The sequence below is a fragment of the Trichomycterus rosablanca genome, chromosome 16 (genome assembly GCF_030014385.1).
Source record: "Trichomycterus rosablanca isolate fTriRos1 chromosome 16, fTriRos1.hap1, whole genome shotgun sequence".
NCBI classification, from domain to species: Eukaryota; Metazoa; Chordata; class Actinopteri; order Siluriformes; family Trichomycteridae; genus Trichomycterus; species Trichomycterus rosablanca.
In genome coordinates this window covers 15501375-15573463 of record NC_086003.1, presented here as the reverse complement: position 1 = coordinate 15573463, position 72089 = coordinate 15501375, and the positions used below count along the sequence as shown (strand labels likewise).

At 38.3% G+C, this 72089-nt stretch overlaps 3 protein-coding genes across 4 annotated transcripts; 1 reads left to right on the top strand and 2 right to left on the bottom strand.

Annotated features, from left to right (window-relative positions):
• Positions 1–19325: 19325 nt before the first annotated feature.
• Positions 19326–41764, bottom strand: brcc3 (BRCA1/BRCA2-containing complex, subunit 3). Its single transcript, XM_063011905.1, has 8 exons — positions 41612–41764; positions 39685–39804; positions 39161–39248; positions 37829–37917; positions 36047–36102; positions 35327–35458; positions 21527–21570; positions 19326–19574 (listed from the first exon to the last, which is right to left on the bottom strand). The coding sequence occupies exons 1-8, from the start codon at positions 41714–41716 to the stop codon at positions 19426–19428; spliced, it is 783 nt and encodes a 260-aa protein (XP_062867975.1). The 5' UTR covers positions 41717–41764; the 3' UTR covers positions 19326–19425.
• Positions 41765–42115: 351 nt separating this feature from the next.
• On the top strand, positions 42116–45539 carry cmc4 (C-x(9)-C motif containing 4 homolog (S. cerevisiae)). The gene is made up of 2 exons (XM_063011903.1): positions 42116–42269; positions 45280–45539. Exons 1-2 carry the CDS (start codon positions 42212–42214, stop codon positions 45432–45434), a joined length of 213 nt encoding a protein of 70 aa, XP_062867973.1. The 5' UTR covers positions 42116–42211; the 3' UTR covers positions 45435–45539.
• A 2138-nt stretch (positions 45540–47677) lies between these two features.
• Positions 47678–56732, bottom strand: fundc2 (fun14 domain containing 2). Of its 2 annotated transcripts, none has more exons than XM_063011643.1 (5): positions 56652–56732; positions 51272–51416; positions 50064–50139; positions 49496–49624; positions 47678–48198 (listed from the first exon to the last, which is right to left on the bottom strand). In XM_063011643.1, the coding sequence occupies exons 1-5, from the start codon at positions 56668–56670 to the stop codon at positions 48121–48123; spliced, it is 447 nt and encodes a 148-aa protein (XP_062867713.1). In that variant the 5' UTR covers positions 56671–56732; the 3' UTR covers positions 47678–48120. The 2 variants fall into 2 exon arrangements, with proteins under 2 accessions (XP_062867713.1, XP_062867714.1); XM_063011644.1 differs by having other exon boundaries at positions 49505–49624.
• Between the last annotated feature and the right edge of the window lie 15357 nt (positions 56733–72089).

Sequence of the window (72089 nt, the reverse complement as noted above, 5' to 3'; positions counted from 1 at the left end):
CTGGGAGATGTAAGGAATATCAAAAGGAAACCTGCATAGCCACTATAAAAAAAATGCCACACTTCAAACTAGGGATGCATCAATACCATTTTTTCCCAACCGAGTACAAGTACAAGTACATGTATTTTTGTACTTGCCGATACCGATACCGATACCAATACCTATTTAGAATGATGGAGTTAATGAGTTAATGGAGTTAATGAGTTGGAGGTTAATAAATATTTTTGCAATGTTGGTGTTTTGTTGTTATGTTTTGTAGAGAACGATCAGGTCAGAAATACTGTAAAACGTGTGTGTGTGCCAGTGTATTCTGATATAAACTATATTATCCCCCTGTCCCACCTGTTTACACTCCTTTCCTGCGTTTCCCCTCACACCGTATCCTGTGTTCTCATTGGCTGTTCGACATGTCACTCATTCCCAGTCGCACATCTCAGATCAGATATCTGACATGCTAAAAAAACTCGATCCGGTCGCAAAGTGCTCGGCGAGCCAGTCGGATCGAGTTGTTGAGTAGTTCACACTTAGCGATCGAGAGCCGAGTTTTGATCTCCCGAGCCAGCAAATCTAGCGCCGACCAGCCGCCGAGCGAAAATCAGGGCAAAAATCGAGTAGTGTGAACCAGGCATAACGCAGCAACGTGCACTAGGCACACGGTATCGGATGTTTAGTATCGGAGCCTCGTTTGCGAGTACGAGTACAAGTTAATGTGCGCGGTATCGGGCAAATACCCGATACCAGTATCGGTACTCGTGCATCTCTACTTCAAACAGACAGTAACTTGTGGCAAAATTCAAACTCAGGAACCTGGAGCTGTAAGACTACCTGCTGTTCTGTCAAAGTGTTGTAAAGAAGGTTCTATACACCAAGCAGAACTGCTTTAAATCAGACACAGTGCACAATTTTATTGCAATTAAACTACACATCTTAGTTAATGTACCACACCTGAGCTGAGCACTATAAAGTCATGCTTTTAGCTCAGTGTGGTGCTGAGTCTCTGCATCTCACTTGACTACACATCTTAGCTAATGTACCACACCTGAGCTGAGCACTATAAAGTCATGCTTTTAGCTCAGTGTGGTGCTGAGTCTCTGCATCTCACTTGACAAAGCCTGTAAGGTAGACAGCAGGTGTTGGGTTCACCTTAAACTTTCTTAATGCAAGATTGCAAATAATCAAGGTCATTTTACATCTACTGTACATATTACGGAAAGATTCAGGAAATAAATCTCAGTACATGTAGAGCAAGGTCAGAATCCACCGTTGAGCTTTTTTGACTCGGGAGTACTTTGGAAGCCTTTGTTACTTTTCATGTGTGCTGTATTCAGATTACAAGAGTCCAAGTTTTTTCCTTACTGTTTGGAAAAAACAGACATCAAGTTCTTTATGCCAGAGATGAAATGGACCATCCAGACTTTTATCAGAACAAAGGTGTTTGTTTGTTTGTTTATTAGGATTTTAACGTCATGTTTTACACTTTTGGCTACATTCATGACAGGAACGGTAGTTACTCATTACACAAGGTTCATCACTTCTCAAGGTTATATCGAACACAGTCTTGGACAATTTATTGTCTCCAATTCACTTCACTTGCATGTCTTTGGACTGTGGGAGGAAACTGCCGCACCCGGAGGAAACCCACGCAGACACGGGGAGAACATGCAAACTCCACACAGCAAGGACCCAACCTGCCCCACCTGGGGATCGAACCCAGGACCTTCTTGCTGTGAGGCGACAGTGGAAAAAAGGTGTAAGTGCAACAGGTCATTGTATAGGGCTGCATCAGCGCCAACTGCATGGATATCCTGCATAAGTTCAGTTCAAATTTTCAGTTCAGATAAAGCTAGAAGCATCAAGCCCTGGATATCGGCGAGACACATTACAGCAGCACATCTTCTTTTCAACTTCTGCATCCACCTTAAACTCTGTGTTCTGTTTGAAGCATTCATCTTCACCTCTATTTCTCATAATATAATGAATTTTGTAAAGTGCTTGGCCTACTAGCGATAATTTTCACTTATTTAATTAAAATCCAGACTGTTATTAGAAAAAGTGTAAGTGCAACAGGTCATTGTATAGGGCTGCATCAGCGCCAGCGGCATGGGTATCCTGCATAAGTTTCAACATAACATTGATGTGCAAGTGTATATTGGGAACTTATAGAGATATATGCAGCCATCAGTGTGACATATTTTCCATCAGGGTGACATGTTTTCCTGGAAAGAACAACACCCACTCTGAGCTACAGCAGCATGACTTTGTAGACAGAATGAGTGTGCTTAACTGGCCTGCCTGCAGTCCTGATCTGTCTCCTTTAAAAATTAATATGGAGAATCACACAACAGTCACCACAGACTCTTTTTTATCCATATATATATTTTTGTTTATGCATTTTCTCCCCTTTTTCATATGGCAGCATGCCATATGCCTCTTCTCACCTACACTTTGACGAGTGCAGTGCAGCTCAGCATTGTGTACAGAGAGACACACCCTGAGAGCACTCTTTTTTCATCTCTGTGCAGGTGCCAACAATCATAATTGCACCAGTCATGAGAGAGCGACCCCATCCGGCTTAGTCCCGCCCATATCTGAACAACAGGCCAACCGTTGTTCATGCGGCCGCTCAGCCTAGCCGGCAGGCAGAGCTGAGATTCAATACAATGTATTCGAGATCCCAGCTCTGGTTTCAGCGTGTGTTTTTACCGCTGCGCCACCTGAGCGGCACGACCACAGACTCTTGACAAAAATCAACAAATAATTTTCCTGACCACAGCTACACTGAACAACTTTGGAATGAACTGGAACTGATGTTTTCCTGACCAACGTCAGTGCCCAACCATACAAATGCTTTTTTGATTGGATAGGCACAATTTCCCACAGACATACTTCAAAATCTTGCAGGAAGCCTTCTCAAAAGAGTGGCTGAAAATACCACATAGAGGTCATTCTATTTTAATACAATTTGATTTTGAAGTTAGATCTTTAACAAGCTCATGGTCAGGTGTCCACATAATTTTGGCTATATAGTGGCTACACACAGGCATTTGAAACTCACTTCACATTAATACCAGTTGCAGGAGAAGGTCCATATTGTTGTCATATTAGTGATCATCCCCCACCCGACCCCAACCCTCCCCCAAAACTCCAATCAATTAGTAAGTGAGGTGCTGTTGCTGCTGGAAAGTTCCACTGCACAATAAAATCACTAAAAATGGGTTAGTGACCAGCATGATCTATTGGAATTCAAATGTTTGTCTATGGACATAGCATAGCTGTATGTTTGATTAATGCAGTTTGTATTGAACGTGGTCGACATCGCCAAAACCACAGATTAGAATTCGGTACAACAGCAAGCAGGCTGTCCTTGATGCTGCATCTGAACAGGTAAGCATGTCAGCCAGCGAAAAAGCAATTCAGATAAAGCTAGAAGCATCAAGCCCTGGATATCCGCCAGACACATTACAGCAGCACATTGCTTCTTTTCAACCTCTGCATCCACCACCTTGAGAAAGGACCTTAAACTCTGCGTTCTGTTCGCAGCATTCATCTTCACCTCTATTTCTCATAACATAATGAATTTTGTAAAGTGCTTGGCCAGTCCTGGACCTCAGATGTTTTCAAGCAGCGAATGAGCCAGCAAAGACATGCAAAAAAAAGAAAAAGAGGAGGAGTTAAGTCATTTTAAGTCAGTAAGTCATTTTAAAGCATGCATAAATATCTGCACAGCCCTACTAGTGATAACTTTCACTTATTTAACCGAAAAGCTGATTTAGGGGAAAGCAGAAGATGGAAAATCAATGTTTATGCAATAGGGAGTGGGTGACCTTCTTAAGAATGCTACGCCAGAGGAGATCTGGAGTTGCTGGTTATGCTGCCATTACTCATCCCGGAGTCCATTGCAATGGATTTTCACATTCACCCCCTCCACTCCTTCCATCTCACCTACGCGACTGCTGCTCCGACGCTCTGCCTGCGCCTGGATCTGCCACATTAATCTTTTCCCATATTCACCGACTCTGTGATTTGCAACAGCAGCAGATGTTATTAAATGGATTTGAGTGCATAAAAAAGGGAGCTACTGACACCGGCGGCGATTGCCTGGAGTTAGTGGTGGAGCAGTTCAATTCTGCATGCAGAAAGAGAAGTCCATATTGTAAAGGAGCAAATCAATCACTGAAAGAAATCAGAGGCGTGAGTAATCCTGGGTGGGGCCGGCAGGACGTCGTCGTCCTTGATGGACCGTTATAGGGAAAGTTATAGGGATGCATTTAAATAAAAACGTCTATGAGGTGCAATGATGTAAAAGTAGCAGTTATAAGAAGTTGTGAAGAAAATGAAAACAGTATACTGCCATAAATCAAACTCTTGCTCGCAGCAGACTTGCACTTGTATGCAGTCACATATCCAAGAAGAAAACTGTATATTTGGAACATAGAACAATTCAGAGAATTGCCTTTTAAAGTGCCTCACTGTCCACGCAATAAACTTTAAAGACTTTAAGCTCAACCCCTGGGTTATTTTGTGCATTATGTATCTTCATACTAAAGTTTGTGTACTGATGCATGCTTTAACCTTGTGTTTAAACCTTCTTAAGTGCTTTCAACATTAACTTTGCGTTTTTGCTCTAGGAAACTAAGAAAATCTTGGCAGGGTACAAACTGTTCTTTTTATAGAAGTATTGCTGCATTGTCCATGAATTTATTCCTCTTTTAAATTCCAGAAATGATATTTAGAGAACAGACAGACAGTACATGTGTGCATAGAAATCAAAAGTATTCTACATTGCCAGAAGCATCTAGACACCCATCTTAATTATTCAGTTGAGGTTTTTTAGCCAAAGCCAATGCTAACAAGTGTAAAAACACTTGACAGTCCCCCTGTCCAAAAAGCAATGTCCATAAATACAGTCAGGCCTTCTTGTCCAATATCAAATCTCAAAAACACTCCAAACTTATTAGATCAGCATTCACAGAACAATCAACACTGTTAAAGAAGCATATGAATGGCCAACATAACAAACAAACAGGTGCATGAAAAGGGTATGTGTCTCTTAATATTATTTAATACATATCTTTAATATAATCCAAAAACTAATACAGTGGTACCTTGAAACTCGACGTCAATTGGTTCTGAGAGTTTTAAAGGCGTTGAGTTTCAAGGTATTTTTTCCCATAAGGATGTATGGGAAACCTGTTAATGCTTTCCATGGTTCCTTGGAACTGCTTATATTTTAGGCAAATGTAAAATAATGGGGTTGTTTTTGACACTTATACACTGAAAATAACACAAATATAATATTAAAAACACTGAAATACAATTGAGAACAGACAAAATCAATAAAAAAAATAAAAAAAACCTGCACTTTACCTTTACTTTTTTATTGTTTCCTTATGCTTCTTAATCTTGGAACACTGTATTCCGTTCAGTAAAGGCGCACTCACATGAGAAGCAGCAAAATAACTTTTGCACTGGCTGTGCTGTTATTATGGAGTGCGCCGGTGCAGAAAGCTTAACATGACTTATTGTACTAAAACAACGAGCGAGGAATTTCATTGGTGGAGAGAACTAATGAGCAGTAATAATTAAGAGAGGTTAAGTGTTCCTATGTCATTCTTTTAATACATGAAGTCACATTAAGCTTTTTAAGCATTTTAAACTCTCTCGGAAAAGCTGATTCTTATAATTTCTCAGAACCCTGAGCTATAATACAAGTTTAAAAGTGAAACAGTGAGGAAAATCTAGCTAAACACAGATACATGTAGAATCTGACAGTTATTCCATACAAATGCAGATTCATCTCATAGTCTCACTTTGATGACGTTTTACAAGGTACCAATGTACTGTACATTAAAACAAATAGCAATTTAATACACAGATCATTCTTGATTAAGTACAATTTGGTTGTAACAGCTTGCCTGCACTCCTCTCTAGCATTACAACTTTACAACTTCTGTTTTTTTTGTCTGTTTTCCATCTCTCAATCTCACCTGTCTGTGAGTCACTCCAGTTTATTGTCTTTACCTGTTTTGTATCGTATTGTGTTTTGTGAGTATATATACAGTATATATATATATATATATATGTCTCAGTTTGTCAGTTGAGCCTGACTGAGTATTGTCGTTGCTTACATTACAAATAATTTTTCTAGTATTCTTGATTTGTGTAAATTGCTTCAATTCCTGTGGCCACTGAAGACGTCACATTTACATTTGTGGCATTTAATGGATGCTTTTATCCAAAGCGATTTACAATTGTGGTGGGGCATGAACCAGCAACCTACTGATTACTAGTCCAATATCTTAACCACCGAGCTACCCCTGTCCCCACTGTACTATGCTACTTGTGCCCACTGAGAACTTGGCTCAGCTTCCTGTGCCCATTCGGAACTCTGCTCCACTACCTGCGCCTGCTGAGAACATTGCTTCACTTCCTGTGACCACTGAGGACGTTGTGCCGCTTCTTGTGCCCGCTGAGACCATCGCTCCTCTTCCTGTGTCTGCTGAAGATGTCGCCCTGCTTCCTCTGTACGTTGAACCACTCACCAACATGCATCCGGTAGATTCCACTGACTCCATGACTGTGTTGGTGTTTCTGGTGCAAAACCAGCCTCACATTGCAACCCCCAGCAAGCACATTCTGCCCAAGGACCCCCACATCAGTCTAGTCATTCGTATCAGTTGTAGCCTATTCGAGGCAGTTGTAGCCTAGGGTTTAAGATACTGGACTAGTAATCAAAAGGTCGCTGGTTCAAGCCCTACCACTGCAAGGCCTTTAACCCTCAATTGCTTAGACAATATACTGTCACAGTACTGTAAGTCGCTTTGGATAAATGCGTCTGCTAAATGCCAAAAATGTAAATGTATCAGGAGCCACACATTAAGGGGGAAGGGGTGGGGGTTCTGTAACATCTTCCCCAGTCTCTCTATGATCAAGCTCCATAAGCAACTATGTTTCTATGTCTGTTTCACACATCCGTTCGTTGTCTGCACCAGTGTTGTATTGTATTGTGATTACGAGCGTCATGGGGGCTTAGTGGGCAGCAGGAAGGTCCTGGGTTTGATTCCCAGGTGGAGTGGTCTAGGTTCATTCTGTGTGGAGTTTGCACTTTCTCCCCGTGTTTGTGTGGGTTTCCTCCGGGAGCCCTGGTTTCCTCCCACAGTCCAAAAACATGCAAGAGAGGTAAACTGGAGATACTAAATTGTCCAGAACTGTGTTTGACATTAAAGACATGAACTGAAGAATCTTGTGTAACCAGTAATTACCTGTCCTGCCATGAATGTAACCAAAGTGTATAAAACATGACGTTAAAATACTAATAAATAAATGAATATTGTGATTAGCCATTCTTGTTCTTTGCTCCTGGCCGACCATTGCCATTGCTTGCAGTGCTTAGATTTGTGTACTTGTTTAATGTCCCTATTTGTTTCTGGTTTCTGTTAGTGATTTATGTTTCTAGTTCTGTGCTCTGTCGTAGTTCCTTTATATATTGCTCTCCCCATCTCAACCATTGCCTGTGTTCAGATTAAGTTTGATCACTGATATTGCCTTATGTTAAGACTGGCAGTGACTTTACCTCTTGTCACTGATATTGCTGATCACTCATCACCCTGTGTTTACACCGACTGTGGGCGTTTGGTTGCCATGGTTTAAATGATGCCAAGCAAAGAAAAGCAAATGCCATGACATTACAGTGTACTTTACTGACTAATACATACAAAGTGTATAGTATAGAACAATTTGGGCACAAATCAGATGTGTTCCCGCTAAAAATAAAATCCTAGACGGAAATTGCTTGTCTATGAATTTTATCCTTGTGCAATTTATCATTGTCTGTGCAGTCAACATGACAAGAAAACTGTGTTTGTTCTTTGTGATCGCTGCTGTCTGTTTGCAGAAGATTGACACTGCAACTATGGCTGCATCCAAAATCACATACTTCCATACTAAACAGTACGCAAAAGCAGTACGCAAGAGCGGGTAATGTGTCCAAATACGTAGTATTCATTAAACAGTATGCGAAAAGTACCCGGATGACCAACTGCATGGACGGCCATTTTTGAGTATGCAATGACACTATATAAAGCACACTGCAGTTCGATAATCTATCCCATAATTCAACTGGAGCTGCAAAGCCGTTCGAAGCAGAAGAAGAAAGATGGTGGAAAGTGGAGAGTAACACAAAAAGTAAAAATGTTATGATTAAGTATAACCCAGAATAACGTTATGAGAAGCTTTGTTGAGAACGACAGAATTAATTTTGTGTGATTTTAAAATTGTTATATCTGAGGCGATGTGATGTCATGCATCATGTGACGTTGGTAAGATGGCGAACGTAGTACATAGGAGGTTGCATGCATACTGCACACTTGCATACTGAAAGAGCTTACTGCTTTACTGGCCAAGCAGTGCGCACAGCCTCGAATTTAGTATGCGATTTTGGACGCAGCCTATGTATTTCTTCTCCATCTCTAGTAGGAACTACTATATAGGAACCAAACAAGTGTCACTTTGCTCATAATTTGCATAAAGTTAAATTTTGCTTAACTTTTTCACCTTGCTGACTTTGCCCACTTTGCATCGCTAACGTTCACACTGCCCTTTATCGCCGGAAATCTCCAGCTCTAATTGAAAACTAATGACAGACGGGCCGCTCAGGTGGCGCAGCAGTAAAAACACACACTGGAACCAGAGCTGGGATCTCGAATACACCTTGCCGGCTGAGGCTGAGCGGCTACATGAACAACGATTGGCCTGTTGTTCATATGGGCGGGACTAAGCCGGGTGGGGTCTCTCTCTCTCATGACTAATGCAATTACGACCTCTGCTGGCTGATTGATGGCGCCTGCACAGAGATGAGAAAAGAGTGCTCTCAGGGTGTGTCCCTCCGTACACGCAGCTAAGCTGCACTGCTCTCGTCAAAGTGTAGGTGATAAGATGCATACGGCTGCTACCCACGAGTCGGAGGGGGCGTGGGTTAGCTTCATTCTCCTCAATCAGAGCAGAGATCGGCATTGGTGGAGAGGAAGCATGATGCAATGGGGCAATTGGACGCACTAAAAGGGAGAAAAAGCATTAAAAAAATAAAAATAAAAACTAATGACAGACGGTCACTTTGTCACGTCACATCGCTGCCGGTCTGAACCAAAGTTTATGCACTTGTGTTCTGCCTCTTCTGTCCGCTTAGCATCACATAGCTTACGCTATTATACAATTTGAATAAATATAACATAGTTTCACATTTCAGAAGTTTTGTACAAATGAGATTTTAAAGACATATCACATACATATACAGACATATACAGACATAAACAGGCTTGAAGTCATTCTATTTCTAACACTAATATCCTACAGACTTTCATCAACTCCCTTGATGAAAAATATCACAACCACTATAACTTACAGCAGAATCGCTAAAGAAATGAAATCACTGTTGGTCAAAAACAACAAATAACTGCAGTATTTTGCCTTTTTTACAGAACCCAGGTCTGTAATTCACCTAAGTTAATTAAGCCGTAGCATAGTGGTTAAGGTACAGGACTAGTAATCAGAAGTACGCTGGTTCAAGCCCCACCATGGCCAGGTTGCTGCTGCTGGGCCCTCGAGCAAAGCCCTTAACCCTTAATGGCTCAGACTGTATACTGTAACTGTAATGTAAGTCGCTTTGGATGAAGGCGTCAGCTAAATGCCGTAAATGTAAATCTAAGCACACAGTGATAACTAGAGCTGGGCGGTTCCTAAATCACCCGGGTTAATGATTTGAATCTTTGTACTGAATCAGGAATCATGAGTCCGAAATCTCAATTAACCTGGACACTATGAGTCCTCTAACTGGTTGCTGTTAAGTACACAAGGTGAGTGAGCATGCTCACTGGAAACACCGTGGACTCATAATTTGGCTGAACCGGCTTCACTCCAGTCCATGAAGTAATAAGTGAAATATTGATTTTATGCACATGCTATTATTATTATTATCAGTAGTAGTGGTATAGATTAGTAATGCAGCATATTTTCTTCTAAGCAAAACAACAACAAAATATAGTTATATTAATGCAAATGCTTACAGGCTACTTTAGGACTGGACCACTTAAGGAGTATCATAGCCCCCACGGTAATTTATTGACTGTTTGCTTTGGTGCCACTGGTGCCACTGTGGCTGCCTGACTGGGTGAAGTTACCATGGCAATTTGTTGTTGACCATCCCCCTTGAACCCTTGACCCATTAATATACCCATCTGATTGGTAGGTGAGTTCATCCCCCTCTCCCCCATGATCAAGATTCCATTTAGAAAAAAGTGTCAACTTGTCACTGACAAGAGAAGTGTGAGGTGCCAAGAGAATTAAGAGAGAAGGATTTATTTACAGAAGATGAGTGTGTGGAAGACAAGTGATATTTGGATGCATTTTCATGCAGTAAATCAATCGCAATCAAGATGTCAGTACAAGTGACTCAAGTGAACCAAATCTAAGCTGGGCGGTTGGTGAATCATCCAGGTTATGATTCGAATCTTTGTACTGAATCAGGAATCACGAGTCCATAAAATGAACTGAATTTACCACCACTAGTGATAACACAATATCAGTGACTGTGCTTAAAAACTCTACTGGAGGTCATATTCGACTGAATAAGTACTTTAAAACTTCATTTGAATTTAATTTACTTAAAACACATAGCATTCAACACAACTGAGAAAGGTTTGAAGGGTAAAGAAAGGTGAAATAAAAGGTTACATAAGAAAATGTGTTGTTATGCATTGTCCATGATGTATTCCTGACATGTGCCCACCCTGATCATGATTAGTAGATTTAGTGAAGATGAATAAATAAATTAACAGCCAAACACAACACTTTGTCAGATTTATGAAGGAATGTACATTCACAGTTCACCCTAGCACTAAATAAATGGTGCTGCATGCCAGGGCCAATAAAGAGTAAGTGGATGTGTAGAAGGGACAGGTTCATAGGTCTGTCCTCTCCTTGTCTTCTTCTATAATTCATGGAACATGAAATATTAACCTTTCTGCTCAATCTGTGTGTGCATGTAAATCGGTAAACAAGGTTTCTCATTTTTATTTCCTGTCATTTTCAGTATGGAGAGGAAATTGCATCTCTGCTTTTATAGGGCATGTACACTCCAAACCAGGTCTGTGTTAAGTGTACAGAACCACACAGGCTATTTTAGGTGATCTGAGAGCTCACTGTGCTGTACCATGCTTTTTCACTTTGTCATTTAAAGCAAAACTGTAAATCCATTTGTTTCCAGTGACTGAACCACATAATCTCTTAATCAATTGTAATCCCTTCATCGTCACAGACTTACGATTACAACAATTAAAACAGATCTTCTTATAAAAAGGGTGTCAATGTTATTTACCTTCAGGTTGATTTTTAATAACACTCTGAGATGAGCAACAGCGATTAACGAGTTTACAGGGCATTTTTAAGGGTCTTCACTGCCACCTTGTGGAGAAAAATTACATTTTTGAACCATTTTCCTCTACTGCAGAACGTTATAACGTAGGCCATTCCTAAAAGTACATAAAAAAAACAAGCTATAACACACATAAACATAAACTCTGTGGCTCAATGTAAGTTAGTCCATATTGGCCCCACACAACCATTCAACCATAGGCACATGTAAAGCCTTGCAGTGTAGAATAAGGGTAGAGCATTATGTTTGAATGTGGGCTCAGTTAGGGCCCTATACACTGATCAGCCATAACATTAAAACCACCTCCTTGTTTCTACACTCACTGTCCATTTTATCAGCTCCACTTACCATATAGAAGCACTTTGTAGTCCTACAATTACTGACTGTAGTCCATCTGTTTCTCTACATACTTTTTTAGCCTGCTTTCACCCTGTTCTTCAATGGTAAGGACCCCCACAGGACCACTACAGAGCAGGTATTATTTGGTTGGTGGATCATTCTCAGCACTGCAGTTACACTGACATGGTGGTGGTGTGTTAGTGTGTGTTGTGCTGGTATTAGTGGATCAGACACAGCAATGCTGATGGAGTTTTTAAACACCTCACTGTCACTGCTGAACTGAGAACAGTCCACCAACCAAAAATATCCAGCCAACAGCGCCCCGTGGGCAGCGTCCTGTGACCACTGATGAAGGTCTAGAAGATGACAAACTCAAACAGCAGCAATAGATGAGCGATCGTCTCTGACTTTACATCTACAAGGTGGACCAGCTAGGTAGGAGTGTCTAATAGAGTGGACACAGTGATTAAAAACTCCAGCATACCAGCACAACAAACACTAACACACCACCACCATGTCAGTGTAACTGCAGGGCTGAGAATCATCCACCATCTAAATAATACCTGGTCTGTGGTGGTTCTGTGGGGGTCCTGACCATTAAAGAACAGGGTGAAAGCAGGCTAAAAAGGTATGCAGAGTAAGATGGGCTACAGTCAGTAATTGTAGAACTACAAAGTGCTTCTATATGGTAAGTGCAGCTGATAAAATGGACAGTGAGTGTAGAAACAAGGTTATGGCTGATCAGTGTACAGTATATGTAACTGTGGTTCTAAAATGCTAAACTTTTAGGCTAGTTGGCTCAATTCCCTTCATCAATATATTTCTACTTGCAGCTAAAAACTCTGCTAAAATGACAGCACAGATCAGCCGGTCTTAGAAATGATCTTCTTTGTATGTATGCTTCCAAGATGTTAATGGTCACATGACTAAGTTTAACTAGCAATATATTAGGCAGCTTTCACATGATAAGTGTTGTGCGCTTTGTTTACCACCTTTTACATGATATGCAGCCAAACCATGTACTTTAGTGTAGTATGAAACGTATTTTAGTTTAAAATAAAAAAATCCTCTGGCAATGGTTGTCATTTTGAGACATAAAAAGAGTTTAAAATAGGTTAATGAAACTTTACTGCTTCTGTCAAAGTGCACATTAAATCCTATTAAAAGCTACAAGGCCACAACAAGCGGTTCCAGCATTAGTAAACATGGGATTGCTATCTAAAATGCAAACCCAGTCTCCCTATTTCACAGCTCACTAGTCACCATGTCGTATTTTCCTCACAATGCCATGGCTCCAATTTCAAGTGGAATTAAACAGTTCAGGGTTTTCTGAAAGTGCGAATAAGTTTCTCTCTCCCGTGTCTGTGCTTCACTTTTGACTAAATCAAATAAACAGTTTGATTCACTGGTGGTGCTTTGAAAAGGTCAGAGGAAAATTGGGTCATTCTGTGAACTTTAACCCCAACAGCAAGTACAAAACTGAGCGACATGGTGTGAGCAAGGTGTGTGAAGCTCAAGGTAGGGAATCAGCAAGGTAAGCAGCATCGCCGCAGTCCGTAGGAAACAAAGGCACAGCCAGTGAAACAGCGACTTTGCCATGGAAGCATGTAGATGCAGTCAAAACAGTATAAAGCAAAAAATAAAGCATAAAAATGATTCCACAATAGCAGGCCAATGAGCTAAGTGGTAATAAATTAAGCTCACATTTCTCACAGCTTTATAACTAAAATAAGTCTTGTACTCTGCTGTGGAGGAATTTTGTCCCACACTTTCTAATGAAATTTCTGGTAGAGAGTGATAGCAAGTGATATTATATTTCAAACTACACATACAACCCCAAATCAGAAGAAGTTGGGACAGTATGGAAAATGCAAATACAATAAAAATGCAGTGTTCTTTACATTTATTTGACTTTTATTTGATTGCAGACAAGATGAACCTGAGATATTTAATGTTTTGTCTGCTCAACTTCATTTATTAATAAACCTCTATTCCGGCATTTCAGGCCTGCAACACATTCCAAAACAAGTTGGGATGGGGGCAGTTTAGGGCTAGTAATGAGGTGAAAAAACTAAATAATGATGTGATTTCAAACAGGTGATGTCAACAGGTGATTGTAATCATGGTTTGGTACAAAAGCAGCATCCAGGAAAGGCTGAGTCTCTGATGAGCAAAGATGATCAGAGGATCTCTAGTTTGTCAACAAATGTGTGAGAAAATTATTTATGTTTAACAACAATGCACCTCAAGAAAGAAAGATTGGAAGGGATTTGCATATTTTTCCCTCTACAGTGCATAATATCATAAAACAATTCAAGCAATCAGGAGGAATTTCAGTGCGTGAAGCCCAAGGGTGCAAGCTTAAGCTGAACGCCTGTGATCTTTGATCCCTCAGACGGCACTGCATCAAGAACCGCCACTCAACAATAGCTGATATAACCACATGGGTGAGGGATTACTTTGGCAAACCTTTGTCAAGCACTACAATATGGAGTTACATGCACAAATGCCACTTAAAACTTTACTGTGCAAAAAAGAAGCCTTATGTTAACCATGTCCGGAAGCGGCGTCAACTTCTCTGGGCTCTGAGGCATCTAGGATGGACCATCACACAGTGGAAATATGTATTTTGGAAAAAATGGATGTCGTGTGCTCTGGACCAAAGACAAAAAAGACCATCCAGACTGTTATCAGCAACAAGTCCAAAAGTCAGGGTCTGTCATGGTATATGGCTGTGTCAGTGCCCTTGGCAAAGATCATTAACACTTCTGTGATGGCAGCATTAATGCAGAAAAGTACATTGAGATCTTAGAGCAACATATGCTGCCTTCAAGACGTCATCTTTTCAAGGGACGTCCATGCATTTTTCAACAAGACAATGCAAAACCACATGCTGCACACATTACAAAGACATGGCTGCGGAAGAAGAGGGTACGGGTACTGGACTAGCCTGCCTGCAGTCCTGACCTGTCCCCAGAGGTGGAAAGTAACGAGTTACATTTACTCGCGTTACTGTAATTGAGTAGTTTTTTTGTGTACTTGTACTTTTTAAAGCAGATTTTACAGCCTGTAATTTTACTTTTACTTAAGTATGTTTTGTATTAAGAATTGTAATTCGCTACATTTTAAATAAGATCCGTTACTGAGTAAAAAAACGGCAAAAAAAAATTGCGTCTGGGAAAGTGCTGCAGTGAATTCTGCAATGGGGAGTCGGATCTTTTGGCTCGGTTCCTTTTAAAGAGCCGTATATACGTATATATATATATATATATATATATATATAAAAATTCATTAAAGTAATAGTACTTTTACCTGAGTACAATATTTTAGTACTCTTTCCACCTCTGCCTGTCCCCAATAGAGAATGTGTGGAGAATTTTGAAACGAAAAATGCGACGACAACCCCGTACTGTTGTTCTTACCTCTTTTGCGGGGTGCAAGTATTGATTAGAAGGGTCAGACATCCACCCCCCCACCCACACCCCCCAGTCCCGGAAGAGAACTTTTAGCCTTTTTCACATTGCTGGAAAGGTTTTACGTGATATTTACTCACTGACTCACTTTCTTAACCGCTTATCCAATCAGAGTCGCAGGGGGGTGCTGGAGCCTATCCCAGCTTTTCAATGGGCGCAAGGCACACAGTAACACCCTGGACGGGGCGCCAGTCCATCGCAGGGCACACACACACACACACATTCACGTGATATTTAGACAAAACTAATTAAATTCAGTTGATTGTTATATCACACTGAACACATTAATTTTGGATGTTTTGTTTTTCTTTAATAAATAAAACTAACTTTTAAAACCTGTTGTTTTTTATTTCCTTAGGTTGTCCTTGTATTATATAAAATTAAGTTTAGGGACCTAAAACATTTAGGAGAGCAAATGTTTAAAAATGGGGGGAGCACAGCTACACAGCCATTTGTATATGTGTTTTGAAAAATTATTTTTTTAGTTTTAGGATTAAGAACTCCTATAATGCTGAACTAACATTTATAAGCTAATTCCTGTTTAGATGGACTATATAAAATCATGTACTGTAAAACTGCAATATAGAATTTTGCATGCATGTTGATATCACTGTGCAGATCTTTTAGGTCCCCACACAGTGGCTTGTGTGGAAACAACCTTATGTAACTGTAATGGAAATAGACAGCATGAGTTATTCCATGTAGCCACAGCAATGTGGGCCGTGCTCAGCACTTCACCATGATCAAACTGTCACCAGCATCTCCCTTTCCAAGAAAAATGCCTCCCTGCCTACCGAGTGTACTACTTCAGTGCACATATATACATTATGCAGTCGAAGCTATGCCGAGCAACAAGTGTGTAAGGTTACAGGCTGAACTGCAAATACCTTATCTATTACTACACTTATTTCGTTACAGCACTTTCCTTTAGCTAAATTTGTAATTAATTTATTAATCATGTTTTTATATTTGTATACTCTCTTAATCATGTCTTTATATTCTCTTTTCATCTTTTTAAATTATTATGTTTGTATTTTCTAAGTTGCTATGCCTTACTAAAAACATAGAGATTCAACCACAGTGAAGGTGCCACTAACACCCCTCCCCCTACCAACCATGCCAACACATCTTAATTACAATATACCAAGATGGCCAAGCTCTACATCCTTGGAGGAGGTTGCTGCTGCTCTAATGCAATGGTTTCATTGGCTGAGCTAATAGTTACACAAACAAAGAGTAAAGACCCCAGCTAGAAACTGCTAAAGTTATGACATTAAATATTATGTAGTTTTATATATTTTAAAGTTCTTCAGTATACACAAACATTTAAGAGGAGCAGCAAGCTGCTCAACGTAATGGACAATACCACACACCCGTTACACGACCTGCTGATTAAACAGCAAAGTGCCTTCAGTGGAAGGTTCCGCCAACTTCGCTGCAACAAAGAGCGCTATAGGAAGTCATTTCTGCCCACAGCGGTGGCAACCTATAATAACTCTCACTGGTGCAAGAGAAGGACTCAGAACCTATAACACCCACAAAAGACAATTGAACTACAATTTGCACAGGGTACTGTTTTTAGTTTTTAGTTTTTATTTAAAAATTTCAAATTGCACAACGTCTGTAACTGCACCTTCAGCCCCCCCCCCCCCTTTTAGTTTCTTTTGTTCTTGTCCTGTTAGATGTTTTTATATTATATTATTATTTTTTATGTTATTATATTTTATTTTATTTTATTTTATTTTCTTCATATATGTATATTTTTAGATTTTATATCTATATTTTTAGATTTTATATCTTACTTGTATTTACATTTGTACTAATTTTTTGATTCTTTATTTACCTCATTGTAATGTCACTGTGTGATGTTTTTTTGTCATAATTGTTATTGCTGCTGCGACACCATAATTTCCCTTCGGGGATTAATAAAGTACTCAATCAAATCAATCAATCAAGTCTGACAAATGCCACTCAGGGAAAAAACTGTTTGCTGAGTCAAGTGATGACTAATTAAGCCCTAATTAAACTTGTTGTAGATAATAAAAACTATAATTTTTTTAATAAGTTTTAGTGTTGTCAAATGTCTGTTGAAAATGAACCATAACATTCTATAAAATTGGTAAGAGCAACTGGCCCAAATTTTGTGAAAATAAAGTGATAGAATCGTGGAAAGGCACAAGTTAGGAGAGGCATACAAAATTATTTTATCTACCCTTCTGAGTACTGCTCAGATCATTATTAAGAAGATTGCCAAGATTGTACCATACGTCCAAATGGGCTGACCAAACTAGGAAGGTACTGATCAAGAAAGCAACCAAGAGAACAATGGCAACTTCCTAGGACTTACGAGTCTGTATGGCTGAGACTCACAAGCTTTGAAAGAAGCTGCTTCTAAAAAAAGTGCCATGCTGAAAAACTTAGTAGATTCTAATGCCATGTGGCAAACAGTTTTATAGTCAAATGAAACCATGATTAAATTTTTTGGACTGAGCTCTAAGCAGTATATTAGAAGAAAACCAAACACAGAACCAAGGTCACTACGAAATTTGACTGAACTCAAACAATTCTGCAGGAAAGAATGGGCAAATATCCCCCAATCTACAGTAGGTGTGCAAAGCTGATATGGACATATCCAAACAGACTGATGACTGTAATTACAGCAAAAGGTGGATATACGAAGTACTAAGTCAGGGGTCCGATCACTTTTCCAATCCTGGTATTCTATTTTTTATTTAACTTGTTTATTTTTAGAACAGTTCCTTTTTCCTTAATTACTTGAATGTTGTAAGGCAAAGTTTTAATTTTAGGTTGCAAAAAAATACATTTTAATCATTCAGTCACAGAAAAAATTCATAATAATATTGTTGTTGATAATAATAATAAATATTGTAATAATAATACTAATAATATTATATAATTAATAATATTAATAAAAATGCATTAATAAAAATCATTAATATCCAAAGACCAATTTATAAAGTGAAGGAGTTTTATTTAATATCATGATGCAATGTCTTTGTACATTTAAACTTAAGGACAATAGATTCACAACAATGGTGTTGGTCTGATATTTTGTTCATGAAAAAACATTTATAATAATAAAAAAAAAGAAAGAAATATACTCTAGCATAAATGTATGCAAGCTTAGTAAATATTTACATTTTTTCCTCATCAGACAAGTTCTGCCAGATTGAAACAATTTACCCATGAGTGCATTCAGTGTTGTGGTTTTTTTTTTATATACAGTTCTAGTCAAAAACTGCCTCGACCACTATATGGCCGAAAGTATTTAAAACTAAAAACAAGCCAACTGCAAGCCAGGTCATTCTGGTCCAACTCTGTATTAATACCCATAAACTTAAACCCAAATCAGAAAAAGTTGGGACAGTATGGAAAATGCAAATACAATAAAAATGCAGTGTTCCTTACATTTACTTTGACAAGATATTTCATGTTTTATCTGCTCAACTTCATTTCATTTGTTAATACCTCCATTCCTGCATTTCAGGCCTGCAACACATTCCAAAAAAAAGGTTGGGACAGATGGCAGTTTGGGGCTAGTAATGAGGTGAAAAAACTAAATAATTATGCGATTTTAAACAGGTGATGTCAACAGGTGATTGTAATCATGGTTTGGTACAAAAGCAGCATCCAGGAAAGGCTGAGTCTTTTTGAACAAGACAATGCAAAACCACATGCTGCACACATTACAAAGGCATGGCTGCGGAAGAAGAGGGTACGGGTACTGGACTGGCCTGCCTGAAGTCCTGACCTGTCTCCAGTAGAGAATGTGTGGAGAATTTTTTAACCAAAAATGTGACAACGACGACCCCGTACTGTTGCACATCTTAAGACGTGTTTGCAGGAAGAATGGGACAAAATAAAAGCTGAAACACTAAATCACTTGGTATCCTCGGTGCTAAAACGTCTTTTAAGTGTGGTGAAAAGGAATGCCAACATTACAAAGTGGTAAATGCTTTACTGTCCCAACTTTTTTTGGAATGTGTTGCAGGCCTGAAATACAGGAATAGATGTTTATTAATAAATGGAATGAAGTTAAGCAGATAAAACATCAAATATCTCAGGTTCATCCTGTCTGCAATCAAATAAAAGTCAAAGGGATTTCATCAGGGAAAAATCAAGGAACCCTAGAATAACATTTGTCAACACATAATTTTTAGCTGTTCATAATAAAGTGAGCTCTTGTGTGAGCCTCTCTTTTTCTTTCTGCAGTTCTATTATGTTCTTTTTGTTTTGCTCGAGTCGATCCTCCAGCCACTGCAGCAACGGCCCGCTCACTGCAGACATTTGACTGCACAGGTTTTTGGTAAACACTAAAAACACACAAACAGATTAACACACATTATAATAAAGATTATAATACATTACAAACATCAAAATGCAGCACACGATCAAAAGTATGTTAACAGCCCTATTTAAGCCAATGTTAAAATGTACATAAGATACAGTTATATAGTCTCTACAGATAAAGAGATGAAGAGCTTAGAAAACCAGATTTTGACATGATTAAATCTGATTACTAGGGTTATATAAATTTTATTAATATGATTCTGGGAAACCTCTAGCTATGTCACCATTATGGGCCAAAATTCATAAGAAAATTTTCAAAAAGCGTTAATATTTAGGACTTTCACCATCTACCATACATAATTGCCAAAAGACAACAAACCATCATAACACATTGATAAATATAGACACACTGGCTCTAAAGTACTTTGGAAAACTGTTTTACTTAACAGTCATCCACCTCATCAAGAAATATAACCTGAAACTCCATTACGCAAAGAGAAAGCCATACATCAATTCTTTGTAAAAACGCTGCCGAGTTCTCTGGGCCTAAGCTTATCTCAGATGAACAGAAGGACAGCGGAAACATGCTGTTGTAAGAAAAGTCCATGTTTCAGCTTGTTTTCGGGAAAAAACTAAAGCTGAGTTTTGTACCAACAACAAAAAGGACCATCCAGACTGTTATCAGCGAAAGGAGCAAAAGCCAAATCTGACATTGAACAGGGGTGCATCCGTGCCAACTTCAAGGGTGACTTGTACCATTGACACAAAGGTGCATACTGGAATTTTAGAGAGCCATCCTGCCATCAAGGCGACTATTCCCTAACCTTTACCTATTGTTATTTAAGCAAGACAATGCCAGACCAAATTCTGTGCAAGTGACAACACTTCCTAGACTCAACATATGTGTGATTGACTGGCCTGCCAGCAGTCCAGATTGATTTTCTATTGAAAATATATGGTGCCTACATGAGTTTTACTATAAACCAAGAAACCCATCAAACTACATCCATCAGCTCAGGTGTTGTAGCCACACCCATTGCAAACAGGTGTATAAATCAGTTAAAGAAAATAAATTACATGCTTTCAGCTTTTTGGCAACAGACTAAGGCTGTAATCACAATGTCACAATCAGCACTGCGTAATGTTATAATCCATCAGTGTGTCAGTTGTTGATAGGACAAGCATTATTGTAACACCATACCACCAGCACTTCACTTCAGCTAAGCTCTGACCTGCATGAAAAAGTAACATTCACATCAGTATGTTATTTCATGCTGGAACTGCAACTGTGGAAATCAATTTTGCTATAAAGTGTCAATATTTGTATAAAGTAAAAACAGGCCAATTGGCAAGTGCTAATCAATCAACCATCACTAATGTTAGCCACATATTCAAGCAGACCAACAGTAATCATGGTCGTAATCAACTAACCTTGATGACTTTACTGTATACATGTTAGAAAACCCATGTGAGGTCTCATTAAAGTGTCAATCATTGTAGGGATGCACACACAACTTACTGGACAGTAGTAGAATTCATTTCCTGCATATTTGTGTAGTATCCTATGCAGCTGTATTTGCTAATGATAAATAGCAGTATCTTAGCAGTAAGATGTTTGTTTGATTAAAATGCAAGTAGTTTTATTTTTTACTGCAGTCCGCTTTTATTCACAGCGAGACACCATGGGCTACAGTGAGTTTGCCTGTTTTTAATTGGCAGCCTCAAAAAAAAAAAAGTAAGAAAATGCAGTAGGATCATTCTAGTGAGGTCAATCTAGACATGGTTTAATAAGTGTGGTGAGAAGAAACTCCAGGGGTCTGCAGAAAGATCTGGCCTTAACCTCAGTTAATGTATTTGTCGATTGCAAGCCAGGTGTTCTCGATCAACTTCAGTACCCGGCCTGATGAATACTCTTAGGACTCTTAGAAATGGAAAAAAAAGCACATCACACAAAAGTTAAAGTAAAGCAACGTACCTGATCCATTGTGTATCTTTGTGATTGGATCCAAATGAGTTAAACTGCAAAAAAACAAAGAGTAAAAGACAATTCATTTTGTGAAGTTACCCATAAAGCAATTCAGGGGAAAAAAGTATATATATATATATATATATATACAGTGTATCACAAAAGTGAGTACACCCCTCACATTTCTGCAGATATTGAAGTATATCTTTTCATGGGACAACACTGACAAAATGACACTTTGACACAATGAAAAGTAGTCTGTGTGCAGCTTATATAACAGTGTACATTTATTCTTCCCTCAAAATAACTCAATATACAGCCATTAATGTCTAAACCACCGGCAACAAAAGTGAGTACACCCCTAAGTGAAAGTTCCTGAAGTGTCAATATTTTGTGTGGCCACCATTATTTCCCAGAACTGCCTTAACTCTCCTGGGCATGGAGTTTACCAGAGCTTCACAGGTTGCCACTGGAATGCTTTTCCACTCCTCCATGACGACATCACGGAGCTGGCGGATATTCGAGACTTTGCGCTCCTCCACCTTCCGCTTGAGGATGCCCCAAAGATGTTCTATTGGGTTTAGGTCTGGAGACATGCTTGGCCAGTCCATCACCTTTACCCTCAGCCTCTTCAATAAAGCAGTGGTCGTCTTAGAGGTGTGTTTGGGGTCATTATCATGCTGGAACACTGCCCTGCGACCCAGTTTCCGGAGGGAGGGGATCATGCTCTGCTTCAGTATTTCACAGTACATATTGGAGTTCATGTGTCCCTCAATGAAATGTAACTCCCCAACACCTGCTGCACTCATGCAGCCCCAGACCATGGCATTCCCACCACCATGCTTGACTGTAGGCATGACACACTTATCTTTGTACTCCTCACCTGATTGCCGCCACACATGCTTGACACCATCTGAACCAAACAAATTAATCTTGGTCTCATCAGACCATAGGACATGGTTCCAGTAATCCATGTCCTTTGTTGACATGTCTTCAGCAAACTGTTTGCGGGCTTTCTTGTGTAGAGACTTCAGAAGAGGCTTCCTTCTGGGGTGACAGCCATGCAGACCAATTTGATGTAGTGTGCGGCGTATGGTCTGAGCACTGATAGGCTGACCCCCCACCTTTTCAATCTCTGCAGCAATGCTGACAGCACTCCTGCGCCTATCTTTCAAAGACAGCAGTTGGATGTGACGCTGAGCACGTGCACTCAGCTTCTTTGGACGACCAACGCGAGGTCTGTTCTGAGTGGACCCTGCTCTTTTAAAACGCTGGATGATCTTGGCCACTGTGCTGCAGCTCAGTTTCAGGGTGTTGGCAATCTTTTTGTAGCCTTGGCCATCTTCATGTAGCGCAACAATTCGTCTTTTAAGATCCTCAGAGAGTTCTTTGCCATGAGGTGCCATGTTGGAACTTTCAGTGACCAGTATGAGAGAGTGTGAGAGCTGTACTACTAAATTAAACACACCTGCTCCCTATGCACACCTGAGACCTAGTAACACTAACAAATCACATGACATTTTGGAGGGAAAATGACAAGCAGTGCTCAATTTGGACATTTAAGGGTGTAGTCTCTTAGGGGTGTACTCACTTTTGTTGCCGGTGGTTTAGACATTAATGGCTGTATATTGAGTTATTTTGAGGGAAGAATAAATGTACACTGTTATATAAGCTGCACACAGACTACTTTTCATTGTGTCAAAGTGTCATTTTGTCAGTGTTGTCCCATGAAAAGATATACTTAAATATCTGCAGAAATGTGAGGGGTGTACTCACTTTTGTGATACACTGTATATATATATATATATATATTAGGGCTGTCAAACGATTAAAAATTTTAATCGCGATTAATCTCAGAATTTCATATAGTTAATCGCGATTAATCGCATTAAATAAAATCTGTGTAAATGTTATAGAAAACAAGGTTTTTTAAGTGAAATGTGAAAAGTGGACGTTTCTACACGAAGTGAGTGTGTTTTGACCCTTTTGGGGCTTCCATAGTTCATGGACTAGGGTGCTTGACTCCGGTATTCAGTGCCGTAACAGATTAAGTTAATAAAGTGTTTTGCTCCCGACAACTTGTGAATATACCGTGTATTTATTTCTTTATTATGCAAGTGCATCCCTACGACGCTCAGTTATATTATTTTAACAAACCGCAAATGAACAACGGTGGCAAGTCCGACATTAAAACGTTTGTTCTACCAGTCAAGTCTCAACATGAACTAGAATTTGCGTTAATGGCACTATTTATCTTAATCGCGTTAAATTGAGATTGCGTTAATGCGTTATTATCGCGTTAACTTCGACAGCCCTAATATATACAGTGTATCACAAAAGTGAGTACACCCCTCACATTTCTGCAAATATTTTATTATATCTTTTCATGGGACGACACTATAGACATGAAACTTGGATATAACTTAGAGTAGTCAGTGTACAACTTGTATAGCAGTGTAGATTTACTGTCTTCTGAAAATAACTCAACACACAGCCATTAATGTCTAAATGGCTGGCAACATAAGTGAGTACACCCCACAGTGAACATGTCCAAATTGTGCCTAAAGTGTAAATATTTTGTGTGACCACCATTATTATCACTGCCTTAACCCTCCTGGGCATGGAATTCACCAGAGCTGCACAGGTTGCTACTGGAATCCTCTTCCACTCCTCCATGATGACATCACGGAGCTGGTGGATGTTAGACACCTTAAACTCCTCCACCTTCCACTTGAGGATGCGCCACAGGTGCTCAATTGGGTTTAGTCCATCACCTTTACCTTCAGCTTCCTCAGCAAGGCAGTTGTCATCTTGGAGGTTGTGTTTGGGGTCGTTATCCTGTTGGAAAACTGCCATGAGGCCCAGTTTTCGAAGGGAGGGGATCATGCTCTGTTTCAGAATGTCACAGTACATGTTGGAATTCATGTTTCCCTCAATGAACTGCAGCTCCCCAGTGCCAGCAACACTCATGCAGCCCAAGACCATGATGCTACCACCACCATGCTTGACTGTAGGCAAGATACAGTTGTCTTGGTACTTCTCACCAGGGCGCCGCCACACATGCTGGACACCATCTGAGCCAAACAAGTTTATCTTGGTCTCGTCAGACCACAGGGCATTCCAGTAATCCATGTTCTTGGACTGCTTGTCTTCAGCAAACTGTTTGTGGGCTTTCTTGTGCGTCAGCTTCCTTCTGGGATGACGACCATGCAGACCGAGTTGATGCAGTGTGCGGTGTATGGTCTGAGCACTGACAGGCTGACCTCCCACGTCTTCAACCTCTGCAGCAATGCTGGCAGCACTCATGTGTCTATTTTTTAAAGCCAACCTCTGGATATGACGCCGAACACGTGGACTCAACTTCTTTGGTCGACCCTGGCGAAGCCTGTTCCGAGTGGAACCTGTCCTGGAAAACCGCTGTATGACCTTGGCCACCATGCTGTAGCTCAGTTTCAGGGTGTTAGCAATCTTCTTATAGCCCAGGCCATCTTTGTGGAGAGCAACAATTCTATTTCGCACATCCTCAGAGAGTTCTTTGCCATGAGGTGCCATGTTGAATATCCAGTGGCCAGTATGAGAGAATTGTACCCAAAACACCAAATTTAACAGCCCTGCTCCCTATTTACACCTGGGACCTTGACACATGACACCAGGGAGGGACAACGACACATTTGGGCACAATTTGGACATGTTCACTGTGGGGTGTACTCACTTATGTTGCCAGCTATTTAGACATTAATGGCTGTGTGTTGAGTTATTTTCAGAAGACAGTAAATCTACACTGCTATACAAGCTGTACACTGACTACTCTAAGTTATATCCAAGTTTCATGTCTATAGTGTTGTCCCATGAAAAGATATAATGAAATATTTGCAGAAATGTGAGGGGTGTACTCACTTTCGTGATACACTGTATATATATATATATATATATATACACAATATATCTTGGAATAGATTATTCATTAATTTATATATTAGGATTTTAACGTCATGTTTTACTGGTTACACAAGATGCATCAGTTCACAAGTTAAATGTCAAACACAGTCATGGGCAATTTTGTATCTCTAATTCACCTCACTTGCATGTTTTTGGACTGTGGGAGGAAACCAGAGCTCCCGGAGAAAATACACACAGACACAGGGGAGTACATGCAAACTCCACACAGAAAAGACCCAGACCGCCTCACCTGGAGATCGAACCCAGGACCTTCTTGCTGTGAGGTGACAGTGCTACCCACTGAGCCACCATGCCGCCCTCTTGAAATAGATTAAACCACATTTGCTAAACACCTGACGTGACCTAGGATATACCATAAATAAGCTCAGCATACTGAGGCTTTCTTCACTTGCACCTACACATAACAGTTGAAAACTATGGATGCCCAACTGCTTTTTGGTCTGGAATTATGATCAAAAGGGACAAATTGTGTTTAATTTAAATATAGAAGCTTCCAGAAGTAATTGTCAACTATTTCACATGTGGCAAACAGCCCTCAATTAACAAAACATGGTGTGTACTGACAGAATAACAATCATCTTTATTCTATGTAACATCTCCATGTAACATCTTTTTTTCTATTTGAAGATCATTTCATTGATTCACATGTGTACGTAACATACTGCAGAAAAGTCTTTGTCACAGAATTCCCACAGGACGTGGCTTTTAACCACAGTCCACCAGTTCCCACCTGCTATTTTATTGCAATTCTCTGGTTTGGCGACATCTACCAGTAGAGCATAGGTACTGCGAGTTCGTTACATACTTCAGCTTGCATGTTTGTGGTTTCTAAAACCGTTGAACATACATTAGAAAAATTTTTTAGAACAGACTAAGCACTGAAACACTATTACTAAAAATTAGTAAAAATTCTGAAATAATTATATTCTATTTACATAAGAAGACAATTTAATTATTCAAAAACATGTTTTTATTAGACTTGTATTAAATGTATTGTTTTATTATATCTACCTGAGGCATTAATCTGTTTCTTTCATCGAAGAACATCACATACCTGTTTAATCACTCATAACTAGGAAGAATTTAGATTAATCGACTTAATGTCATGAAATAAAAGCAAACAGGAGTACCAAGTAGAACCCATATAAACACAGAGAGAAAATGACAAAATCCTGACAACGACAGGAGACTAGGTTAGAACCTAGGTTCCCAAGGTTGCACCACCAAGCCTATCAGAAATTACTCTCCACAGCAGGAGTTTTTAAAAAAAACATCCATCAATAAGTTCCTGGTAGTTAAAACCTCAAAACAATTTTGGGGTTTTTATATATATACAGTGTATCACAAAAGTGAGTACACCCCTCACATTTCTGCAGATATTTAAGTATATCTTTTCATGGGACAACACTGACAAAATGACACTTTGACACAATGAAAAGTAGTCTGTGTGCAGCTTATATAACAGTGTAAATTTATTCTTCCCTCAAAATAACTCAATATACAGCCATTAATGTCTAAACCACCGGCAACAAAAGTGAGTACACCCCTTAGTGAAAGTTCCTGAAGTGTCAATATTTTGTGTGGCCACCATTATTTCCCAGAACTGCCTTAACTCTCCTGGGCATGGAGTTTACCAGAGCTTCACAGGTTGCCACTGGAATGCTTTTCCACTCCTCCATGACGACATCACGGAGCTGGCAGATATTCGAGACTTTGCGCTCCTCCACCTTCCGCTTCAGGATGCCCCAAAGATGTTCTATTGGGTTTAGGTCTGGAGACATGCTTGGCCAGTCCATCACCTTTACCCTCAGCCTCTTCAATAAAGCAGTGGTCGTCTTAGAGGTGTGTTTGGGGTCATTATCATGCTGGAACACTGCCCTGCGACCCAGTTTCCGGAGGGAGGGGATCATGCTCTGCTTCAGTATTTCACAGTACATATTGGAGTTCATGTGTCCCTCAATGAAATGTAACTCCCCAACACCTGCTGCACTCATGCAGCCCCAGACCATGGCATTCCCACCACCATGCTTGACTGTAGGCATGACACACTTATCTTTATACTCCTCACCCGATTGCCGCCACACATGCTTGAGACCATCTGAACCAAACGAATTAATCTTGGTCTCATCAGACCATAGGACATGGTTCCAGTAATCCATGTCCTTTGTTGACATGTCTTCAGCAAACTGTTTGCGGGCTTTCTTGTGTAGAGACTTCAGAAGAGGCTTCCTTCTGGGGTGACAGCCATGCAGACCAATTTGATGTAGTGTGCGGCGTATGGTCTGAGCACTGACAGGCTGACCCCCCACCTTTTCAATTTCTGCAGCAATGCTGACAGCACTCCTGCACCTATCTTTCAAAGACAGCAGTTGGATGTGACGCTGAGCACGTGCACTCAGCTTCTTTGGACGACAAACGCGAGGTCTGTTCTGAGTGGACCCTGCTCTTTAAAAACACTGGATGATCTTGGCCACTGTGCTGCAGCTCAGTTTCAGGGTGTTGGCAATCTTCTTGTAGCCTTGGCCATCTTCATGTAGCGCAACAATTCGTCTTTTAAGATCCTCAAAGAGTTCTTTGCCATGAGGTGCCATGTTGGAACTTTCAGTGACCAGTATGAGAGAGTGTGAGAGCTGTACTACTAAATTAAACACACCTGCTCCCTATGCACACCTGAGACCTAGTAACACTAACGAGTCACATGACATTTTGGAGGGAAAATGACAAGCAGTGGGTGTAGTTTGGAGGGGTGTAGTCTCTTAGGGGTGTACTCACTTTTGTTGCCGGTGGTTTAGACATTAATGGCTGTATATTGAGTTATTTTGAGGGAAGAATAAATTTACACTGTTATATAAGCTGCACACAGACTACTTTTCATTGTGTCAGTGTCATTTTGTCAGTGTTTTCCCATGAAAAGATATACTTAAATATCTGCAGAAATGTGAGGGGTGTACTCACTTTTGTGATACACTGTATATATATATATATATATATATATATATATATATATATATATATATATATATATATATATATACTCAGTATATATACAGTATATATACGTATATATATATATATATATATAAAATGGGGAAAATAAGTATTTGATCCCCTGCTGATAAGCTCCCTTCAGATCATTGACAAGCTCTTCCCGTGTAATTCTGGACTGACCTCACCTTTCTCAGAATCATTCTTACCCCACCAGGTGAGATCTTGCATGGCGCTCCAGAGCGAGGGTGATTGACTGTGATCTTGAATTTCTTCCATTTTCAAATTATCGCACCAACAGTGGTCTCTTTCTCACCAAGCTTCTTGCTGATGGTCTTGTAGCCCATTCCAACCTTGTGCAGGTCTACAATCTTGTCCCTGACGTCCTTTGATAGCTCTTTGGTCTTGCCCATGGTGGTCGAGAGATTTGAACGGAAGAAACTGATTCTGTGACAGGAGTCTTTTATACAGGGACAGGACTAATTTGTGTGCCTCATGGGCACATAACCGGTCTGTGGGGGTCAGAATTCTTGCTGGTTGGTAGGGGATCAAATACTTATTTCCCATACTGTATATATATATATATATATATATATATATATATATATATATATATATATATATATACAGTGTATCACAAAAGTGAGTACACCCCTCACATTTCTGCAAATATTTTATTATATCTTTTCATGGGACAACACTATAGAAATAAAACTTGGATATAACTTAGAGTAGTCAGTGTACAGCTTGTATAGCAGTGTAGATTTACTGTCTTCTGAAAATAACTCAACACACAGCCATTAATGTCTAAATAGCTAGCAACATAAGTGAGTACACCCCACAGTGAACATGTCCAAATTGTGCCCAAAGTGTCAATATTTTGTGTGACCACCATTATTATCCAGCACTGCCTTAATCCTCCTGGGCATGGAATTCACCAGAGCTGTAGAGGTTGCTACTGGAATCCTCTTCCACTCCTCCATGATGACATCACGGAGCTGGTGGATGTTAGACACCTTGAACTCCTCCACCTTCCACTTGAGGATGCGCCACAGGTGCTCAATTGGGTTTAGTCCATCACCTTTACCTTCAGCTTCCTCAGCAAGGCAGTTGTCATCTTGGAGGTTGTGTTTGGGGTCGTTATCCTGTTGGAAAACTGCCATGAGGCCCAGTTTTCGAAGGGAGGGGATCATGCTCTGTTTCAGAATGTCACAGTACATGTTGGAATTCATGTTTCCCTCAATGAACTGCAGCTCCCCAGTGCCAGCAACACTCATGCAGCCCAAGACCATGATGCTACCACCACCATGCTTGACTGTAGGCAAGATACAGTTGTCTTGGTACTTCTCACCAGGGCGCCGCCACACATACTGGACACCATCTGAGCCAAACAAGTTTATCTTGGTCTCGTCAGACCACAGGACATTCCAGTAATCCATGTTCTTGGACTGCTTGTTTTCAGCAAACTGTTTGCTGGCTTTCTTGTGCGTCAGCTTCCTTCTGGGATGACGACCATGCAGACCGAGTTGATGCAGTGAGCGGCGTATGGTCTGAGCACTGACAGGCTGACCTCCCACGTCTTCAACCTCTGCAGCAATGCTGGCAGCACTCATGTGTCTATTTTTTAAAGCCAACCTCTGGATATGACGCCGAACACGTGGACTCAACTTCTTTGGTCGACCCTGGCGAAGCCTGTTCCGAGTGGAACCTGTCCTGGAAAACCGCTGTATGACCTTGGCCACCATGCTGTAGCTCAGTTTCAGGGTGTTAGCAATCTTCTTATAGCCCAGGCCATCTTTGTGGAGAGCAACAATTCTATTTCTCACATCCTCAGAGAGTTCTTTGCCATGAGGTGCCATGTTGAATATCCAGTGGCCAGTATGAGAGAATTGTACCCAAAACACCAAATTTAACAGCCCTGCTCCCCATTTACACCTGGGACCTTGACACATGACACCAGGGAGGGACAACGACACATTTGGGCACAATTTGGACATGTTCACTGTGGGGTGTACTCACTTATGTTGCCAGCTATTTAGACATTAATGGCTGTGTGTTGAGTTATTTTCAGAAGACAGTAAATCTACACTGCTATACAAGCTGTACACTGACTACTCTAAGTTATATCCAAGTTTTATTTCTATAGTGTTGTCCCATCAAAAGATATAATGAAATATTTGCAGAAATGTGAGGGGTGTACTCACTTTTGTGATACACTGTATATATATATATACCGTGCAATAACCTTCTTCTTCTTTTCTTTTCTGGAAAGTTCTTAAAACCACACGTTTATTTCTGTATCTAGATGTGTATATGTTTATTTTGTAAATACATGTGTATATATATGTCTGTGTGTACATACATGTACCGTCAAGGAGATGCTCAAAAAATTTCGTTGTGCACTGTGCAATGACAATAAAGGCATTCTATTCTATTCTATTCTATTCTATATATATGCAGTGTATCACAAAAGTGAGTACACCCCTCACACCCCTCACCAGTCAAGCATGGTGGTGGTAGCATCATGGTCTTGGGCTGCATGAGTGTTGCTGGCACTGGGGAGCTGCAGTTCATTGAGGGAAACATGAATTCCAACATGTACTGTGACATTCTGAAACAGAGCATGATCCCCTCCCTTCGAAAACTGGGCCTCATGGCAGTTTTCCAACAGGATAACGACCCCAAACACAACCTCCAAGATGACAACTGCCTTGCTGAGGAAGCTGAAGGTAAAGGTGATGGACTAAACCCAATTGAGCACCTGTGGCGCATCCTCAAGTGGAAGGTGGAGGAGTTCAAGGTGTCTAACATCCACCAGCTCCGTGATGTCAACATGGAGGAGTGGAAGAGGATTCCAGTAGCAACCTGTGCAGCTCTGGTGAATTCCATGCCCAGGAGGGTTAAGGCAGTGCTGGATAATAATGGTGGTCACACAAAATATTGACACTTTGGGCACAATTTGGACATGTTCACTGTGGGGTGTACTCACTTATGTTGCCAGCTATTTAGACATTAATGGCTGTGTGTTGAGTTATTTTCAGAAGACAGTAAATCTACACTGCTATACAAGCTGTACACTGACTACTCTAAATTATATCCAAGTTTCATGTCTATAGTGTTGTCCCATGAAAAGATATAATAAAATATTTGCAGAAATGTGAGGGGTGTACTCACTTTTGTGATACACTGCATATATATAGAATAGAATAGAATAGAATAGAATGCCTTTATTGTCATTGCACAGTGCACAACGAAATTTTTTGAGCATCTCCTTGACGGTACATGTATGTACACACAGACATATATATACACATGTATTTACAAAATAAACATATACACATCTAGATACAGAAATAAACGTGTGGTTTTAAGAACTTTCCAGAAAAGAAAAGAAGAAGAAGGTTATTGCACGGTCTCTATAAATTGCACATTATTTCCTAGGATGTAAAGTTTGATAGTTTAGTGTTTTTATGGCGGAGGGGTAAAAGCTTTTCAGGAGTCTGGAAGTACGGGCCTTGATACTCCTATAGCGCCTACCAGAGGGCAACAAGGAGAACAGGTTGCAACAAGGGTGAAATGAGTCCTTTATGATGTTTGTGGCCCGACGCAGGCATCGGGTTTTGTAAATGTTCTCTAGTGAAGGCAGCTCAGTGTTGATGGTTCTCTGAGCTGATTTGATTACCCTCTGAAGAGCCTTCTTGTCAGCCTCAGAGCAGCTGGCATACCACACCAGAATGCCATGGGTGAGTATGCTTTCCACCGTGCTGCGATAGAAGGACACCAGTAGCTGCTTGGACAGGTTGGCCTTTCTTAGTGTCCTTAAAAAGTAGAGCCGCTTCTGTGCTTTTTTCACTAGAGAGGTGGTGTTGGTGGTCCATGTGAGGTCCTGGGAGATGTGTGTGCCTAGGAATTTGAAATTAGACACTCTCTCTACTGTGTTTCCTCCGATGTCTAAGGGTGTAGGTTCCTCTCTCTGTCTCCTGAAGCTGATGACCATTTCTTTTGTTTTAGAGGTGTTGAGTGCCAGGTTGTTAATGGAGCACCATTCAAACAGTTTGAGGACTTCTTCCCTGTAGGCAGACTCATCTCCATTCTGTATTAATCCAATTACAGTGGTGTCATCTGCAAACTTGATGATTGAGTTTGTGCTGTGGGTTGGTGTACAGTCATGGGTGTAGAGGGAGTAAAGAAGAGGGCTCAGCACACAGCCCTGTGGAACTCCAGTACTCAGTGTCAGAACAGGGGAGAGATGGGCCCCCATCCTAACAGACTGTGGGCGGTTTGTTAAAAAGTCCTCAATCCACCTGCATGTGTGCTGGCTGACACCCAGGTTTAGCAGCTTGGATACCAGTCTGCTGGGAATAACTGTATTAAACGCAGAGCTGAAATCCACGAACAGCATCCTCACATATGTTCCCTGATGTTCCAGGTGAGTCAGTGCCACGTGGAGAGCAGTGTTGATGGCGTCTTCTGTTGACCTGTTGCCTTTGTAGGCAAACTGATGTTGGTCCAGGGTGGGCGGGAGTGAAGACTGTATGTGCTTCAGAACCAGTTTTTCAAAGCACTTCATCACCGTGGAGGTGAGAGCCACCGGTCTGAAGTCGTTCAGGCTGTTGATTGTGGCTTTCTTTGGAAGAGGCACAATGGTGGCAGACTTGAAACATTTAGGGACAGTGCAGTGGGACAGAGAGAGGTTGAAGATGTTTTTGAACACCTCTGCCAGTTGATATGCACAGTCCTTAAGTACCCTCCCTGAAATTCCGTCTGGGCCGGTCGCTTTCCTGGGGTTCACACTGCGGAGCACTCTCCTGACATCCTCTGTACTCACAGTAAGTGCTAGGCTGTCAGCAGTTTGCAGTGGTGCTGTCCTGTTCTCTGCTTCCTCCACTGCAACCCCCTCAAAGCGTGCAAAGAAATAATTCAGTTCCTCCACTAGTGAGTCACTGCTACTGGTGATTGTGTTTTTATTGCCTTTGTAGTTTGTGAGGTGGTGGATGCCTTCCCATGCATGCCGGGGGTTGCCATCACTGAAATGGCCCTCAATCTTCAGCCTGTACGCTGCTTTTGCGTCTTTGATGGCTCTCTTCAGGTTGGACCTGGCAGTGCTGTAAAGTTCGCCATTTCCCGACCTGAAGGCTGTGTTGCGGTCCCTCAGTCAGCACTTAACCTCCCTGGTCATCCATGGCTTGTTGTTTGGAAAGCATCTGATGCGCTTGTCAACAGTGACATTATCCACACAAGACTGTATGTAAAACAGGACAGTGGATGTATATTCCTCTATGTTTTCTTGTGCAAATAGGTCCCAGTGAGTGCGCTCAAAACAGTCCTGGAGTTGAATGGAAGCTCCTTCTGGCCAGATCTTGATGGTTTTCACAGAAGGCTCTGTTCTGCTGATGATGGGTCTGTATGCAGGTGTGAGAAAGAGTGATAGGTGATCAGACGTGCTTAGGTGGGGGAGGGTGGAGACTTTATATCCCTCCTTGATGTTACTGTAAACATGGTCCAATGTATTTCTGCCCCTGGTGGCGCATGTCACATATTGGTAGAATTTGGGAAGGACAGTTTTCAAATTAGCTTGATTGAAGTCTCCTGCTATGATGAAAATCCCTTCAGGGTGAGCAGACTGCAGTGTGTTGATCGTTGTAAGCAGTGTACTTAATGCTATCTTGGTGTTAGCACTTGGAGGAATATACACAGCAATGACAATGACGATGGTGAACTCTCGCGGCAGATAAAAGGGTCGGCATTTTGCTGTAATGTACTCTAAATCAGGCGAGCAAAGCTTCTCTATGATGGTAACATTCGTGCACCACCGATTATTAGAGTAAATACACAGCCCTCCCCCTCTGCTCTTACCGGAGGTTTTATTCCTGTCGCTCCGGTGAGCTGTGCGACCCGCTAGTGTGATAGCTTCGTCGGGAATCTTGGAGTGAAGCCAGGTCTCAGTTATTATCATTAGCGAGCAGTCCTGCACAGATTTCTGAGCTGCAATCGTAAGTTCCAATTCTCCCATTTTGTTGCTGAGCGATCTTGCGTTGGTTATGTATAGGCTGGGAAGCGCAGGCTTGTGAGGAGCCTTCTTTAGTCTGTTTTTTATTCCAGCCCTGCAACCTCGCTTCTGTTTCCTCTCTCTACGCCGCTTGCGTCTGCGTCCCGGTATGGTGATCCATGGAGATCCCGCTGGACGCACGATCTCTTCTGGGATGTTTTCATGTTGGTAGTTCCTGATAAAATCCAACTCTTTACATAAAATCCCGATCTTTAATAGATCCTGTCGTTTATAAGTTGAGTTCGTGAGTGTTCTAATCATGCCGGAAAACAAGTAGACTAACAAAAACAAACAAAACAAAGTACCGTTCAGGAGAGCAAAAGCCGCTGCGTCCGTGCGCGCCGCCATCCACTATCATCCAATATATATATTTACTTTTTATTTTTAATTTTTTTAAACCATGCACAGCTTTAGTTGGTGCCTCACATTTTCTTCCCACTTTTAATTGGACAAAACCCAAATTTGTTCTGCTTGCATGATTAAACTGTAGCTTATTTTGTGCTGAATCAGGTTAGCTATAAAAAAGAAGAACTTTCTTAAGCCTGAGTAAATCCCATAGTTAGCTTGCTAGCCTACAAATCCTGCTGTCATATACCTCGCTTGTTAAACAATTTCATACATTATTTTAACTTCAATTATTAAATGTTAGACAGTTTGGCTGCAGTAATTTTACACCCTTGGAGCACTTTGTTCTGTTCATGTGCTCTTAGTTGTCTTTGCATGCAAACAAAAGCCCCATGATCTGCATAGTATAACTAATAAACCAATGCAGGACACATTTTGTTTTTATGTTCTACAAAAGAACATTTTCCCACCTGTGAAGTCTTCTGTAGGTGTCCTGTTCCTCTTGACAGAGAATTCTGGGAAGTTCCACTGCCGACTCCAGACACACTTTGCCAATGGCCTCATGGGGAACTACATGAATAGGAATCTCAATTCTTTCATACCTGGTGAAATAGCAGAGAAAACAGTATATCGGTCAAAAGCTACACCACCCATGGGTGCTCATAAACAGACATGGAATGATGGCTGTGAATAGTGTAATCTTCATGGTGAATTGTTTATATATACTGTATATATATATATATATATATATATATATATATATATATATATATATATATATATATATATATATATATATATATATATATAAAACATGTATGGTATATGTACGAGGGTTCTTCAAAAAGTTTCCGCACTTTTTTTTTCCTCTATTTATTAAGAATTTCAAAAACAAGTTACATCACTTTTCTACACAGTCACTTTCCGATGCATTTTTTTCCAGCGTCGTACCAACTTTTTAATGTCATCAGCAAAAAATGTTTTTGGTTGAGCATGTAGCCACTTCTTTCATCTGTCCAAAAAAGGTGGAAATCAGATGGTGCTAAATCCTGACTATAAGCTCTCTCTCAGTTTCTTAGACACGACCAGTTACTACTCCTCCCGCCCTCACTGTTTCCAACCAAAATATAAAAGTGCAAAAACGTTTTGAAGATCCCTCGTATTAGTATATATACACACTAATTACTTACTCTGAGCCTTTCTGGGCTTGCACTGACTGAAAACAAGTGTACAGAACTCTCCCTGTCTAAAAAAAAAAGAAAAAGAAATTAATATAAATATTTACAACAGTTCTAGTAAAGGTATTTTTCTACTATACGAATCCATCACTAAAATAACTGAAAACCCTTATCATATCTGCCCGTTAATAAATACCTAAAGTGCCAACTTTAACAACAAACATATTTTTGCTTTTTTCTCCCAGTATAATTGTATCCAATTACCCGATTGCATTACGCTCCCTCTCTACTGATGTTGCTGAGGAGAGCCGTGAGTAACACACTTCCCTCCGACACGTGTGCAGTAGCCGACTGCATCTTTTCACCAGCACGAGGCGAGTTTATATGTGAATCAGCTTTGTGCACGTAGAGTCACACCCTGATTTACAGTACATTATCCCTTGACTCTGTGCAGGCGGCATCAATCAGCCAGCAGAGGTCGTAATTTCATCAGTTATGAGGAATCTCCTCTGGCACCCCCTCCCTTTGAACAACAGCCAATCATTGTTTGTGCAGGCGTTCCTGATGCCAGCTCTGGTGTTTTACCGCTACGCTAATCTGAGCACCCCAAACAGAAAATGCATGTTATCCAATAATTTCCAATATATTCTGTTGAGTTATAAGATTTTTTCTATGAGCATATGTGCATATAAACATATTAAACAGTATAACTCATGGAGTGTAATGTATAATTTAACAAGACTGAAATGCCGGACAGGACGAGGATGAACATGTTGATGATGATGATTGTGGAACCTTTATCTGTTTGTCTCACAATTCTTTCAGTCACAAAAAAAACAGGTGCAGAATTCATGGAAATCACAAGACTGGCATGGTATATATGTTTCTTTAATAAACTTTGGCATGCATTGTGGAATCCGTCTACGAAGGCTTGGGTGTTAGGTAATCTTCTGATTGTCTCGCCAAAATTTGTCCCAGTCTTCATTAGGTCATCCTGTAAGTCTTTAACAGTACCACAGGGGTTTTTCTTCGCTGTCCCTATTAGATTGCTACGGTCTCTGGATAAAATTTTAGGCTTTCTCTGTAAGATTGGAACCTCCCAATAATAATCTAAATGTCTTAAGGAATGGTCAAGGTTTTGGAAATCTTCTTATACCCATTGCCCTTATGGTGAAATTAAGTAATTACCCCTCAGCTTTTGTGACAGTGGCTTAGTTTTCACCATGCTGCAACACACCTTGAACACTTAAATCTCTGGCTAGTGTTTATACACACATTACAGCTGAAGCAGATTAAAGTTTGTTGAGTTCCCAGTGGTTTAATCATGTTGTAATCCAACTTTAAGTCATACAGACTAGCTGTAGGTTTTATGATCAGAAATATATTGTAGGGGGCTGAATAATTGTGACATAGCAGTAATAAAATGTTTGTTTATTTGCTACATTATTGAACTGATAGACCTAATTTGTAGCAAATTCAAGCTCCGCTTTAGAGTTTAGAGTTGTTTTATTTTATTCTCATTTTCTTTAAAAAGCTTGATTATTTCAGATTGCAACTGTAACAAATAATTGTTCTAAAATGTAATTAGAACTTCCCAATAAATGTGATGGTAGAAATCATAGAAATTATTTTAGCCCTATCTGGCCCTTTCAACTAGCTCATAAAATGGTAGTGCTTTAAGCAAAATATTTGAAACTAGACAAAATCAATGATCATAACAATCAACTGCTTGCACACTACCACATATTTAAAAGGACCATGTGTGGGCATTTGTCAATACAAAAGTTCTCTTACTTTTGTATTTTTATCTTCTATAAAACAAGAAAAGATGAGACCAACAAAACCCTGATCCATCATCTGGTACATCGCTTGGGTCCTCACATCTGCACAGAAACATTAACAACAGAATGAATAGGTTTAGGTAAGGTTTTGATTGCTACATATTATGACTGCAATTCTATAATGTGAAAGTTAAAAGAACCCAAGTAACTAAAACAATGTGGCAAAAATATATCATTACACTATACTACACATTCAGGATACTAAATCTAAACAAACCTTACTGAAAATAACTACGATCTCCATACTTTTTAATGATGTCTACAAGAAAATAGCAAATACTGATAATACCAATATAAATATCATATGGTCAAATTGCCCAGCACCAACTGAAAAACTTGTATGTTAGAAGTTGTTATATGTTAATTATAAAATACACTGATCTGCCATAACATTAAAACCACCTCCTTGTTTCTACACTCACTGTCCATTTTATCAGCTCCACTTACCATACAGAAGCACTTTGTAGTTCTACAGTTACTGACTGTAGTCCATCTGTTTCTCTACATACTTCTTAGCCTGCTTTCACCCCGTCCTTCAATGGTCAGGACCCCTGCAGGACCACCACAGAGCAGGTATTATTTAGGTGGTGGATGATCTCAGCACTGCAGTGATACTGACATGGTGGTGGTGTGTAAGTGTGTGTTGTACTGGTATGAGTAGATCAGACACAGCAATGCGGATCGAGTTTTTAAATACCGTGTCCACTCACTGTCCACTCTATTAGACACTCCTACCTAGTTGGTCCACCTTGTAGATGTAAAGTCAGAGACGATCGCTCATCTACTGCTGCTGTTTGAGTTGGTCATCTTCTAGACCTTCATCAGTGGTTGCAGGACGCTGCCCACTGGGCGCTGTTGGCTGGATATTTTTGGCTGGTGGACTATTCTCAGTCCAGCAGTAACAGTGAAGTGTTTAAAAACTTTATCAGCATTTCTGTGTCTTATACATTCCTACCCGCACAACACACACTAACACACCACCACCATGTCAGTGTCACTGCAGTGCTAAGAATGATCCACCACCCAAATAATACCTACTCTGTAGTGGTCCTGGGAGAGTCCTGACCATTGAAGAACAGCATAAAAGGGGGCTAAGAAATAGATGGACTACAGTCAGTAATTGTGGAACTACAAAGTGCTTCTATATGGTAAGTGAAGCTGATAAAATGGACATTGAGTGTAGAAACAAGGAGGTGGTTTTAATGTTATGGCTGATCGTTGTATATAAACTATATACAATATATAGAAAGCAATGATAGTAATAAGATATACTTTATAGACTCACCGACATGTGATGGCCACACAGTGATGTGAGGATGAGAATGGTACCAGCCAACCACCCTAACAGGTCGCCCGGTCATTTCAGCCAACCTGTGCTTTAAGTTAAGTAATAAAATAGCAGGTCCAGTGTCATGTGACATAAATCAATATCTAGTGTGTAGTTCCCCTACTGGATTTAGAAAACTGGCATCCATGGAATTTACAGGTATTAATCAGTTTGATGCGACATCCTCTGTTTTGGAAGATTGCTATAGTGAATGCTGTGATTTTTTTCACCTACATAATACCTTCTTTTTTTTTCATCTGTTTGTCACAGCCTTTAGCCAGCTATGCAACCAATGTGTCTTGCTACAATTCTTGCTGGTGTTAGGGCCATGCAATATAAAAATGTATACTGAATACAGGTTTAAATTATACAATACTGGCCATAACAATATCTACAAACCTCAAAAAAGAATAAAATAACAATATTACATTTACCTTCAAAAAACTGGTTTAATTAACAATAAGGATAAAATAAAAGGATATCTCAGCTTCAGTGGAAGCTGCAGAGAGCTGCTCTGGAGAAATCTCAACACGGTCCTTTCTCTTATCTGAGCGACGCAGAATAATGACAGAGTGAATGTGGACAATGCGATTTGTGTCAACCTAGGAAGAAGATCATACATTTTATTATTTATCTACATTTAATAATGACAATTTAATAAGAATACTGCTCTTTCATATGTTTTACCACTTTATCCTGGTCGGGCTCGTGGTGGTCTGACTTCCCCAGAAACATTGGGTGCAATTAAATAACACACCCAGGACAGGATGCCAATCTGTCGCAGGGCCTCAGTTTCTCTGAGACATACAGCAAAGCTAAAAGCTGCTCTTTCATATGTTTTACCACCACTTTATCCTGGTCAGGCTCGTAGTGAGCCTGGCATTTCCAAAATCACTGGGAACAATATGGTAAAACACTTAGGACAGAATGCCAGTCCATCTCAGGACCTCAGTTTCCCTGAGACATGGAGCAAAGCTAAAATAACACACCCAGGACAGGATGCCAATCTGCCGCAGGGCCTCAGTTTCCCTGAGACATAGAGCAAAGCTAAAAAGCTGCTCTCATATGTTTTACCACCACTTTATCCTGGTTTGGCTCATGGTGGGTCTGGCTTTCCCAAAATCACTGGGCACAACATGGTAAAACACTCAGGACAGGATGCCAATCCATCGCAGGGCCTCAGTTTCTCTGAGACATGGAGCAAAGCTAAAATATGGATATACCTTGAATATTTAATAAATATACTGCTCTTTCATTTGTGTTACCACCACTTTTATCCTGGTCGAGCTTGTGGTGGTCTGGCTTCCCCAGAAACACTGGGTGCAATTAAATAACACACCCAGGACAGGATGCCAATCCATCAAAGGGCCTCAGTTTCTCTGAGACATAGAGCAAAGCTTAAAGCTAAAAGCTGCTCTTTCATATGTTTTACCACCACTTTATTCTGGTCGGGCTCGTGGTGGGTCTGGCTTTCCCAAAATCACTGGGCACAATATAGTAAAACACTCAGGACAGAATGACAGTCCATCACAGGGTCTCAGTTTCCCTGAGACATGGAGCAAAGCTAAAATAACAGACCCAGGACAGGATGCCAATCTGTCGCAGGGCCTCAGTTTCACTGAGACACAGAGCAAAGCTAAAAGCTGCTCTTTTATATGTTTTACCACCACTTTATCCTGGTCGGGGTCATGGTGGGTCTGGCTTCCCTAAAATCACTGGGCACAATATGGTAAAACACTCAGGACAGGATGCCAAATTTATCGCAGGGCCTCAGTTTCCCTGAGACATGGAGCAAAGCTAAAATTTGGAAATACCTTGAATATTCAATAAAAATGCTGCTCTTCCATATGTTTTACCACCACTTTATCCTGGTCAGGCTCGTGGTAGGTCTGGCTTCCCCAGAAACAAAGTGCAATATAATAACACATCCAGGACAGGATGCCAATCTGCTGCCAATCTCATCAGTTTCCCTAAGACATGGAGCAAAGCTAAAATTTGGATATACCTTTGAATATTTGATTAAAAAATACTGCTCTTTCCTTTTTTACTCTGATAATAATGTTTTTATTACAAAAAACAGCTTAATGCTTTCCAAAGAGCATCCTGTATTGTTACTAAATGCTTGAATTTCTGTCAAGTGCCTGCATAATACTCATTAGGGTTCAGGACAGGTGACTGTGGAAGAAAGTATATAGCAGTCATCAATCCTCAATATTATTTAGTCCTCAAGTCGTTGTTGCAGGACCGAGGTGTTTTATATATCTTGGAGTGACAAATGATCACAACTGTGTAATAAATGAAATGTCGTATTTAAATCAGACAGGCATGATTGGCAGGTTTAATGGATCTATGCTTTTTCCAATCACATTCCAAGCACGTTGTTTATATCATCACACACAAAACTCTTACCTCTCCAATGCACAACCCCATCACTTCTTCTTTCTCTGTACTCAAAGCATGATTCATGCACACTAGAAAAGCGTCTGATTCTAAATGCACTGCGCTTACAGCCATTATATCAAAATTAATGATCCAGATCAGAAACTGTTTTGATTTGATCTGATGTTTATCCCTTTTGCACTAGTTCCGCATGCACGTGTTACATTCAAACATTCCGACCGTCGAAGATAAAACAAATATATGATCGTCTGCGCATTCATTAAATCTTATAACTAATTAATATGGCTTCATGTTTTTACAATCGAGATTTAAATTCACGCGTCTGCATTTTATTGTGTGTTATTTTAAAATAAAATTGTTTCCTTGTCGGAAAAAATACCACGCTACACTAGACCCAATTTTACGTCAGTGTATTTAGGGTCGAATTTCAATCATGCCCTTCTTATACTATTTAGTGTACTAGGTTGTGGCAGAGGTGGCTAAGAAGGGCACTATGTAGTGTGCTTATGTAGAAAGTAGGAAGGTATTGACTTAACCAGCCTTCGCTACTGTAGCATAGTAGCACCGGAGTTTTGAAGAATTTGAGCAGGTGCTTGTGTCATAATCTCAATGCCACAAAAAGATCCCTGTCAAAAGCAAGCCTGTGCTATACAGAAATGTTTACAAGGTAACTAATTTTATCATTACATAATACATCACAAATTCTTACTTTTCCCTGGTTGTTTATTTATTAGGATTTTAACGTCATGTTTTACACACTTTGGTTACATTGGTGACAGAAACGATTCATCATTTCACAAGGTCAAACACAAACATGGACAATTTTGTATCTCCAATTTACCTCATTGGCATGTCTTTGGACTGTGGGAGGAAACTGGAGCGTCCGGAGGAAACCCACGCAGACACAGGGAGAACATGCAAACTCCACACAGAACAGACCCACCTGGGGATCGAAGCCAGGACCTTCTTGCTGCGAGGCAACAGTGCTACCCACTGAGCCACTGTGCCATTGTATCATTCCGTAAAGTAAAGTACGCTAGCTCACCAGAGTTGGGGTTTTCGAATCTCAGCTCTGCCTTTCCGACGGGCGGCTGTATGAACAACGATTGGCTGTTGTTTAGGGTTAGGGGTAAAAAAATAAGTCGGATCATAGGTCCTCATAACTGGTGCGACTGCGGCCCCTGCTGGCTGACTGATGGCGCCTGCACAGGGCTGAGGAATAATGCTGATGGGGGTGTGGCCCTCCGTGCACAGTGCCCGTCAAGTATATGAACTCGACTCGTGCAGGTGAAAAATGCAGTCTGTACTGACTGTGCGTACTGGAGGGGGTGCAAGTCAGTTGAGAGGCGTCCTCAGTCGGGAAAAATATTTAAAAAAAAAAAAGATTGTATCATTCCATCTTTATTGTGATGCACTAGCTGTACTAATGGTTTTATTTGCTGTATTTACTCACAATATGTAAGCAAATGCATGCAGATGCATGTCTAACTGATGGATTAAAAAGTATATACTGTGTATAGTTTAATTATTAATAAAACTGTATTAATAATAACTATAGACAAATATATATACACATTTTAATGATATTTCTTTATTTTCTGAATATATTTAATTTTTATCTTAATAAAGATCTACTATAACTTTAAAATAGAGATGGGACGATCGGGGTTTTTGGCACCGATTCCGATCTCCTTTCAGGGACATCGGCCGATAGCCGATTGCGTTCGGGGGGGAGGGATTGTAGCAGTAAATAAAATAAATAAACTTAAAAAGAGCCTCACAGTGAAGATAAACCGGAGCAGCGCGCGCGTGTGTGTGTGTGCGCCTTTAGAAGAGATGCTTTGTTCACTGTATCGCTATAAGTGATTCATTGATTCATGAGTCATTTTTCGCGAAGCGTAAGTTTCTCTTCTCAGTTATCTCTCCGTGTTTACTGTTATTAATTAAATGTCGTGGTTTTAAATAAACACCAACTACTACAGAACATTTTGTGTGACTCTCTTACATTAAAAAGCTTCATTAAAAAGCTTAATTAAACTGCTATTACCACAGATCTGTAACCGAGTCAGACTCGTTCCGTCTAAGGAGCTAAAAGTTCAGCAGATGATCCTGAACTAACGAATTTGGTAATGAATAAACTTTTGCCTCTGATTGGCTCTGTAACGTTTTCTGTTCTCATCTACATCACAAGTAAGAACCGCTTACGATTTACCAAAGTGAACCAGGAGTTTATATAACGTGCTGATAGAATCGACTCAGATGTGACCGGATTGAATTATCTTTTTAAAGTAAATATTACAATCAGCAAAATTACATCGTATGTATGACGCACAACGTTAATGATGTTATTTTAGGTCATGAAGAGCTTTCACGATGGTTTCTGTACGATGGTTGATGAATGGTGATGTGATGGTTGGCGCGTCGTAGCTCAAAGTCTGGATCAATCCACTGAGCTGTTAACTTAACGTGATCTTTATATATCACACGATCGGATCGGCTACTTTTAGGAAATATCGCCGATCGCCGATAGCATATTTTGATTAAAAATCGGCCGATACCGATTCATAGCCGATCGATCGTCCCATCTCTACTTTAAAACATACAGGGCACTATGATATTGTGTTAAGTAAAATATCAAGGTGTCCATAAACTTTTGGTGACTTTTCCTCTGGCCTCTGTGTTGCAACAGAGGTAGTCAATTCAGCAATAGTTAACCACTGCACCTGTTTAAACAGGTTTTATGTCCCTCCAAATCCTAACAACCCCCACAACCTAACCATTAACTTGGTTCTGGGCTATGCTCATAAATAATTCTCTTTCTGCGCTACCATTTCAGTTTCAGGCTCACATTATTACGAACATATCAGCTATTTAAGCTCTCTCCTTCAAATAATAAACTGGATGTTTGCTGAAGACTGGTTTGATGAGTTAGGTGTGGAGGAACTTGACCTCAGGTGTGGAGCCCTGACCTCAATCCCTGAATTAAGTTCAATAATATTCTGAATTTAATTTAGATTAATTGAAATATCAATTGCTGGCTAGGCTTTACTGTCCACTATGACTGCCTGACCAGACAACTGTTCTCTAAAATCTGAAGTGAAGGCTGTTCTAGCCAAAAACTGGGGTTAACTCCATATTAACGGCCATGGTTTTGAAACAGGATGACCAACAAGCTCATGGTCAGGGGTCCACATACTTTTGACCATAAAGTGTGGGAGCTCCCGCTGTTTTGAAAACTTTAAAGGGTAAAGATTTTATTTATCATAATACAATTTAACATTAATGTTCAAACTAGTTTTTTTTTTTTTTTACATGTTTTAAACACTGTGGTTACATTCATGACAGGAAACAGTAGTTACTCGTTACACAAGATGCATCAGTTCACAAATTCAGTGTCAAACACAGTCATGGACAGTTTTGTATCTCCAACTCACCTCACTTGCATGCCTTTGGACTGTGGGAGGAAACCAGAGCACCTGATGGAAACCCATGCAGACTCGTTGAGAACATGCAAACTCCACACAGAAAGGACCCGGACCACCCCACCTAGGGATCGAACTCAGGACCATCTTGCTGTGAGGCGACAGTGCTACCCACTGAGCCACCGTGCTGCCCCGCACTAGTTTAAACTGAATTATTCTGGGTACCTTAGCATTTTTCTTTTTTCATATTTTCAGCCAACAACTACATTGAAAGCCGGTGTGAGGATGTGATCCAGGCGATGAGAAGATGCTGTGAGGATAACTCAGCAGAGACCTCTGTCTGCTGCTCTGGTTTTAGAAAAGAAATGAAATCAACAAAAGATAAAACACATCAAACTGGACTGAAATAATGTGTTTTTTACTGAATGTAAAAAGAGAACTGAATGTAATGTAGAAACCAGATTTTTGTTAAGTGTTATATAAATTTGCTGCTATGGATTAAAGGAGAGTGAAGTACAAACCTCACAATCACTTTTGACTATATTATTTGAGATTAACCTGCATTTAGCAGGTCAGTTAAATAAATCAGGAATTTATTAAATAAAAACAATTTTGAAGTTTAACATGCACAAATGCTGGAATAGTTCAAGATTCTATTAATGTTTTCTGCATCCTGTGCTTGTGCATCTTATGTTTTTACTATGCTTCAGTGTCTTACCACACCTGTTCCACAAAATTCTGTCACAACTGTGTCGGTTCTGTAGTATTCCAAACACATAAGCACACTAGTTCCCTTGCTCACTCACTGTACATACAGTGGTGTTCAAAAAAATAGCAGTCCAACACCATTAACTTGATAAATCAATGTTTTTAGTAGAAATGCTATTTCTACATAGCAAAAAATTTACTTGAAAGTGTAGTAGAGTATTGAAAACAAAACAAACCCAACAATTAGGACATGCATGCCGTTCATTCTGAGTAATCGAAGCATTGATTGAAGGGGGGTTGTTCAAAATAATAGCAGTGAGGAGTTCAATTGGTGAAGTCATTCATTCTGCAGAAGAATGGGTGTCAATTGTTGCAAATGTTGCACAGGTTGGTCATAGCGCATTTCCTTCTGAAATACTTGGTAAAATGGGTTGTTCCAGACATTGTTCTGATGAACAGCGTACTTTGATTAAAAAGTTGATTGTAGAGGGAAAAAAACATACAGAGAAGTGCAGCAATGATAGGCTGCTCAGCTAAAATGATCTCAAATGCCTTAAAGTGACAACCAAAACCTGAAAGATGCAGAAGGAAGTATGGAACTACTGTTTGAATGGATCAAAGAATAGCCAGAATGGCAAAAGTTCAGCCAGTGATCACCTCCAGAAAGATCAAGAAACATCTGAAGTTCCCAGTGAGTACAGAAGATGATTAAGTGAAGCCAATTTACCAGCAAGAACTCCTTGCAAAGTCCCGTTGTTAAGAAAAAGACATGTCCTGAATGGGTTCAAATTTCCCAAAGAACACATCGACTGGTCCAAAGAGAAATGGCTCAACATTTTGTGGACTGGTGAAAGCAAAATTGTTCTTTTTGGGTCAAGTGGCCATAGACAGTATGTCAGATGACCCTCGAGCACTGAATTCGAGCCAAAGTACACTGTGAAGACAGTAAAGCATGGTGGTACAAAACTATGATATGGGGATGTTTTTCATACCATGGTGTTACGTCTAGTTATCACATACGAGGGATCATGGATCAGTTTAAATATATCAGAATACTTGAGATCATGTTGCCCTATGTCGAAGAAGAAATGTCCTTAAAATAGGTGTTTTAACATGACAATGACCCAAAACATCTTGGTTACAGACAAACAAGATTGAGGTAATAGAGTGACCAGCCCAATCCCCTGACTTCAATCCCAGAGAGAACTTGTGTTCTGATATCTGAAACACGTTTTTTTGTGGCAAAACCCAAAATTGCAGAAGAACTGTGGAATGTAGTCTAATCATCCTGGACTGGAATACCTGTTCAGAGGTGCCAGAAGTTGGTCGACTCCATTCAACACAGATCTCGGAAACAATTGTTATGCCACTAAATATTAGTTCAGTAATTTAAAGTAAAGTGAAACCTCAAACATTTTTTCATGTTATAGATACATTTTTTGAGTTTTTAAAGAAAAATGCCTAATATTCATTTTTCTTAACTTTCTGTAAAGGATGAACACAAACTGGCTACATGTTGTTAATGTTTTGATTTAGAATTAAAAGTGTAGTATTTTCAGTGCATTTGCATTTATGGAAATAAAAGTTATTATAATGATTTTGTGCTTTATTCACTTTTTTTTAAATCACTGCTATTTTTTTGAACACTACTGTATGTGGATAGGGTGTAAGGTCATCGATGCACCATTTGTGGGCAGATTATAGCCTAGCAGTTAAGGTACTGGACTAGTAATCAGAAGGTTGCTGGTTCAAGCCCCACAACTGCCAGTTGGTCCCTGCATTTGTGAGATTTGGTATAAGTTATATACTGTATAAACAAAAGTGTGTAGAAACTGAAGACATTAATTTCAGATACTGATCAATATGTGCAGCTTTAATATTCATATATAATATTAAAAATGGAATTCACCTACCTGGTAACAAGAAGACATTTTAAAAACATAAGTTGTTGACTAATTGAAATATTTATTCAACGAGAAAGAAAATGGAACATTTTTAGAGCATATTTTTCTCAACTTTGGTGCAGGAAAAGGTTCACAAGTTAAATCTGTTACATTTCTTCCAGTTTTTACATGACGCTTAAAAGCACTCCTTATCTATGTACATTGTTTAACAAATATTTAAATAGTTTGCAATTATACCACAATATAGAGCCCAATGTCGTTCAAATAAAATGTAACAAAATCCAAGGGAAAAATATTTAAAACAAAAAAAATGTAACCTGCTTGGCTGTGTTTCCAATGTAGAGTATGAAGTAGGTAAAACATGTTAGGTCAGTCTAAGCTGCAGTGTACCAGTTATGTAAAAGCATTAATAACTGTTGCATGCATTATACTGGCATATAATATACTGTATATAAGAACATATATGGAACACAGTACAGGCTATTTATGATGCCAGCCCAAGCAGGAATCCTCCAGCAAAGCCTCCTGTAAGGACAATGTTCTTCTTCACAAACGTCTGCACCTTTACAAAACAAAGAAACAAAAAGAGTGAATGTCAATAAATACCAGGCGAGTCAAAATTATGTTAACACTAATGGATCTATTCCCCACAAAATGTGTATCCGGTTGAGACTGTCCTGTAAATCATCTTACACATACCGTATGAAGTATGTTTTGTGAATAAATGGTTTCCGCCATTCAAGTGTTAACATAATTTTGACTCACCCTGTATAATACACTCACTGCCTCTTTAAAAGAAGCATGTTTTTTAATTATTCTTTCAGCCAGAATACAATTATAAATATACAAATCAAGAGCTTTAGTTAACATGAACAAATATCTGAGTTGGCAAAAATGTAATGAGTGTATTTGACTGTGGTATGGTTCTCGGTGCCAGACAGATCGGTTAGAGTATGTTAGAAACTACAAGTCTCTGGAGTAAAAATAGCCAATAAGTGGAAGTTTTGCAGGTAAAAAAAGTCTGTTGATGCAAAAAGGTCAAGGGAAATTGAGCTGACAGTAGGGCTACAGTAACTCAACCACTAATTACAACCATGGTATGTGGAAAAGAACACATAATACATTAAACCTTTAGGCAGATTGGCCACATTGGGTGCTATTAACAAAGAACAGAAGGGCTCACCAAAACTAAATGTTTCCTGGTCTAGAGGGGTCAGAATTTAGCACAAACAGCCAAAACAAGTATTGTTGCGTAACACTTGCGATCACAATTTACTATCTTATAATGACTACTTCTAGCATGATAATGCAGCAAGTAAAACTGGTTTAATCAACATGATAATGAGGCACTTAGGTAACACAGTGGGAAATTATGCTAACCCACTGCCACTGGGATCCAGTGTTCAAAATCCCAGCGGTGGTATCGGCCACTTCATACAGACAGAATCGGCTATGTTTGAATGTGGGAAAGGTCAATAAACCCACAATGTATTGGTATATGCCCAGGGTGTGTTACTTCACTGCGGCCAATGATTACACGGAATCAAACTCACTGTGAACCCGGACCAGGATGAAAGATTTTGGTAAAACATGAAAATGAAATGAACTTGGCAATACCGTACGATTCTTTCTATTTTATTCACTCTAATTATTTTATTTTACTAAAAACAACACATATAAAAGATTTATAAAGTATGTATACCACTTTTGCACATCTGATTGTGTTCTGAATTTATATAATTGCACAGCTAGCAGTTTGTGTGGCAAAAATGCTGGACCTCAATCATTGGACGAGATGTCCACATTTTTTTGGCCATATGGTGTACTTAGCCAGTATTATAAGTGTGTGTGTCTCATACCTCATCCACCTTTGTCTTAACTTCTTTAGATGGCTTCTCTGCATTTAGCTTTAGCTGCTTCTTGGCTTTGTTGACATCATGCTCAACTCTCTTCCAGTCAACCGTGATGTAGCCTGTGTGATTAGCGATCTAAGAGGGGAAAAATAGTTATCACTTTAAATAATAAGGGTTTGATTCGGGAAGATTAGGTGATTCCTACAGTATGGTCAAGGTGCTGGCACAAAAGGTGATGGAATGGTCTACAGACACAACTGGCTGTGTCATGGCTGTCTTACAGAGTATTAAATGGTCAAGGAACTAGAATGATCAGCAGGGAATACTTGAGCATAGCATGTTCCTTCATGCTTGTTAGGACTCTATGTAGAAGTCCACCACTGTCTGGTGAATAGCATGATGGTGTCATACATGTTGAAGGATGCATGTGCTAGTCTGCAGCCCTCCTTGGTACAGTGGTTAAGATCAGTCGCCCAAAGTTTGTGAGTTTAAACTGCCAAGAAACCACTGTTGGGCTCTTAAGCAAAGCCACTAATCCTCCATTATATAGCTACAAGCTTACATGCTGAATTACCTGAAGCAAAAAGAAGCCTCCTCCTACGGCTGATGCTGCCAGTTTCCCCACTTTCTGAAACATATACCCTGCACACCTGAAAAATAAACACATGCCAAATAAATTTTTTTTATTATCTGCCAAGCTAGAATTTATCAATTATAGGACTTACAAAGTATCATGACCCCTTAACTTTTTGCAAACTTTGGGTTGTGGATTTGACTTTGAGGGGATATAATTGCCACTTTTACCCATTAACCTACACTGGTTATAAATAAGTGGTTGAGTAAAAACTTTTTTCTTTTATTTATTAAAAATCAAAAACTATCTCTTCAAAAACATCATTTGCTTTGGCACCCAAAACTATGATAAAATGCACCAGTTTGCTTAATTAACCTCGAAATGTGTCTAGAACTGAACTGAAGTTCAAATGTTTGAACTGTAATTTGAACTGACTGGACATAGCCTGGAATGGCACACACCTGGACGTACAATTTACACTGTATTGTTGGGACAAACCACACAGTGATCCAATGAATCGTCTGTGGATCTAACAGTAGTCCTAATATTTTTGAATTAGGGCCTTGCATATATAATAATATATAATGTGTATAATAATAGGTTCTGTCTTTATAAGGTCAAAGTAGGGCGAAGATTTCCTTGTAAACTTCAATGCCATGCTTAAAAAGCTTAAGAACTTCAAAAGTCCTTTACTTCCTGTGCAGAGACTGAAAAGCCAGTTAAACGAACAAACATTTCCACAGCTCTCACTCCCCAAAATAAGGTCTTTGTGATAAGAGAGTGAAAAATATGACAACCCACTTGCAGTTATAATAAACATCATGTAAAGGCAACTATATCAATTAAAAATAAAAATGTACAAAAGTAAGGTAGAATGATGACTGATTCACTATACATATTTATACATGGAATAGTGTTCTTGTGCAAAGTGAACCTGGTTTTGTTAAAAATTGGTTTTATATACACAACAAGTAGCATTTTTGCTAAAAATCAAGCCAATCTTTTGATCTTTATAACAATTTTAGGACAAGATTTACAAAAAGAAATGGACAAAAATCTCATTTTTGTAACTGTTAGTTTCTAGTTACTTTGTACCGAACATAAAAAATGTTAACCAGCACTAACATTGCAACTGAATAAGCTAAAATCTCATGACACTTCACAATCAAGCTTAATACAAATTTGATACTTATCATTTTGCTACTCACCAACCAGTTACTCCACCAATGGCAAGTTGTGTTGCTACCGAATATTTCTCGGCAGCTGGACCGGAGTTGTTGCCAAACATTTTGCTCCACCACCTCTGTTTCTTAACATGCTCAGCCAAGTCCAACACATCAAGAGTTTCAATGTCTGTTACAACAAAAAACAGAAGATTAAACTGCTGTAGTTCACCAGATCATCCATACTATTCTGTGAACAATCACAAAATGCTACCATTCACTCCAAAATTGTTAAGCACTGCTGCTGAATGCGGTATCCTAAGGTGCCATTTTTAAAGACACTGGGCACTTGTGTGAATCATTCTGCCAGTGTTTGTCTATGGATTTTATGCAAATTTTATTAACCACTTTTGGTTGCTGGCATATAATGGTTTTGCTGCTGGTTACAAATAGACAGTGCTGGTTTTATTCTGAATTAATTGGTAAGTTAGCACTGGTCTAAGCACTGGCTCTAAAAAACTAATAATTAAAGCTGGGGGTACTTTAATAGTTTAATTTAACTACAGAATAAACCTGATTAAAAACATCACAAAGCTACAGATCTTAATGGTGACCAGCATGTGTTGTGTTTTTAATACAGCAATAACCAGTTTAAACCTGTAAAAGATTAGTATTACCAACTAATGCTGGTATGTGCTGTTTTTTTCAGAAGAGTTCATTAGATCATTTACAATCCAAAATCTATTTTTACTTAATTCCTCATAATTGCTTTTTTTCTTGTATTTTAAATGTTTTATGTCTTTACATGTTGTATAAGGCTCCTTTTTGCTTTTCTTTCTTCTTTATTCATCCTTTGTTTTTTTTTATTTGACAAACCATGTAGCATATGACATAATTCATAGAATAACAGGAAGCTTTTCATACAGTAGTTTTAATGCCATTCAGTACAGGTAGTTGTTTGCCAGTACACAGTTTTCCTCAGGAAATGCATATCTATTTAAAATGATGTTTTTCCAGCCAAACTGCTGTCAAGGTCGAGCGGTTTTCCTTAATGGCTAACTTTAACAATAATTCACTTAAAGTACACAGTACAGTCAAGAAAATGTACACATCCCTTTTCTGTGTTGAACAAACCCATTACTCAATAAACTACATTTACATTTTACGTTTTCAGCATTTAGCAGATGCTTTTATCCAAAGCGACTTACACAGTGAGCGGAACACAATGAGCAATTGAGGGTTAAGGGCCTTGCTCAGGGACCCAACAGTGGAAACTTGGTGGTGGCGGGGCTTGAACCGGCAACCTTCTGTTTACTAGTCCAGTACCTTAACCACTGAGCTATCACTGGCCCCATGCAAACGTAAATTATTTTAAACGTAATAATTACTTTTCTATGTAGATGCATATTATAACACACAATAATATACCTGATATCACTCATAAATGTATTTATTATTGTTAATTACCAGGCTCAGATTGTGACAATCAGCCACCCTAGGCAAAGTACATGCTGCCCCTTGGTAGATTTCCAAAAAGAGAAAACCCCATTTGTTTTAGCCATGCCACCCAATACCCATTTACATGACATTTTGTTGATATTTCACTAAACAATTTGTCAACTGTTTTACACAAACCTTCAAATTATACAAACAGCATGGACTTGTATTAATTACTGTATCAATTAGGTTGTTCATGTATCTAGCATAGTATTCTTGTGATATATTTATTTGATGGGGCTTCTATTTTAAGCTTACAATGTTAGAAAATATGGCAGAAGATGGCCGAGTTGATCCATTTGGCAGTGACCTTAGAACTCTTGAACACACACTACTGAAATAGAACTGTACTGCAGCCAAAAGCCTAGCAGCATCTGAAGTATTCCATAGTGTGGTTATAAAAATTTTAGAAGCGGGATCAAAGCTCACAGGTATTTAGAATAAAATGGCTTTATTTGTCATATATACAGTGTATCACAAAAGTGAGTACACCCCTCACATTTCTGCAAATATTTTATTATATCTTTTCATGGGACAACACTATAGACATGAAACTTGGATATAACTTAGAGTAGTCAGTGTACAACTTGTATAGCAGTGTAGATTTACTGTCTTCTGAAAATAACTCAACACACAGCCATTAATGTCTAAATGGCTGGCAACATAAGTGAGTACACCCCACAGTGAACATGTCCAAATTGTGCCCAAAGTGTCAATATTTTGTGTGACCACCATTATTATCCAGCACTGCCTTAACCCTCCTGGGCATGGAATTCACCAGAGCTGCACAGGTTGCTACTGGAATCCTCTTCCACTCCTCCATGATGACATCACGGAGCTGGTGGATCTTAGACACCTTGAACTCCTCCACCTTCCACTTGAGGATGAGCCACAGGTGCTCAATTGGGTTTAGTCCATCACCTTTACCTTCAGCTTCCTCAGCAAGGCAGTTGTCATCTTGGAGGTTGTGTTTGGGGTCGTTATCCTGTTGGAAAACTGCCATGAGGCCCAGTTTTCGAAGGGAGGGGATCATGCTCTGTTTCAGAATGTCACAGTACATGTTGGAATTCATGTTTCCCTCAATGAACCGCAGCTCCCCAGTGCCAGCAACACTCATGCAGCCCAAGACCATGATGCTACCACCACCATGCTTGACTGTAGGCAAGATACAGTTGTCTTGGTACTTCTCACCAGGGCGCCGCCACACATGCTGGACACCATCTGAGCCAAACAAGTTTATCTTGGTCTCGTCAGACCACAGGGCATTCCAGTAATCCATGTTCTTGGACTGCTTGTCTTCAGCAAACTGTTTGCGGGCTTTCTTGTGCGTCAGCTTCCTTCTGGGATGACGACCATGCAGACCGAGTTGATGCAGTGTGCGGCGTATGGTCTGAGCACTGACAGGCTGACCTCTCACGTCTTCAACCTCTGCAGCAATGCTGGCAGCACTCATGTGTCTATTTTTTAAAGCCAACCTCTGGATATGACGCCGAACACGTGGACTCAACTTCTTTGGTCGACCCTGGCGAAGCCTGTTCCGAGTGGAACCTGTCCTGGAAAACCGCTGTATGACCTTGGCCACCATGCTGTAGCTCAGTTTCAGGGTGTTAGCAATCTTCTTGTAGCCCAGGCCATCTTTGTGGAGAGCAACAATTCTATTTCTCACATCCTCAGAGAGTTCTTTGCCATGAGGTGCCATGTTGAATATCCAGTGGCCAGTATGAGAGAATTGTACCCAAAACACCAAATTTAACAGCCCTGCTCCCCATTTACACCTGGGACCTTGACACATGACACCAGGGAGGGACAACGATACATTTGGGCACAATTTGGACATGTTCACTGTGGGGTGTACTCACTTATGTTGCCAGCTATTTAGACATTAATGGCTGTGTGTTGAGTTATTTTCAGAAGACAGTAAATCTACACTGCTATACAAGCTGTACACTGACTACTCTAAGTTATATCCAAGTTTCATGTCTATAGTGTTGTCCCATGAAAATATATAATGAAATATTTGCAGAAATGTGAGGGGTGTACTCACTTTTGTGATACACTGTACATATACAGTTGTACAGTACAGTACAACGAAATTCTATTTTTCGCATGTCCCAGCTTGTTTGGAAGCTGGGGTCAGAGCGCAGGGTCAGCCATTGTATGGCGCTCCTGGAACAGAGAGGGTTAAGGGCCTTGCTCAAGGGCCCAACAGTGGCTACATGGCAGAGCTGGGATTCAAACTCTTTAAACTTTCAGTTAATAGCCCAAAGCTTTACCCACTAGGCTACCACTGTCCCACCCATTTAGTATTGCTCCATTGGTCACAGAAATTTATCTGACATCTTTACATCTTTTAATAGTGTTTTGGACTGTAGATGATAGAATCTCTACATTTCTTGCAGTCATGCATTGGGAAACTTTGTTCTGTACACTTACACATATTTTTTAGCAAAATAGTGAACATTTGCCTGTATTTTCTTGTGAATGACTAAGCATTTAATGCTCCTTTTACATCCAATCATGTTAGCATATAATAGCATGAACTGTTTTCTATTCACCTGTGGAACAGGTGTTTTGGATCTGCGTGGGTTTACTCCGGGTGCTCCGGTTTCCTCCCACAGTCCAAAGGCATGCAAGTGAGGTGAATTGGAGATACAAAATTGTCCATGACTGTGTTTGATACAATGCTTCTGTCAGGGCGGCACGGTGGCTCGGTGGGTAGCACTGTCACCCCACAGCAAGAAGGTCCTGGGTTCGATCCCCAGGTGGGGCGGTCCGGGTCCTTTCCGTGTGGAGTTTGCATGTTCTCCCCGTGTCTGCGTGGGTTTACTGCGGGAGCTCCGGTTTCCTCTCACAGTCCAAAGGCATGCAAGTGAAGTAAATTGGAGATGCAAAATTGTCCATGACTGTGTTTGATATAACCTGATGTGAACTGATGAATCTTGTGTAATAAGTAACTACAGTTCCTGTCATGAATGTACCCAAAAGTGTAAAACATGACGTTAAAATCCTAATAAACAAACAATGCCTAAATTAGTAATTGGTGTATATTTACATTAATAAAAATATAATGTAAAACAATGAATATCTCCTCTTTGTGCTATCTTAAGTTCATTGCTTGTACACGGCGGTTTACAAATAATTGCTTTCTGTTTTTATTGGCATTTAAACGACTGTCCAGACTTTTTTGGAACTGGAATTAAGTCGTACTTCACTGTAGCATGTACCATGGTAGAAACTTGTGACGAAATGTTGCAGAGACTTCTATTTCAAACTTTAAAACGAAGGTTTTAAACAGAACTCGTAATTACAACAATTCCGGTATCACGCGAAGGAAGCATTAAAGGGGTCAGTACAGTACTAGTTAGCTATTTAAAGACACCGCAGCCATGTTTGTTTATTAATCACCCAGAACGCACGCAGTTTGGTCACGCAAACATCTAGCGCAGTTTTCCCCATATGCACCCTGACAGGCTCGACTGTCCTTGACACGCAATTTCACAGCGACAACTGTTCCCGTCTTTCACACGTTCCCCTCTTATCTACTGGCTCACCAACCACAACGCAAATGAAGGACAAAGCTTCTACAGACGTAATAACAGACTGCGTTTAACCACCCATAAAAGTGCAGTTTGTTAGCAAAGTAGCTACAGTAACGTCCAGGTCTGGCTCTGATAGATAAATTGGTAAACAGTGCATCGTAATAAAAGCCATTTAAACAATGTCTTTATTTTCTATTTAGGTGTTGATGAGTCTGTAACTTCATGTCACATACAACGTTGCTGTTCGCATCATTAACTGCAAGTGATTCGCTTCACCCAACACAACGATTAGTAATATCATTTACACCAGCTGCCGCATCTAATCTTTTAAAGAAACGATTCAACAATTAATGAGTTTTAATAATAATAATAAGAAAGTGAAAGCTTACCTGTTTTCTTCCCGGCCATGTTTTCTGTTTCCTACCCGGACGTTTTTACAGGGCACACCCTCTCAATCACGTAACGCTTGCGGTGACCACTTTTTTCCTAATTGCTAATGACGTCATTGCTGGTCTTTCAAAATACAAGTCTGAACCTTTATACATGTTCTAAAGTTTAAGCATTTATACATATTAAAGTCTGGTTACATAGTGGGAATTACTGTTGCTACACAGCCTTAACACATTATAAGAGTTATATTGGTTCAGTATTACCTTTGCTATTTAATCTATGTAAAGATTAGCATGTTAAGCCCTGGGTCATTCTCAGCACTGCAGTGACACTGACATGGTGGTGGTGAAAGAACAGGGAAGAACAGGGTGAAAGCAGGCTAAAAAGGTATGTAGAGAAACAGTTGGACTACAGTCAGTAATTGTAGAACTACAAAGTGCTTCTATATGGTAAGTGGAGCTGATAAAATGGACAGTGAGTCTAGAAACAAGGAGGTGGTTTTAATGTTATGGCTGATCGGTACACTGGTTTATCATCCAAAACATGTCTATAGGTAGAGCTGCTTAACCTTTTAATGGTCTTACCAAAAAAATAATGTTTAAAAATATTTATTTGCATTTCTTAGTTTCTTGGGACTATATCAACAACAAACAATTAATATTTTTTACTAGTGCACACAGTTTAATGAGCCTTTACCAAACAGTAGAGATGATCACAAAATGATGCAACTTTCATGGATTATTTAAAAACTGTTAAACACATGTCAACCAAGGAGTAGATACATTTTTAAATACAGCTTATTTTTTAGTATTTAGATGCAAAGTAAGATCAACCAAATGGTTGAGCAGACCATTAAAGGGCTAATTAGGCCTTTGTTTGTTTAACCTATGTAAAGATTAGCGTGTTAACCCCTTGTATAAATAGGTTTCATTTAGGTACTCTGGTTTACCATCCAAAAATATGCCTGTAGGTAAAGCTGCTAAATTAGAAAGGTAGGGCAGCTGAATAAGAAAAGTAGAGTGGCTAAATTCTAAATCTGGAGCGGCTGAATTAGAACGGTATAGCGGCTAAATTAGAAAGGTAGAGCAGCTGAATTAGAAAGTAGAGCGGCTAAATTAGAAAGGTAGAGTGGCTGAATTAGTAAGATAGAGCAGCTGAATTAGAGAGCTAGAGCGGCTGAATTAGAAAGGTAGATTGGCAAAATTAGAAAGCTAGAGCGGCTGAATTAGAAAGATTGAGAGGCTAAATTAGAAAGGTAGAGCGGCTGAATTAGAAAGCTAGAGCGGCTGAATTAGAAAGCTAGAGCGGCTGAATTAGAAAGGTACATTGGCAAAATTAGAACGCTAGAGCGGCTGAATTGGAAAGGTAGAGCGGCTTAATTAGAAAGGTAGAGTGGCTGAATTAGAAAGGGATAGCAGCTAAATTAGAAAGGTAGAGCGACTGAATTAGAAAGGTAGAGCGGCAAAATTAGAAAGGTAGAGCAGCTAAATTAAAAAGCTAGAGTGGCTGAATTAGAAAGGTAGAGCAGCTAAATTAGAAAGGTAGAGCAGCTAAATTAAAAAGCTAGAGTGGCTGAATTAGAAAGGTAGAGCAGCTCAATTAGAATGGTAGAGCAGCTCAATTAAAAAGCTAGAGCGGCTGAATTTGAAAGGTGGAGCGGCTAAATTAGTCTGAAGTACCTTTTAGTGAAACTGAATGAGTGATGGATTGGTGCCTTGTCTGTGCTTTATGTTTAGTGGATACATAAACAAAACCGAATCTTGTTTTAATGCTTTTCTTTTCGAGTACAGAAATGTGTCTATTTGTAAACAGTTTGTGTTACTGTTGATTGATGAACACTCATGTATGTCTTTTGTTCTTCTTCTAGGTTTATAACAACCCCAGTTTGGATATAGATGATGGTAAAGATAATCATATTTCAGTAAGATGAGTGGCACGTGGTAGTGTGGGTGCAGCAAACCAACCTGTATTGTGAGGACATTCAGCACCTGCCTAAGAAATTACATACAAAAGCTTGTGAACCATAAATAAATTTCCTCATGACACTTTTAAAGTTAGCCCTTTTCAGGTTATGCCAAAGCATTTTAGTTTGTTTAAGAGCTGGAAAAGTGTAACATGTGGGTGGCCATCTGTAAACTAAATAATGTTTTGGGGTTGTTTTATTTAGATTAGTAGAAGTAAAACAGTAACAGTGGGCAATGATCAAACCCAGGTGCCCACATTGCCTTGTAGCACCAGTTGCACCACTGTGCCACCAATAAATATATAATGAAATAGATTTAAGGACATTTAAAGTGTAATTGTAAGTAGTGCCAGCTGGGTAACAAAAAGATAGTCTGGATATAGGTGTGGTTGGTTGGCATGTGTTAACCTGCTTATTGTCACAAATGTACTATGACATGACTCTTAACACACTAGACAACACCTAACAAAACATATAGAATCACTGGGCTTGGTTGGCATTTTTTAAAAACATCTCAGGCTTACAATGTTTTAAAATTGAGGTAGTTTAGCATTTTCTAAATACAATAAAGCAAAGAAAAAGTAAAAAAGTGAAATAAATCCCCTGTAAAACAATGAATGAGAAAGGCCAAAGAAAAAGTGGACCAAAGACATTATGGGTCTGTATTAAGTGAGGGAAAACTCATCTACCAAGTATAAATCAAGCAGCATAAACAAGAAGGTGCATCATTTATCTCAGAAAGCTGGTCTGGAAAAGACAATTAACTTTCTTTTTAACTTTTGTTAAATTATGCTATTTTTTTTTAAAGCTCTGGCATTACAGCAGCCCTCTCTGCTATCAAACAAACTCAGCATGGACTACTTTGTAATTTATGTTAACAGTAATGGAATAAGATGTATATGCGATTTAAAAATCATAAATAAGCAAGAACAGCTGGTTAAATTATAGACTTGTGTGTAATTATAGACTTGGGATCTGTTGGCTTGTGTCTATTTGCTTATTTTAACAAAATATTACTGTTAAGTGGCTTTAATGCACACACACACGTGTTTATTTAAATTTTGAGGACATCTCACTGACCTACTGGTTATTAATATTGAGTCTAAGCCCATCCCTAAAATTAACCTGCAATCAAAGTTATTCCTAATGTTCTTAAATGTTCATTCATTCAGTTCTACTAATTTAATATTTTAATAATTATTTTGTGTCAGTTTCTGTGGGTCTGGCACCATTCAGAAACACTGAACTTAGGGCAGGAGTTATGCTATTTAAAAAAAAAAAAAAGCTCTGGCATTACAACAGCCCTTTCTGCTATCAAACAAACCCAACATGAAGTACTTTCAACAGAAAGTGTAATTTATGTTAATAGTAATGGAATAAGATAAGATTTAAGAATCATATACTGTATAAGCAAGACCAGCTGGTTAAAATTAGGCAATTAAATACACACACACACACACGTGTCTGTTTAAATTTTGGGGACATCCCACTGACTTACTTTAGGTTATTAATATTGAGTCTAAGCCCATACCTAAAGTAAACTTATAATAAAAGTGTTTCTTAACGTTCTTAAATGTTCCAAAAACATTACATTCATTAAATTAAATCATTCATTCAGTTCTACTAATTCAATATTTCAATAATTACTTTGGGTCAGGGTAAGAGTGGGTCTGGTACCACTCAGAAACACTGAACTCAGGGCAGGATTACATACTGGGCATGGTGCCAGTTTATAATACAGCACCAAAAACTTACCTGCTTACTCACATACTCTCACCAAGGGGCCAATTTGGAGAAGCCTATTAACGTTCTGGATTTTTCGGAAGTGGAAATAAAGATTTATTGAGTACATATGAAAGTTGATGTTTATACATTAGTACTTATTAAATTAATTACAATTGTATTTGTTGTCCTTATACAATTTGGAAATAAAAAGATCTATGTAAAGAAAAAAACAGTTATGTGATTAACCTAAAGCTCAGATTGTTTTATAATTGTTGCTTCAATGTTTGTGCCAACCATCGTTAATGCATGTGTGAACCAATTCCAAGGGACATAACATGCATAACATGCATAACATATATGGATACCACACCTAACAAATTCTAACTTTGTCTACATTATGTTTTCTTCAATGCTGTAATAATATTCCCACTTTTTTGGCAGACCCCGTTTTACAACTGATAAATTTCCATAGCCCCTCCCTTATTCAAAAGCATTATACAAAAGGGCACAGCAACTGACTTGCACTATTGTACATTGTATTAATTCAATGCAGACAAAATACTGCATAACTATGGTCTTTGAGTAAAAAATGACATGTAAAACTTTGAAATCAATAAACAAATCTGGTTCTAATCAAATTTTCTTTTAGCAGCCCCTTTGTGCCCCTCATGGGAGGCCACCCAACAGTTTAAATACCGCTGACCTAATCTGTGATATACCTGAAATATGTGACAGTTGATAATATCAATCAACCCTGCTGTCAATCAACACTAAACCTTTTTACAGGTTTGTAGAAAACCTTATAAGACCAAAAAATTTAATATGATAAAATATATAATATATAATAATAATAATAATAATAATTGGATTTAAAAAACACTCAAAAAGCACCAAATGTTTTATATATTTTTTTTATTTTAAAAGTGACACATTGATTAAAATAAATTAAATTTTTTGGAATTAAACATATTTCACATAAAACACAGTCAATGTGATGCATGTGATATGATCACTGACCCAGTATTCAGATGTAGCTGTATTTTGATAACACACAGACCCTACACTGAATACCAGGTCAGCGAAACACATCCAAACTAATCCTGATGAGTTCTTGATAAATAGTTTATTTGCACTGATTTCACCGAAGGTTTTTCAAACCACAAATTCAGATCACTAAAATATTGCCATATATATCATAATAAAAATAATTATTATTATTATTTTGCCTAATATATAAAATATTAAGATCTAGATTGCATGAAAATAAAATATGAAATTAGATTCAACCAATTTGAGGTATATAAAAAAGCTTTTCTGGTGCACACTTTATTCGAAAGTGCACTAATAAAAGTGAAACTGCTTGCTGCTTGTGAGTTTGTTAGGGGGAATACCATGGCCTTATTATGCATGTGCTTTAAAGGGTTATTTCCCAAAAACATCCACACATGAACTGACCTGAACTCGAAAATGTGTCCAAACTTCCGTCTTTAAGGTGTGTCTCAGTCTGTTTTACTGCTTAAATTTAGAAACTGGGCTACTGATGAACAAAAAAAAAAATCATTTCTTGTCATAGTTTCCAGGAAGTAGGTCTTCTCTGTGTCTATAAGAAAATACATTTCTGATTATTAAAATTATAAATAATATGTGTTGTTAGAAACTGCTATATCTCACAATTAAGGATTTACAATGCATGTATCATTAGACATTCACAAGTTGTAACATTAAACATTGAAATAATTCTTAATAATATTGAGATAATATAACATTCATCAAATAACACTTACTGCGTGCTGCTCTTAAGCTCCAAAAACAATGCACAAGTCCTCTAATGAGCCCATTCATGCACAAAGCAGTCAGTTGACTCGGAAACATCTTTCAGACCAAACCTATTTCCACTGAACTCCTCGTGTGGCATTTTACGCAAACTGCCTATTGCTCCACATCCTTCCTCCTGTTTTACTCGACCCTGAATTCTAAGAATCCGACAAAAAATCTACTTCCTCAGTCGCAGTTAAACCTCTATACATGTGAGCTCTATGGGCCCTCACGCTCCCATGTCTGTCTCAATAAGTGTGCAAGGGCAAGTCGCAAGCCAGTGTTTTATCATCGTCCCTCTATGAATTTCCCCTGGGTCTCTCCCCTCACCTGGCTGGGAATTATGAATGTTAGTCACCTTGGTAGGGACAGTCCCTCAACCAGCACCAGCCACCCAGCTCAGCTTGATTATTCTTCCTATGGCATCTTAATGCAGCTAAATTCATAATTTAAAAAAATTTAAAAAATTGATCAAACTGAAAAAATCTCAAATAAAAAATATGATAACTGTTAAAAAATGTTAATTTTTGAGTATTGTGAAGAATATTATTGTAAATGTTTGAAAATTCTTTATAAACCAGAAAGCTGGAGGCATGTTCATTTGATGGTTTTATAAGTCATAAATCAGCACTAGATTACTTCTGTGTTATAAAACTTTAGTTGTAATGTAAGTAATGTAAGCTATTAAAATGATAAAATACATAAAAATGTTCATTATTCTACACTGCTGAAAATTAATCTTAGTTGACTGCTAGCTCACAAACAGGCTTTTATTTATGGTGTTTAAGGTTATGGTGTTTAGTCACAGTTGACATTTTTAATTGCATTTATATTGATTAAATCCATGTAAAAAATTTAAAAATAAAATAGCTCTTCTCTGCTAAATGGTTTTTATTTCAAAGTTGTGTAATTAAGGCAAAACTAAAATAAATAAGAAAATAAATGTAACACAACAACCTGTTCACAATGACTGTGAACACAGTGCTATAAGATCTAAAATATATATTAAATTATAAAATGTGAATGTTTTATTAAAAAATCAGAGGAAACACAGCGGGAGAAAAGCATTAGTATTTAAATTGTATTGATTTAAGGGTATGTTTAATATTTGCTTAAGCCTTAAGATACTATTGCATTTCTATATTCATTTTGTTTCTAACATTTTATTTAGCTTTTAGTGACTAACTTAGTTATTTTAGTAGGTAAAGTTATTTTTCTTTTTGTCTATTCCTCTGTATTAACAACACATCATTTCAACAGACTCATTTGTGGATCTTGTTATTTGATTTAGTCCTGCTAAAAGTGCAGAGAAGATGTAACAGAAATAAAAATAAAATATTACCATTTAATTCATTTGTAATATTTTGTATGTTTGTTTAAACTTAAATTGTTATTCCGGTATTGCAAACCAATTACTTATTTCTAAAAAAATTTGAAATAATTGCTATTGCTCTTTATTTTTTTATTTTTTTTAAACCAATTTATATTAAAGAATGTCTAGTACAAACAATTGTTTAAATAAATCTATATTTCTGAATTTTTCTTTAAACAAATGTTACCTGTGTAAGCATATTACTGGAATGGGGTACTATTAATAGTTATAGTAAATATTAAAAAAATAAAAATAGATATAGAAACACTATATTAATTAACCGATTTAAAACATGATATATCAGATATAATAATGTAATAATAACATATCATAATATGTTGTTATTATATAATAATAATTTATCAGATATAATATAAATCAGATATAATAAATGTATTATGTTGTAATAATGTGGTGCAGACAACTAAAATTCTTTTTTTTTTTGCAAGAAAAGTTTGAGCAATTTACACTGAAAATCTTATATAAAAATAAAATATAAAAAATAAAAAGTAAAAATTCATATTCGTCACTCAAATTTAAACCATATAAGCACACTATATTCCTGAATTAAATCCTCAATTTATAATTAACTTATATTCAAAAATGTACTTATTTGTTAAAACTTAAATGTGAAAAACATTAATTTTTTTAAGTAATAGAAATTATTTTAAAAGACAATTGTTTATTTTGTTACATTTTGTTTGATCTGAGGTTATTATGTAATTTATTGTAATTTGATTGTTTTAATTCATAAATGTTTGGGCATTGTATTTAGAGGAACTGATATAGAGTTGTAAGAAAAGTGAAAACATTGTCTTTCGGGCTGAATGCAGATTGTGAAAGTATTTCCCCATTCATAAGAGCATTACATCAGCTTCCATATTCCTGTCTGCCCGCTGACCTTATGTAGGTTCGAACAGTGATGTCATAATCTGAGAATCGAGCTGCCTTCCCTGCAGGGCGCATTTGCATAAAAATTCTGGTGAATCATATAGGACGCTACCATCTGAAAGAGGGAAAGTTTGTGAGTGTGGTGTACAGGAAGTCAGTGCAATGCTTGTCACTACCCAGCACACCCTATGGGTGGGCGGGGCCTTTTTTTGTTTACTTGCACGTTGGCTTTGATGTTAGCTATAGGTAAAATGAGTTTCATCTGTTCAGTCATCAGCACAGCAGGGTAATCTGAAAAATTCCTAAACATCAACACGACCAAAGCGACTAATCTAGATGAGTGTTGACAAACAATATACTCTGTAAAAGTGAATGATTCCTTAAATCTAGCTACATATAGACATATCTGATTAAGACATTATTTAGAAAATATTAGTGTTAAAACAAGTTCACTTACTTACATTTACAGGATTTAAGAACATGATAATAGAGAATTCACAATTGTACAAATTATTTTGACACAGATTAAATGATCAAATCTTTGCCTGATTTTCTATTTGAAATGCATAAAAAATCTTTATGTAATAATTCCCTAATATTATTTTCTACACAGTTATATAACAGAATTGTATAACTTGCAGGCAAAAAATACAATTATTCTTGATTATTCGTAATTTTTTAAAGTTTCAGATGTCAGTGAGTATGTATGGCTCAAAATAAGAGTTTATGTGTTCTGTCGCTGTTTACATGAGAAACTTGTGTTTTTACCCTAGAGAATTTGAAATTGTGTCCTAATATATATATATATATATATATATATATAAATAAACAACAGTTTACTTTTTTAGTGTTAATTTTAAAAAGAAATAGGATGAATAAACATAATTTCTAAGATTTAATCAAGCTGTGTCTTTATGCCAAATACCATTAGATGTTTTGTCCATCTTTAATAATATAAATAAAATAAAAGCCAACTTGGACAATATGCAAAAAGATGATATGCTATTATTTGAAATTGTATGGCTATATTCAACCCACAAATGTTCAAAGATCAGAACCATGGTCTTATCAGCCGTTTGAGAAATTACTCAGTGAATTCTCCCCACCCATGCTGACGGGACACCATCACTGCCATAATAGTTCTTTTTTTTTTTTTTATTAAACCCCTGGCTTAATGGGAAAAGAACTCATAAAGACTTGAAGTACATCAGTGAAATCCCCAGTCAATTTACTGGAGTTTAACCTCTTAAGTCAAGTCAAGAATCAGCAGGTTCAAAATCAATACTATTTTTGTTTTATTTAACATTTTCATTTTACATTTTCAGCAGACGCTTTTATCCAAAGCGACTTACACAATGAGCGGAACACGATGAGCAATTGAGGGTTAAGGGCCTTGCTCAGGGACCCAACAGTGGCAACTTGGTGGTGGTGGCGGGGCTTGAACCGGCAACCTTCTGTTTACTAGTCCAGTACCTTAACCACTGAGCTATCACTAGCTTTTTATAAAAGCATATTACACACTAAAAAATATGTGTACACTATGTGTATGTGTTTATAATCATACACTATGTGCCCCGTGTTGAAATTTCATATTTGATAACAGTATTTTTGTAATATATGTATAAAACATTAAAAATCTGTGTGAATATATTTGTATTAAACCCTATTATAAACGTATCAAACACATTGTCTGACTTTGCTTTGTGCAGTTAAATAATTATAAATATTTTTTTTAATATAGAAAACATTATTTAAGATTTCCAATGATTCCATTTACACATTCTTATATAAAATCTTTTTCACAGCCTCGTCAAATTGTTTTTTTCAAAAAACTAACCAAATTAACATTGATCTGCAACTACATTTAGCTTCATCTTCGTGTAAAGATCATTTTGAGGTCAAAAATAATGAAATTTATTTAATAATTTTATAATTTTAATTACATATATTATATTTTATGTATAGGCTGTATTTATAAGTGGGTAGCACTGTCACCTCACAGCAAGAAGGTCCTGGGTTCGATCCTCAGGTAGGGTGATTGGATAATCGGATAAGAAAGTAAGATATTGTATAATATACTGTATTATATATTGTAGATATGAGCTAACCAAAAAAAAACAACACCTAACCAATCAGATGCAGGAATATTATCAAACAACCTGCTTCTGCAGCCTTAACAGAATCATATTTAGACAAGCATTAATTCTTCATTATGAAAACCTAATCCTAGATAATGCTAGATTTAATGTTAAAATACACTGTAAATTATGAATATTCATCTTTCTGTGCATTTAATATTGTGTACAAATTTGTTTTGTGTTGAGGTTCAGTTTGAGAAAAATGTGTCATTACAGGAAGAACATCAAATGAGAATGAGAAATTCCAAATTCTGCAGGGTGAAAATACACCCCTGGTGACACGTTTCTTATGCATATAGTGACAGTATGTGATCTCATTTTTTTTATGTGAGCTCATGTAGACAAGAATACAAATGCTAGCTTTTTTGTCAATCACAAGCAAAATACATCCATTCTTAGGTAGTAGCAACACAGGCACAACAGTAAAGTAATGTTTTAAGAATCATGTTGCTGCTAAGGAGACAGTTTGCATGTTTGTTTGTTTTTCACTTTTATGATTTTTAATCACCCATATTAAGTCATGAATAGCAATATGAAGGTGTCTTTTTTGGGTATTTTATTATTATTTTATTTTTTTAATTTACTATTCAAATAGAATTTGTACCAGATATGTTCATTTTAGCCACTCTTTTGTTTTACTCAAAAATGACCTAAGTGTTTATGCTTTGAACAAAGGTCCCAATGGAAAATAATATGCAAAATGCTCTTTCATATTGCACAAATGACATCACTTTTCTACATAGTCACCTCCCTTTGCGATGGATTTTTCCCAGCATTGTACCAACTTTTAAATGCCATCAGCAAAAAATGTTTTTGGTTGAGCATGTAGCCACTGCTGCACCGCGGCTTTCACATCATCATCACATAAAAATCTTTTTCCCCTTAGAGCTTCTTTGAGCTGTCCAAAAAGGTGGAAATCAGATGGTGCTAAATCCGGACTATAAGCTCTCTCTCAGTATCTCAGACACGACCAATTTCTACTCCTCCCGCCCTCACCGTTTTCGAAAATATAAAAGTGTGGAAGCTTTTTGAAGATCCCTAATATAAACACCTCCCATGTTTTGCCATTTAAAACATAAATATTGAAAGAGTTTTCTTCTTACCCATAATCTGCAGGGTTGTGCAGCAGGTACAGTGGGAGCATAATAGCGCCAAGCTTTTGGGGACTTTGAACTGCTGTCTGTGTACAAGTTTTTGCATGTAGTTCCTGGGTCCTCCAGTTTTCTTCCACCTTCCAAAGAGATACAAAGAGTAGATTGGTTAATCCAAATTGGCCTTGGATGTTGGTGCCCTACGATTACCCAAAATAACTTAAGTTAGTTTAAAAAGTGCCTTGCAATGGGGTGATGTTATGTCCAAGGTGTATTAAGGTATTCAAAGGGCAGTGATAGCTCAGTGGTTAAGGTACTGGACTAGTAAACAGAAGGTTGCCGGTTCAAGCCCCGCCACCACCAAGTTGCCACTGTTGGGTCCCTGAGCAAGGCCCTTAACCCTCAATTGCTCATCGTGTAAGTCGCTTTCGATAAAAGCGTCTGCTAAATGCTGAAAATTTATTCCTTTGCACTTCTTGATGTTGGGTGATGCCAAGCTCAACACACTCCCATCAGGATCAAGCTGTTACTGTAGTTGAATGTACAAACTGATAACAATCTAGAAGGATATTTTAAACAATACATGAAGAATATTCTGGGCATTTATCATCATAAATAAGTAAATAATGTATAGTCGGCTTTCTTTGACACATAATGTTTGGGTTGTTTATATTTGACATCATTAATTAGCCGTGTTATGTAAAATTTTGGCAAAATTCAGTTTCTTGTCATTTTGGTAAAGAAAAAGCTGAATTCAGTCAGCACTGTATTTATTTATATATCAGGCCTAATATTTTGCTATAGGATTGCTAATACTTCATCATTGTTTGGGGTCCCAGGGCCACCAATGTTGTATGTCCAATAATAGCCATATATTACAAACACAAACACAAATACAAACCCCAACACAACTTGGGCATAAGCGGTATTATTTAAGATGTAGGCATTATGTTTATTTTATGGTTTTAAAAGTGTATTAAGTGTTAAGCAAATAACAACCAAAGAAGAACAAGTCATGAGTAAAACATGATACAAATGATACAGAATTATTTCGAAATACGTACTACAACCTCTTAAAACCTCTTAAAAATAAAAAGTGTATTGTTTCAGACAGCATCAATAAAAATCCACACGTAATGAGTACAAATGTAAAGCTTATAATATATTTTGTTGTTGTTTTCTTGTTAGATTTTTGTTTCCTATTCAATAATTTAGTTGAATTTGTTCACACCTTTGGTTATTCTTATCAAAATGACATCCAATTTATGTATCTGTGCTGGCGGCACGGTGGCTCAGTGGGTAGCACTGTTGCCTCACAGCAAGAAGCCCCTGGGTCTGATTCCCAGGTGGAGCAGTCTGGGTCCTTTCTGTGAGGAGTTTGCATGTTCTCCCCATGTCTGCGTGGGTTTCCACCGGGAGCTCCGGTTTCCTCCCACAGTTCAAAGACATGCAAGTGAGGTGAATTGGAGATACAAAATTGTCCATGACTGTGTTTGACATTGAACCTGTGAACTGATGAACCTTGTGTAACGAATAACTACCTCTCCTGTCATGAATGTAACCAAAGTGTGTAAAACATGGTGTTGAAACCCTAATAAATAAATAAATAAATAAATGTATCTCTGCCTCTGTATTTATTACAAACTTGATACAACCAATAAAATAATTTATAGTATCAGGTTTAAGCTTTGCGCCTATATGACAATTAAATACCAAATGATGAGACATTTAGTTATGGAATGCAAAGAAATGTGAAACCTTCAATAAAAATGTCTTGTAATAAGACATAGGCCTGTAATAAAAATTGTGTCATATTGTTTTATATTGTATACATTTTAAAAACATTTTTATGCATTGATTTAACCTGTAAAAATATTAAACAGGAAACTGCTTTTTAGGTTATTAAAATATGCATATTTAGTACCTCTCCCTATTAAATAAACAACAAAATTATCTATTAGATTAATGGCACATGTTTTTCCGAAATCAGTGTTTGTGATATAATAGCACTTTAGCTCTATAATAGCACTTGAGTTAGGACACCAAACTAACCCATTGATATGCATTTTGATTAAAGAGAATTGTATCAGTATTCATAATTTGCATGCTGGATCATTTAGAGCTTGACAGTAAAATTGCCTTGTTGGTCTGATCTTTGTTAACCTACTGACTCACTTCCTGCATTTTTGACGAGGTTGAAATGCTGGGCTTGGCTCTATCCAGCTAGTTTTTCTGCAGCTCTTTGGCCTTTGTTCTGTTTGTTATTTTCCCTTTAAGCCACTGAGGTTTTAATACGTTTCCTATGTTTGTTCTTTTTTCTACAGTTTGGTTTGTCACTTGGTGGATCGAGTAGCTGACACTGGTGGCAACCCTGCTCTCAAAAAATATAAAACCCACTTTGGTTCTAACAGGGTTTCAGCAGATTTATATTCTTGAACTGTTGTGTACTTAAACTAGAGTAAGGTAATGTTTACTATGGAAGCACTTTTGTAAGTTGCTCTGGATAAGAGCGACTGATAAATGTCGAAAATGTAAATGTGAAAAAGTAAATTCTGTCTCTTTTTCTGTTCCCTTCCTGTGTGATCTTGCATTTTGCTGGGGGCTGTAACGATTATGCCCCTGTAGTGTTATTAACCATCCCTAATAACATATCAGACAATCACCAAAATGATAATCACTAAGAGGTTTTGAGTAAAAACAAATAAAAAGTGTTGTCTTTAAAATATTACAGCTAATAAATAAAAGTTTAAGAAAATTAACACATTACACATAAATGTTTTAACTATTCCAGGATTTGTCATTCAGAATCAATTTCACACTAAAAAACTAACTTAAACAATCTTAGTTTGAAAACAATGCCTTGTGACACATTGGCATCTGCAATCATACATTTTCTTAAAAGTAAATTAAATCAAACAAAAACGTATTTTTGTTGGTTGTGATTTGAAAATTTAAGCAATTAAAAATGTCACAAAATTATTATAAAATCATTTTATTTAGAACTACATGCCTGTAAGTAATTTCAATGCATTAAACATATTTGTAACGTAATATATCAGTTTATTTAATATATTTTCAATATAATTTCAATATTAAATATATTAAACTAAAATAATGGGATTGGACATTGCATGTTAATCATGCTGTTAAATATAACTATGAAAAATATATGTGTAAAAAGATTACAATTGAATTAAAGTATTTTAGTCTGGTTTATTGGTATATTAATTATGTAGAATAAAGTTATTGAATTTACACAGGGTTTTGTTTTATGAATTCTGCTTGGCTGCCATGCTAAATGTAAGCTGTTTACTATATAATAATAAATAATAATACATTTTATTTATATAGCGCTTTTCAAGATACTCAAAGACGCTTTACATAAGACAAATAATCAAAACAAATACGTACATACACCATACAAATCATAGTACAAAATCAAAATAGTACATCAACATCAAGAATAATTAAGATAAAAACAAAGAGAGCAGCATAAGACAGTTCATTAAAAATTAGCTAAATTATGAGAGAGAACAACAAATATAGAACAATTTCTTAAAATTAGACAGAAACAGGACAGATTTACATGCAATCAGGAAACTGAAAACTTTACAAGTTTTAGGATCTAGGACTTCACATTTCTGTCGTGATCTAAGTATAAAAACTATTAAAAAGAATAGCAAAAATAAAAGCATTTATTTCGTGTTGTTACAAGTTAAATGCCATATTGAATAGATGAGTTTTGAGAAGTGACTTGAATTTGGACAGGTCAGGACAATCTCGTAGGTGTTTGGGGAGAGCATTCCATAAAGATGGAGCAGCTATGGAAAAGGCCCTGTCACCCCAGGTCCGGTGCTTGGTCCTAGAGGGTATGGACAGTAGGTTAGCCTCAGAAGAGCGAAGGCTACGGGAGGGAATGTGCTGATGGAGCAGGTCGGTGAGGTAGGATGGGGCCTGATTATGGAGAGCTTTGTGAGTGAATAGAAGAATTTTGAATTGAATGCGTTGAGCAACGGGAAGCCAATGAAGTTTTTGTAGAACAGGTGTAATATGATCACGGGAGCGAGTATGAGTAAGGAGGCGAGCAGCTGAATTCTGGATATACTGAAGTTTTTTTAGGATTTTGTTAGATGTACCATAAAGGATACTATTGCAATAATCAATTCTGGATGTAATAAAAGCATGAATCAAGGTTTCGGCGGCAGAAAAGGAGAGTGATGGACGTAGACGTGCTATGTTTTTTAGATGAAAGAAAGCAGTTTTGGTGATGTGATTTACATGGCGGTCAAAAGAGAGGTTGCTATCAAAAATTACACCAAGATTTCGGATGTTAGAAGACGGAGACAAAGTGTCATTATCAATGGTAATTTGAAAATTTTTTGTGGTTTTTGCCAGGGTTGTAGGACCTACGATGATCATATCTGATTTTTCACAGTTTAATT

What these genes read in the sequence shown, in the direction of transcription:
- brcc3 (XM_063011905.1), bottom strand. Translation starts at nt 41,716, where the DNA reads ATGGCTGTAAGCGCAGTGCATTTAGAATCAGACGCTTTTCTAGTGTGC. An exon ending in TGGGGTTGTGCATTGGAGAG is followed by an intron (nt 39,805 to 41,611) that starts GTAAGAGTTTTG and finishes TCTTCTTCCTAG; the next exon opens with GTTGACACAAATCGCATTGT. An exon ending in ACCTACAGAAGACTTCACAG is followed by an intron (nt 21,571 to 35,326) that starts GTGGGAAAATGT and finishes GTTTTTTTGCAG; the next exon opens with TTTAACTCATTTGGATCCAA.
- cmc4 (XM_063011903.1), top strand. Translation starts at nt 42,212, where the DNA reads ATGCCACAAAAAGATCCCTGTCAAAAGCAAGCCTGTGCTATACAGAAA. An exon ending in TATACAGAAATGTTTACAAG is followed by an intron (nt 42,270 to 45,279) that starts GTAACTAATTTT and finishes TCATATTTTCAG; the next exon opens with CCAACAACTACATTGAAAGC.
- fundc2 (XM_063011643.1), bottom strand. An exon ending in ATTGGTGGAGTAACTGGTTG is followed by an intron (nt 50,140 to 51,271) that starts GTGAGTAGCAAA and finishes TTTATTTTTCAG; the next exon opens with GTGTGCAGGGTATATGTTTC. An exon ending in TTAAGACAAAGGTGGATGAG is followed by an intron (nt 48,199 to 49,495) that starts GTATGAGACACA and finishes TGTTTTGTAAAG; the next exon opens with GTGCAGACGTTTGTGAAGAA.